The sequence below is a fragment of the Lactuca sativa genome, chromosome 6 (genome assembly GCF_002870075.4).
Source record: "Lactuca sativa cultivar Salinas chromosome 6, Lsat_Salinas_v11, whole genome shotgun sequence".
In the NCBI taxonomy this organism is placed as follows: Eukaryota; Viridiplantae; Streptophyta; class Magnoliopsida; order Asterales; family Asteraceae; genus Lactuca; species Lactuca sativa.
The window spans coordinates 38,557,469-38,629,557 of NC_056628.2; the positions used below are offsets into that span (position 1 = coordinate 38,557,469).

The 72,089-nt window shown below is 37.5% G+C and overlaps 3 protein-coding genes across 3 annotated transcripts; 1 reads left to right on the forward strand and 2 right to left on the reverse strand.

The window, feature by feature from the left end:
• Positions 1-26,520: 26,520 nt before the first annotated feature.
• On the reverse strand, positions 26,521-28,236 carry LOC111894193 (UDP-glycosyltransferase 73C4). Its single transcript, XM_023890274.3, has one exon. It carries the CDS (start codon positions 28,200-28,202, stop codon positions 26,715-26,717), a length of 1,488 nt encoding a protein of 495 aa, XP_023746042.1. The 5' UTR covers positions 28,203-28,236; the 3' UTR covers positions 26,521-26,714.
• Positions 28,237-44,940: 16,704 nt separating this feature from the next.
• Positions 44,941-45,297, forward strand: LOC128126774 (uncharacterized). Its single transcript, XM_052764884.1, has one exon. It carries the CDS (start codon positions 44,941-44,943, stop codon positions 45,295-45,297), a length of 357 nt encoding a protein of 118 aa, XP_052620844.1.
• Positions 45,298-58,031: 12,734 nt separating this feature from the next.
• On the reverse strand, positions 58,032-58,889 carry LOC111894195 (uncharacterized). Its single transcript, XM_023890277.1, has one exon. The coding sequence runs from the start codon at positions 58,887-58,889 to the stop codon at positions 58,032-58,034; it is 858 nt and encodes a 285-aa protein (XP_023746045.1).
• Positions 58,890-72,089: the final 13,200 nt, after the last annotated feature.

The following is a 72,089-nucleotide window of genomic DNA, read 5'->3' on the forward strand; positions in this document are numbered from 1 at the left end:
TTCACTTTGCATGTTTTGACTTCCAAAATAGCTAGGTTATTCTTTCCGAATAACTAAGTTATTTAAACACTCCACAGTCGTTTATATGTTGGAAGTAGGTATGAATTAAGACTGTCATGAATCGAGTTTGTAGATGGCTAAATGTGTTTAGACATAGCAATGGTTGCTACAACATTCATGAGTGCTCATAAGTTATGAGTATTGGAATTAACCCACGCTCACTTGTATCACTTCATGGAATTTATCTCGAGTGATCGTGAGACGGTAATATCATATAAGTCTTCAAACCTAGAGATATGAGCTGTTGCCTATAAGTTGGTTGTGCATTGATTGCATGAAAATGCATCAGTAACTTGATGTTATAAAACGTGCCTTTGTGTACAATTCAAAAAGTAGTAGAACAAGCATATGAGTCAAAGTTTATCTGTTCCTTCTAGAAATAGAAGCGATATCTGGGCCCTTCAATAAATTGTTTTGACCTATGTATCGGGCCCGGTCAGAACTAAGTTGATGTGTTTAATTAAGTTTTTTGTCAAACAAATCGGAAATCAGGAAACAAACTGCTGGAAAATAAGTACGACGTTGTTCCATGTATTTGTCCGGCTGATATCATGTGAACAGAGGATTATATGATCACTTATCTAAAATGGCGCTTCATAGTTCAACAGAGTTTTCGAGAGCTACGATTGCTGGTTGGTTCCTGAAGTAACATACGCATATACAGTTATTAGACTTATCTAAGTGGGAGACTATTGGATAAGGTGTCTAATTCCATAACTTATTTGGTATATACTTGACCCGACCCGGCATGGTACATTTGGGTTGCACTCTACCCGAACAATTTATATGGATAATCTTATGAGAATAGTATGTTTATGATTTATTAATTTATTATAAGTTATAATATATTAATATGAAGTCATGTTATTTAATTAGTTTTAGTCTTAAATTAATTATGAATTAATTTAGTGATTAAAAGGAAGACTAATTAAACATGGGCTATTGCATTTTATATAATGTGGGCTCATTAGGAATGGGCTAAGCATGCATGGGGGTCCATGGATGATCCATGGAGCTTTTAACTGATGGATCCTTGGAAAGGAAAAGACATGGGTTATTAGGGTTTACCCTAATCCTCCACACTATATAAAGATGCACATATTGCAAGAAATGGCAAGTAGTTGTGTGAGACTTTGGGGTGGCCGATTTCTACATAGCATATTATTCTCTCAAGGTTTTTCCAAGTTTGTGGTGATTTGTGATTCCACTTGAGGCATTCACATTATTGTTGTTAGGCTCTCAAACTCCAAGCAATCAACCACTATCAAAAGGTATGTCTTTCTACTAGTTTTTTTATGATTCATAATTCTTATGCCATGCTAGTTAGGAAGAAACCTTGGAAATTATTATTTGCATGTATTTTAGAGAAAACATAGATCCAAGGTTATTAGGGTTGCATGTACACCTTAGGAGTGTTAGAATGCTCAAAACCCAACAATAACAACTAATACCCAACACATCATACATCATGTTGACAGGTACAATGAAACACCTAACAACAACAAAAAGTAGCCTCTCAGTCTACACTCTAAACCCTCTAAATTGACCAAAACTCAACCATGGTCAAATTCAACGTCAGCATGTCTCCATATTGTGGCCACCCATAAGCCACATCGTGGGCACTAAAAGATAAAACAGTCAATCCAATCAGTCGATTCCCATACCGTGGCCACCCATTGGTCACACTATGACAATATCCCGATAAAACAAGTCCGAAAACAGTGGTTGCCATGTCGTGGCAACAGGTAGCCACGCTATGGATGCTGGGCACCAAAAACTTAATGTATTAATTTGTTATTCCTCAATTCCAAAAACCCTAAAGCTTAATTATGGTTTATCTCATCGTCTTGATGGATAAAATTTACATCATTATCCATGAAGTCATCCCACTATTACAAGATCTAAATTTCTAAGTTGTTAGTGACAACACCAAGGTATGGTCGCACTCTATAAGCCATGCAAGCCATCTTTCCAGGCAACCCCATGGTCCAAAAGCTAACAATGCACTCAGTGGTTCTGGAGCTCCCTCAAAATGTCTAAGAAAAAGAAGATTTGGGACCAAAAGCTCATAAAATGATCTAGAACTAGATCTAGAGAAATAATGAGAAACGTAGAGACTCTTTACCTCTAACAAGTCAGAAATTAGATGAAGATGATGGATCTAAGTTGAAAGCACACTCACAAGAAATACTAAGGGCTCCTTCTTCCTTTAACCTTCACAAGAATGAAGCTCAAGCACTCAAAATACACAATGGAACATAGGTTTGGATGGGGTTCGATCTTAGAGGGTGGAGGCTGCCAAATGAGGCAACCCTAGGAGTTAGTGACCTTAGATAGGGCACCAATCCCAAAATTAGGGTTTTAGGCCCAAACCTGCTATCACGCCGTGGCAATCAAAATGTCACGGTGTGGCCTTTCGAGTGACCCAAAAAGTATAAAAAATGAAAAGTATAAGTACTTACATTAATTATGTGCATGTGAGTGTGCTTGTGCTTGTATCTCTATATAATTTATGTGTATTTTTTTATGTCATGTAACTTTATATTATTAAGTATTTGTTGTACTTAGATAATATGCCGATACATATAAATCATCGTGTGTATATTCAAGCTACATACGAGGAAGGACATCATATAAATCCTATTCTAATTCTCTACGAGGAATAGCATTGTATTAAACCTATTTCAATTCTATACGAGGAATAACTGTTGGGTTTTGAGCAATCTAACACTTCCTAAGTGTGCATGCAACCCTAATAAACCTTGGATCTATGTTTGTCTAAATACATGCAAAATAATAATTTTCCAAGGTTTATAACCTATCTAACATGGCATGGGGAACATTTCAACATAAAAGAGTTAGAAGAGATTACATACCTTTTGTTGTGTTGGGTTCTTAGGAGTTTGAGGGCCAAGCACCAATAGTGTGAATGCCTCAAATGGAATCACAAACACCACAAACTCTTGGAAAACTTTGAGAGAGTATACACACTCTTGTATTTTCGGCCACACACATGCACACACACACTAGAACACTAGCTTTCTCTTAGGCTACCTTAGGCTCTATAAGCATGCTTATATAATATGCATGGTTAGGGTGAAACCCTAATAACCCATGTCTTTTCCTATTCAAAGGATCCATGGGTTAAAAGCTCCATGGATCATCCATGGACTTCCACATAAGCCTAGCCCATTAACAAATGAGTATTAGCCCACACTATATAAAACAAATAGCCCATAATTTAATTAGTATTCCTTTTAATCTCTAAATTAATCCATAATTAATTTAAGACTAAAACTAATTAAATAACGTAACTTCATATTAATATATTATAACTCATAATATATCAATAAACATATGTGTATAACTCTCATAAAATTATCCATAATAGTTTGGATGAGATGCAACCCAAATGGACCATGCCGGTCGGGTCAAGTATATACCAAATAAGTTATGGACTTAGACACCTTATCCAACAGACTCCCACTTGGATAAGTCTAATAACTATATTTGCCTATAACTTCAGGAACCAACCAACAATCGTAGCTCTCGAAAACTCCCTCGAACAATGAAGACTCTGTCGAACTATGAAGCGCCATTTTAGATAAGTGATCACATAATCCACTGTTCTCATGATATCAGCCGGACAAACACATGGAACTATGTCTTGCTTATTGTCTAGCAGTTGTTTCTCGATTATCCGATTTGTTTGACGAAGAACTTCACTGAACACATCGGTTTAGTTTTGACCAGGCCTGGTATATGGGTCAACACAAAATCATCGAGGGGCCCGGATATCGCTTCTATTTCTAGAAGGAACAGATAAACTTCGACTGATATGCTTGTTCTACTACTTATTGAATTGTACACAAAGGCACGTTTTATAACATCAAGTTACTGATGCGTTTACGTGCAATCAATGCACAACCAACTCATAGGTAACAACTCATATCTCTAGGTTTAAAGATTTATATGATGTTATCGTCTCACGATCACTCGAGATAAATTCCATGAAGTGATACAAGTGAGCGTGGGTTTATACCAATACTCATAACTTATGAGTACTCATGAATGTTGCAGCAACCATTGCCATGCCTAAACACCTTTAAGGCATCTACAAACCCAATTCATGACAATCTTGATTCATACCTACTTCCGACGTATGATCGATTGTGGAGGTTTGAACAAATTAATTATTCTGGAAGTCAAAACATGCAAAACTGAAACAATAGTAAATAATTGACAATGATAGTAACACTTTACTCATAAATAAATCACAAATTTTATTCATCATCAAACGTCGATTACATTTTACAAGTTTCAGGAAAACTGTCTAATCTGTAAAACTAATATCGTCCCTCAGCCCGATGCGTCTCGCATGCTGAAAATGCTTAACCCTCGTCAGTCCCTTCGTAAGGGGATCTGCAGGATTCTCATCCGACGATATCCTCCTTGTCACAAGGAGTCCTTCTTCAATCTTGTGTCTTATGAAGTGATATTTTCTGTCAATGTGTCGAGATCTGCCATGATCTCTTGGTTCCTTGGCTAAGGTAACCGCACTATTGTTGTCACAGAAAATCTCTATAGGTTCCTTAATAGCTGGTACAACTCCAAGGTCTCCGATGAAGTTCTTTAGCCATATCGCCTCCTTCGCTGCTTCACTCGCTGCTATATACTCTGATTCACAAGTCGAATCAGCCACCGTCTCCTGCTTGGAACTCTTCCAAGAAATTGCCCCTCCATTTAAGGTAAAGATCCAGCCCGACTGAGAGCGGAAATTATCCCTATCAGTCTGAAAACCAGCATCACTATACCCTAATATTCTCAAGTCATCACTGCCACCAAGGGTAAGGACCCAATCCTTAGTCCTCCGCAGGTACTTGAGAATGTTCTTTACCGCGGTCCAATGAGCCTTGCCAGGGTTCCCCTGATACCTGCTGACCATGCTCAAAGCAAATGCCACATCAGGACGGGTACAAGTCATAGCATACATGATCGAGCCAACTGCGGAAGCATATGGTAATTGACTCATCTCAGCTATCTCAGCCTCTGTACTCGGACTCTGAGTCTTACTCAGTTTGGTATTGCTTTGGATCGGTAAATCTCCTTTCTTGGAATTCTCCATGTTGAACCTTTTCAACACCTTATCCAAGTAGATACTCTGACTAAGTCCAATTAGTCTTCTACTCCTTTCTCTTAATATCCTTATCCCTAGGATATAGGTAGCCTCCCCTAGGTCCTTCATAGCAAAGCACTTCCCAAGCCAGGACTTAACCTCCTGCAAGGTTGGGATGTCATTTCCTATGAGTAGTATGTCATCCACATACAGTACCAAGAAGCTAACTATACTCCCACTAGCTCTGACATACACGCAAGACTCATCTTCGCTTCTCAAGAAGCCAAACTCTTTTACCTTCTCATCAAAACAAAGATTCCAGCTACGAGATGCTTGTTTTAATCCATAAATGGATTTCTTAAGCTTGCATACTCTATTAGGGTACTCTGCATTGACAAAACCCTCTGGCTGATTCATGTACACATCCTCAGCCAACTTTCCATTAAGGAAAGCGGTTTTGACATCCATTTGCCATATTTCATAATCATGAAATGCTGCAATGGCTAACATAACCCTAATAGACTTAATCTTGGCCACCGGCGAGAAGGTTTCATCATAATCAATACCTTGAGTTTGAGTAAAACCCTTCGCAACCAGTCGAGCCTTATAAGTATGCACTTTTCCTTCCATGTCGGTCTTCTTTTTGAAGATCCATTTGCACCCGACTGTTTTACGGCCTGGTACATTGTCAACCAAGTTCCAAACTTGATTGTCATACATGGACTGTATCTCGCTGTCCATAGCCTCCTTCCATTTAGCAGACTCCGGGCCTGCCATGGCTTCCTTAACACTGCTAGGTTCATCCAAATTTACTAGTGTACTATCACTAATAAACGTATCACCTTCCGTAGTAATATGAAAACCATAATAAAACGAAGGTGTGTTCCTAACCCGTGTGGAACGTCTCGGAGGTACAGACTCGTCAGCTGGATCAACAGGAGTTTCTTCCTCAGGTTGATTGCTAGTGTCTGAGGTTCCTTCACCAATTGATTCTTGAATTTCTTCAAGATCAATCTGCCTCCCACTGTCTCCTTGGCTTATAAATTCTTTCTCGCGAAAGATCCCTCTTCGTGCTACAAAAACCACATTCTCACTGGGTCTGTAGAAAAGGTAACCGAAGGATTTCTGTGGGTAGCCGATGAAAATACACCTTTCACTTCGGGGTTCAAGCTTATCATGAGTTTCACGCCTCACGAAAGCTTCGCAACCCCAAATTTTGATGTGGTCCAAATTGGGAACCTTCCCAGTCCACATCTCATGAGGTGTTTTGGTAACCTTCTTTGTAGGGACTAGATTAAGGATATGGGCGGCAGTCTCTAAGGCATACCCCCAAAAAGAGATTGGTAACGAAACTCGACTCATCATAGAGCGAACCATGTCCAACAAGGTACGATTACGCCTCTCAGCTACACCATTCAGCTGTGGTGTCCTGGGAGGAGTCAATTGTGAGACAATCCCACACTCCTTAAGATAGTCAAGGAACCCGGTACTAAGATACTCACCACCTCGATCGGATCGAAGCATCTTAATGTTCCTGCCCAATTGATTTTCTACTTCCTGTTTGAATTCCTTAAACCTTTCAAAGGTTTCGGACTTGTGTTTGATCAAGTAGACATACCCATATCTACTATAATCATCAATAAAAGTCACATAATACCGATTAGCGTCCCTTGTGGCGGTTTTGAATGGCCCACATACATCAGTATGTATTAGGTCCAACAAACCTTCACCCCTCTCACAAGTTCCAGTGAAGGGTGATTTTGTCATTTTTCCAAGTAGACAAGATTCACAACTATCATCTGATTTGAGGTCAAATGATTCCAAGACTCCACTCTTTTGGAGTTGGTCTATGCGTTTCTTGTTTACATGTCCAAGACGACAATGCCACAATGATGCTTTATCTAGGCTAGTAGAAGAATCAATATACAACACATTATTTCCTAAGTTGTCTACAATCGACACAGTTTCATACACGCCATCACAAGGTAATGCTTTAAAATAAAACACATTATTAAAGAAAGCATTAATACCACCACATTCATTATCAAACGAAAAGGTAAAACCTTGTTTGTACAAAGCATGAAAAGAAATAATATTCCTCGCCATTTCAGACGAGTATACACATTTATTCAAATCTAATTTTAACCCATTATTAAGCAACAAAGTATAAACTCCAATCTTGGAAACAGGTGAAGCCTTCCTATTCCCCATGATTAAGTTTATCTTCCCGTGCTCCACATCCTCACTTCTTCTTAGGCCCTGCAAATCAGAACATATGTGAATACCACATCCTGTATCAAGCACCCAAGAGTTAGAATATGTTGAGTAATTAGACAATATAGTGTAAATACCTGCATAGGTGGGTTTCACTTTCCCATCCTTTAGATCCTGCAAGTACTTAGGGCAGTTTCGCTTCCAGTGTGCCTTTTCATGGCAATAAAAGCATTCAGCATCCTTTGGAATGGCAGAAGGAGTGACAGAACCGTTCTTAGTCTTGGATGAGGAGCCTTCAAGAGACTTTCCCTTGGTACCCTTCGAAGGGTGCTTCCTCTTTTTCCCTTTGCCTTGCCCAATAGCTAAAACAGGGGTAGAAGTTGGAGTAGGAGTAGTAGAGGTAACAACCGCTTTGCCCTTAAGACCGGTTTCAGCGGTCTTCAAGAGTCCTTGAAGCTTGCTGAGGGTAACTTCCTCCTTGTTCATATGATATGTCATTCGAAAATGATCATAACAAGAAGGCAAGGAGTGCAAAATGATGTCAATTGCTAACTCCTCGGGGATGTTAACATTCAGCTTCAGCAAACGGTCCACATACCTTTGCATCTTTTGCATGTGGCCCGTGACGGATTCACCGTCCTTCATGCGGGTAGTTATTATGGAGGAGATTATTTCATACCGCTCCTGACGAGCACTCTGATGGTACCTTTCCATCAAGTCTTGGTGCATCTCAAAAGGGTAGAAATCTTCATATGACTTTTGGAGCTCGGCTGTCATCGTGGCCATCATGATACATGCCACCTTAGTAGCATCTCTCTCATGAGCCCTGAATTCAGCGATCTCCTCAGGAGTAGCAGTAGACTCATCAAGTTCTTTTAACTCCTTATCGAGGACATATTCCTTGTCCTCGTAACGAGTAACCATCCTGATGTTCCTAATCCAATCCATGAAGTTGGAACCATCAAAGATGACCCTCCCACAAAGATTCATGAGAGAGAAAGAACCAGTTGGGTTAGAGCCTAAAGCATTAGTGTTGGAAGACATCTTTTGAAGAAAGTAAGTTTAGATTAGATATTTTAGGATCCTTAATAAGACACCCAAATGTAATATTAAGGCTAGGATCCAATCACAATATATTACACTTAGAAGAGGGATGCCGTAATCTAAGTAATAATATATTTGAAAGGTAGGCGAATGACGATTCACCAATTTCCACCATGAAAACGAAATGATTAGTTAGGTTTAATTGGATTTGAAATTCCTAGATTCTTTGAGATTCATTGAACTTTTCAATGGCATGTTTCAATCTCGATTGTGCCCTTCAAGTTTTGTGACTGGGATGCCGAGGATCACAAAACAAGGTGTGAATAACCATGCTAACTCACTTGGTACTCCTAATATTATCACCTAATCAATGTGCCGGTTAACCACACACGCTCCATTGATCTATGACAACATTAAGTTACCCTTCGTGATCCTTACTAGTCTAATTAGTGTGCCGGTTAACCACACACGCTCCACTAACGACTTGGTAAGGTACAAAGTGTGAATTCCATGGATTAGCACCATGTTCACATTTTCCTAAAATAACTAAGATTGGGAATTAAAAGAGTTTAGTTATTTTATAATATTCATTATACTTTTAATGAGGATTTAAAGTCGTTGTTCTACCCGTTCGGCTAACGACCCTCCACCGATCAAGCAAGCGGTGGGTGAGAGTATACACCCATTAAGTCGCCATTTTATAGGCAACAACCTTATACCCACCTTATAGACCGGCTTCGTGAATGAGGCGTACTAACGGTAAAACGACTTATTCTTATACATATATATAATAATTAACCATTAATGTTATAAATAGTATAAGGGTTGAATTTTAACTATTAAAACTCTAAGGTTTGGAATTAAAGTTTATTAAAGTGTGTGAAACTTTACAAATTCCAAAACTTGAGGACAAGTTTTGTAACTTTGCAAAACTCTTCATTTCATAACTTATGAATTAAAGGTTCATAAAAATGAAGACTCTTCATTTTCATGTAACTTATGTGTTTTAAGTGTGTGTTAAATGAAAGTGACCTTTGGTAATCCATAACTTGAGGACAAATTATGGACTCCATTAAAACACATAAATGATTAATAATTAATTCTAAACAATTCAGCAAATAATTCCTATCATTTTCTAAATTCATAAGAACATGAACATGATCTTCAAAAATTCAAGAATTATATGAACACATAAAATCATGGATTTTTGATATATGCTATTGTAAATGGATTAGAACAACCATTACACCAACTAAAATAAGTTTTACAACACCAAAACAATTTAGGGTAATGTTTCCAGTCCATTTCCAGCAGCAAAAGTCGAGATTCTGCATTCTTTCGATCCTACTCGCCGAGTGCACGAACGGACTCGTCGAGTAGGTTGAAGTTTGCCTTGGACTCGGCGAGTCCCCCCAATGGACTCGGCGAGTCTAGCATGCAGACAGCAACGATTTCGACTTTTTTTACTATTTTGCATCAAGTATCAAACAAGCAAGCCTAGGCTCTGATACCACTGTTGGGTTTTGAGCAATCTAACACTTCCTAAGTGTGCATGCAACCCTAATAAACCTTGGATCTATGTTTGTCTAAATACATGCAAAATAATAATTTTCCAAGGTTTATAACCTATCTAACATGGCATGGGGAACATTTCAACATAAAAGAGTTAGAAGAGATTACATACCTTTTGTTGTGTTGGGTTCTTAGGAGTTTGAGGGCCAAGCACCAATAGTGTGAATGCCTCAAATGGAATCACAAACACCACAAACTCTTGGAAAACTTTGAGAGAGTATACACACTCTTGTATTTTCGGCCACACACATGCACACACACACTAGAACACTAGCTTTCTCTTAGGCTACCTTAGGCTCTATAAGCATGCTTATATAGTATGCATGGTTAGGGTGAAACCCTAATAACCCATGTCTTTTCCTATTCAAAGGATCCATGGGTTAAAAGCTCCATGGATCATCCATGGACTTCCACATAAGCCTAGCCCATTAACAAATGAGTATTAGCCCACACTATATAAAACAAATAGCCCATAATTTAATTAGTATTCCTTTTAATCTCTAAATTAATCCATAATTAATTTAAGACTAAAACTAATTAAATAACGTAACTTCATATTAATATATTATAACTCATAATATATCAATAAACATATGTGTATAACTCTCATAAAATTATCCATAATAGTTTGGATGAGATGCAACCCAAATGGACCATGCCGGTCGGGTCAAGTATATACCAAATAAGTTATGGACTTAGACACCTTATCCAACAATAACATCATATATATATATATATATATATATATATATATATATATATATATATATATATATATATATATATATATCATATTATAATTTTATACAAGGTTTCTAGCAACATATGAATTCTTATTCCATTTCATACGAGAGACTTTTAGAATGTATTATGGGGTCTATTTTGAGCCTATAACTGAGCTATTTGACTAGATATAAGCCTCTGTCTAGCATTGCAAGGTACCATGCCGAGATCATCCATCACCAACACTTCACCGCCGTCATGAAAAAGATATGGAGACTAATGTTATCACCTAATTTGTCCCGTTGGGCAAGGGTTGTAGCTAGTAACCACATGCGAGAATGTCAATCCGTATAGATCTATACACAACATCTCACACTCATTTTTTATTAACAATTATAGTAACAAAGTTATTTATTGAATTTTTGTTCTTAGTTGATGAGGAGAAAAACCCACATAAGAACCCATTTTCGAAAAGATACATCCAAATCAAAACCACTTATTCATAAACCATAATTCAATACAGAGTTATAAGAAAAAACCATGTGTGTGCGTTTTCCAATCAACGAGTGCCACGTTGTGGCACTCCCAATGCCATGTGGTGGCCCATGTTATAATAAAAATAAATAAATTAAATCTTAAAAATGAATGCTTGGAAATAGGTTGTTACAATTCTCCCCCACTTGAATCAAGTTTCGTCCTCGAAATCTGTCCTTACCAAACATTCTGTGACAACCCCTCCTTCGAATTCCTTCGAGGGATTTTCCAACACCAATAACTTCTAGCATGAGCCATCGCCTCACCGGATACCTGAAACTGCGACTAAAACCCAAATACTTCCAAAACTGGCACATACACCATATCTGAGCGGAGACTCCCCCAAGGTCAAATTTACGTACACTGACCAAGAACGAAGATCAATGTATCACAACCAACCAATTCCAGAAGAGCTAGCTTCCTTGATCATAACTTAAATTCCATGAACTTGTGTTTCTCTTCGGCAGACAAGGCTTCCCTCAACCTTAAGTACACTGAACAAGACTCAAAGGTCTGATCCCAAATGAAACTATTGATGGGTTTTGGACATAAGAACTTTACCTATGTGCACATACAACCCTATAGCTTGGATCTAGGTTTCACTAATTGAACATGCAACACATCCAAGACTTTCATGGCTAGATCTAATGTAAACAAACAATTAAATCATATGAAAACAGATCTAGAATGATACCTTGAGTTAGTTGCTTGAAACCCTTCTTCTTCTTGGAGCTTAGAGTCACAAATGTCACTCCTCTAATGGCTTACAAACACCAAATAGCAAGAACATGATTTGAGAGAGATGAGGAAGAGGGAAATCGGCTCTAGGGTTTCTCCAAACACAAGGGTGGTCGATTTCCTCAACCCTATGGGTCTATTTATACTATGAGCTCCTAGGGTTTCACCCTTAAACCCTAATTGGATAACTTAGCCTCAAAGCAATCCAAATCCCTTCCTAGATAAGGCCTTGGACGATTTCTAGGTCATCCATATCCCTAAAATCGTCCAACCCTATATCCATAAGGATTATCAGCTCAAAATACAACTTTCATACATTTGACAGTTTATACCCCTTTATTCAATTAATCTCTTCAACTCACCAAATTAATTCCTTATTAATTTATGACTTATATTAATCAAATAATATAATTATTCTTTTAATATATTATTCTTATAATATATTAATAATAACATCTCTTCTCTCTAAATCACACTGTCAAGTTGCTATGGTGAAGGCTACCCAAAAGGACCATGCACAACCGAGTCAAGTACTTACCAAATATAGTTACAGCCTTAGACACTAATCCAACAGTCTCCCACTTAGATAAGTCTAGTAACTATAAACACAAACACAATCTGATTAGTAATCGTAGCTCTCAAAGACGCTGTCAACTCTGATCTTATCAGTAACCTGTCCTTTATATAAGGGATCGTACAGTCCTCTGTTTTGATATCGTGCAGACGATTTCATGAGACATTCTCATACTCATTGTCTAGCAACTATTTTCTCGATCTCAGATTTATTTGACATAGAACTTAATTGAACACATCAATTCAGTCCCGACTGGGCCCGGCACATAAGTCAAATCAAATGATCGAGCGGCCGTGATATCGCTTTTACCCTCTTAGAATAAAAGTAACAGATAAACTTCGACTTATATGCATTTACTTATCGACTAACCAACTATACACAACAATGCGTTTTATGATATCAATTTACTGATGCAGTTTCGCATTATCAATGTACAACCAAATAGTAAATAATAAACCATATATCTAGGTTTTAAGACTATATGATATTATCGTCTTGCGATCACTCCAAAGTGATTCCGGCAAGCGCGGGTTTATTCCAATGCTCAAAACTTGTTCATAAGCACTCATGAATGTTGTAGCAACCCTTTGCTATGTATAATACCATTTAGACAATCTACACGCCAATTCATGACAATCTTCATTCATACCTACTTCCAACATATGAACGATTGTGGACTGTTTGAATAATCCGACTATTCTTAATAAACTTAATTATTCTGGAAGTCAAAACATGCAAAGTGAAACAATAGCTAAACAATCAACATAAGACAATAACAGTACTTATAAATAATACTCCTTTATTTAATCATCAAATGTCAATTACATTTATCTATTACACGTTTCTAATACTATCTAATCTAAACTAATATCATCATTCAGCCCAATACTCCTAGCATGCTGCAAGTGCTTAACCCTGCTCAGTCCCTTCGTAAGCGGATCTGCTAGGTTATCTTCTGATGATATCCTCTTAACCACGAGGTGTCCTTCTTCTACTGGATGTCTAATAAAGTGATATTTTCTGTCGATATGCCGAGATATACCATGATCCCTCGGTTCCTTGGTCAAGGCAACCGATCCTTCATTATCACAGAAAATTTCCATGGGCTCCTTTATGGTAGGCACAACTCCAAGGTCACCAATGAAGTTCTTCAACCATATTGCCTCCTTTGATGCTTCCCTCACTGCAATGTACTCTGATTCGCACGTTGAATCAGCTATAGTTTCTTGTTTGGAATTTTCCATGTTACTGCTCCTCCATTAAGGGTAAAGACCCATCCCGCTGCGAACGGTAGTTGTCCCTGTCGGTCTAGAAACTGGCATCACTATACCCTTGCACCTTCAAGTCATCCCTCCCTCTGAGGACTAGAAACCATTCCTTGGTCCTCCGAAGGTACTTAAGGATGTTCTTGACTGCAATCCAATGCACTCTACCAGGATTCCCTTGATATCTACTGACCATGCTCAAAGCGAAGGCCACATCAGGTCGAGTACAAGTCATAGCATACATGATCGAGCCAACTGCGGAAGCGTAAGGTACTCGGCTCATCTCAGCTATCTCGGCTTCGGTACTCGGACTTTGAGTCTTACTCAACTTGGTATTACCCTGTATCGGTAGTTCTCCCTTCTTTGAGTTTTCCATACTAAAACGTTTTAGTACCTTATCTAAGTAAGTATTCTGACTAAGTCCTATTATTCTCTTACTTCTTTCTCTCACTATCCTTATTCCCAAAATATAGGAAGTCTCTCCGAGGTCCTTCATAGCGAAATACTTCCCAAGCCAGGACTTGACCTCCTGCAGAGTCGGGATGTCGTTACCTATGAGTAGTATGTCATCGACATACAAAACGAGAAAGCTAACTATGCTCCCACTGGCTTTGACATATACACATGATTCATCTTCGCTTTGTACTAATCCAAACTCTTTGACTTTCTCATCAAAGCAAAGATTCCATCTGCGAGACGCTTTCTTAAGTCCGTAAATGGACTTCTCAAGCTTGCACACTCTATTTGGATGCTTTGGATAGACAAAACCCTCTGGCTGAGCCATGTAAACATCCTCATCCAACTTCCCATTAAGGAAAGCGGTCTTGACATCCATTTGCCATATCTCATAATCATAAAATGCGGCAATAGCTAGCATCACTCTAATAGACTTTATCTTCGCAACTGGTGAGAAGGTCTCATCATAGTCAACTCCGGGAGTTTGAGTAAAGCCCTTCGCAACCAATCGCGCCTTGTACGTGTGCACATTCCCATCCATGTCGGTCTTCTTCTTGAAGATCCATTTGCACCTAACCGTCTTACGTCTGGGCACATTGTCAACCAAATTCCAAACTTAGTTGTCATACATGGACTGAATCTCGCTGTCCATTGCCTCTTTCCATTTTGCAGACTCCGGGCCTGCCATGGCTTCCTTATAGAAATTAGGTTCATCTAGATTTATTAGTGTACTATCACTAATATACGTGTCCCCTTCGGTAGTAATATGAAAACCATATAACTGGGGTTGAACTCTAACTCTTTCGGAACGTCTAAGAGGTAATGACTCGTCAATTGGTTCAACCGGAGTTTCCTCCTCGGGTTGAGCCCCAGCGGTAGAGGTTCCTTCATCGCTCGACTCTTGAATCTCTCCAAGATTGATTTGCCTCCCACTGTCTCCTTGGTTTATGAGTTCTTGCTCTCAGAAAACCCCTCTCCTTGCAACGAAGACCACATTGTCACTCGGTCTATAGAAGAGATATCCAAAGGATTTTTGCGGGTAGCCGATGAAAATACATCGCTCACTACGAGGTTCGAGCTTGTCATGAGTTTCTCGTCTTACGAAAACTTCACAACCCCAAACCTTGATATGTGCCAACGAGGGAGCTTTCCCTGTCCACATCTCGTGAGGTGTTTTGGCAACCTTATTTGTAGGGACTTGGTTAAGGATATGGGCAACAGTCTCTAAGGCATACCCCCAAAATGAGATAGGTAGTGAAGCACGACTCATCATAGAACGAACCATGTCCAACAAGGTTCGATTGCTCCTTTCTGCCACACCATTTAACTGCGGTGTCCTAGGTGGTGTCAATTGTGAAACTATTCTACATTCCTTGAGATAGTCGTGGAATTCAAGACTTAGGTACTCTCCTCCTCGATCGGATCGAAGCATCTTGATTTTCCTGCCCAATTGATTCTCCACTTCATTCTTGAACTCTTTGAACTTTTCAAATGTTTCAGACTTGTGCTTGATTAAGTAAATATACCCATATCTACTATAATCATCGGTGAAAGTCACGTAGAAGCGGTTTCCATCCTTTGTGGTGGATCTAAAGGGTCCACATACATCGGTATGTATGATATCCAATAAACCCTCGCCCCTCTCACAAGTGCCAGTGAAGGGTGACTTGGTCATCTTTCCAAGTAAACAAGATTCGCATGTGTCATCTTCCTTAAGGTCGAATGACTCCAACACTCCATCCTTTTGGAGTTGGGCTATGCGCTTCTTGTTGACATGTCCAAGACGACAATGCCACAAAGATGCTTTATCCATACTATTGGAAGAATCTATAAACAACACATCATTTCCTAGGTTATCTACAACCATAACAGTTTCATAAATTGCATTACAAGGCATAACTTCAAAGTATAAAACACCATTTAGATAAGCATAAATAGAACCATTCATATTATTAAACGAATATCTAAATCCTTGTCTAAACAAACCATGAAATGAAATGATGTTTCTTGCCATTTTTGACGAGTAGCAACAATTATTTAAATCTAGACCTAATCCATTACTTAGCACTAAAGAATACACTCGAATCTTGGCGACAGGCGACGATCTTCTGTTTCCCATGATTAGATTTATTCTTCCTTGCTCCACATCTCTATCTCTTCTTAGTCCCTGCAAGTTAGAACAAATGTGGTAACCACATCCTGTGTCAAGAACCCAAGAAATAGTGTGAGATAAATTACTAGATTTAATTGTGTATATACCTGCAAAAGATGGCTTGATCTTTCCATCCTTGATGGCTTGCAGTTATTCCGGGAAGCTTCTCTTCCAATGCCCTATCTTGTGGCAATGATGACACTCTGGCTCCTTCGGGTTAGGGTTGGGCTTAGCGGGATCAACTTTGGTCCCACTAGAAGAGGAACCATCTTGGGACTTTCCTTTGCGGTGGCTCTTTGAAGGAGCATTCCTCTTCTTGCCCCTTCCCTGCCCTATAGCCAAAACAGGAGCAGCGGTTGGTGTGGGAGTTGGTGCAACAGACTTGTCCTTTAGGTTGCTCTCAGCAGTCCTTAGGAGTCTTTGGAGTTTGCTTATGGTGACCTCTTCCTTGTTCATGTGGTAGGTCATCCTAAATTGGTTGTAGCATGAAGCCAAGGAATGAAGAACAATGTCGATGGCCAAATCCTCCCCAAAGTTAACTTTTAACTTGCGAAGACGATCAACTTATCGTTGCATCTTTTTCAAGTGCACAGTCAACGATTCTCCATTTCCCATCTTAGCGGTGATCATATTAGTGACGATCTCGTAGCGCTCTTGCCTCGCGCTTTGGTGGTACCTCTCCATCAAGTCTTGATGCATTTCATACGGATACACATGTCCTCATAGGACTTTTGGAATTCTTGGTTCATAGTGGCTATCATGATGCAATGTACTTTCGTTGCATCACGTTCGTGTGTCTCAAAGACAGCCATCTCTTCGGGAGTAGCGATTTCCGGGTTGACCTTCTCTAGCTTTTCGTCGAGGACATACTCTTTGTCCTCGTAGCGTGCAATGGTGCGAATGTATCTTATCCATTCGCTAAAGTTGGTACCATCGAAGGTCACCTTTTGGCAAAGACTCATTAACGTGAATGAGTTAGCAGCAGCGTTGTTTGCGTTCGACATCTACAAATAGAAAGGACAAAGTTTGATTAGAATTTGGATCCCTAATTAAACACCCAAAATGAAAAATTAGGGCTAGGACCCAACAACATTATTTACATATTAGAAAAGGGATGCCGTAATCCAATCATGCAAATAATTTTGAGGTAAGTGAATGACGATTCACTAATTCTTCACCACGAAAACATAACCATAAGTTTTATTGAGAATTCCTAGATTTTAGAGATTCATTGAACTCTTCAATGACATGTTTAAATCTCGATATGCCCCTCTAGTTTGTGAATCGGATACCGAGGATCAAAAAGCGGGTGTGAATTACCATGCAAATCTACATGGTGCCTTCATTGTTACAATCATCTATTCGATGTGTCGGTAAACCACACACGCTCCATCGAACTATGATAAACAATGAATCACCCTTTGCCACCTTTGCTTAGAACCAATTAGTGTGCTGGTAAACCACACACGCTCCACTAACTTTTTAGCAAGGGTGCAAAGTGCAATTTCATGGGATTGCATCAATTCACTTTTCCTAAAGTAACTAAGATTGGAATTTTATAAAATAGTTTAGTTACTTCTATAGGTTCATTATACTTATTAATGAGGAGAGAGAGTTGCCCTATCCTACCCGTTCGGCTAACGACCCTCCACCGGTTAAGCAAGCGGTGGGTGTGAGTGTACACCCATTAAGCGCCATTTTATAGGCAGCAACCTTATACCCACCTTATAGACCGGCTTCGTGAATGAGGCCTACTAACGGTAAGACTAGCATTTTAATTTTACTTATATATTTATTAAGCTTTTAATAATATAATAGTATAGGATTGAATTTTAAACTTGTAAAACTCTAGGGGTTGAAATTTAAATTCATCTAAATTAAACTATTAATCACAAAATTCAAATTTCAAAACTTCGGGATAGAAATTGAACTTTTTAAACAATAGGGATCAAATAACAAATAATTCAAATTAAACAAGTAATTTCATAATTATCTATATTTGACCTAATCCAACTTTAGTCATTAGATAATTACCAAATAATCTTAAATAGTCCAATATTTATCATATAAATAATCAATATTTAAAAGATTTGAAATTATCTTTATTTATGTCAAGGATAATCATTAAATTAAGTTAAAATTCGGATTTTTACATAATAAAACGATTTAGGTATCAATCCAAGACAAAACAGCAACAAAATCCTGAATTATCCTCTGTCCGACGCTCGGACTCACCGAGTCAAGCTTTGGGACTCGCCGAGTAGAGCCAACTCGCCGAGTCCAAAAACTGACTCGCCGAGTTGGATCGACAGAGGGCAAGAAAAACGATTTTCAGCAAGTAAAACAGTTAAGCATCATATTCAATTGGCACTAATCATGGCTCTGATACCACTGATGGGTTTTGGACATAAGAACTTTACCTTTGTGCACATACAACCCTATAGCTTGGATCTAGGTTTCACTAATTGAACATGCAACACATCAAGACTTTCATGGCTAGATCTAATGTAAGCAAACAATTAAATCATATGAAAATGAATCTAGAATGATACCTTGAGTTACTTGCTTGAAAACCTTCTTCTTCTTGGAGCTTAGAGTCACAAATGTCACCCCTCTAATGGCTTACAAACACCAAATAGAAAGCAGATGATTTGAGAGAGATGAGGAAGAGGGAAATCGGCTCTAGGGTTTCTCCAAACACAAGGGTGGTCGATTTCCTCAACCCTATGGGTCTATTTATACTATGAGCTCCTAGGGTTTCACCCTTAAACCCTAATTGGATAACTTAGCCTCAAAGCAATCCAAATCCCTTCCTAGATAAGGCCTTGGACGATTTCTAGGTGATCCATATCCCTAAAATCGTCCAACCCTATATCCATAAGGATTATCAGCTCAAAATACAACTTTCATACATTTGACAGTTTATACCCCTTTATTCAATTAATCTCTTTAACTCACCAAATTAATTCCTTATTACTTTATGACTTATATTAATCAAATAATATAATTATTCTTTTAATATATTATTCTTATAATATATTAATAATAATATCTCTTCTCTCTAAATCACCCTGTCAAGTTGCTATGGTGAAGGCAACCCAAAAGGACCATGCACAACCAGGTCAAGTACTTACCAAATATAGTTACAGCCTTAGACACTAATCCAACAACTATTCCCATCCTTATGTCGTCTGAATGACAGCAGAAGGCAGGAATCCACTACTAACTACAGAAATTGTCAACCTCGCTTACCACCCTTAGAGTGAGAAAGAACAAGCGAGACCTAGACTGGTCCACACATCCCCCTTGGTTCAAGAACACCGCATCAAGACATGGAAATAATCAAATGGGACAATAGCATTTCATCTCATCTTGCCCAAAACTAGATATCATGATTGGGGTCCTTAACTGCAATCCCGACTTATTGACCAGTCATAACTAATCAACTGCTCTGACGTGCGTAATCATGGGCAATGTCAAAAAATATCAAAACTTGTGCGATACATAGGCTCCCAGAGCAACACAAGTGCATAATAATCTACAAAAACTCCCAAGGGTCATATAACCATCTGCACCATCGATCCCCTAGTATTCCCAACCAGCATAACACTATCCCTATGTTTATATAAACAACAATGGGTTATCAGCAACCCTAGGACTATCAGCAATCCTAAGGACTATCAATAATCACGAGGACTGTCATCATCTCTAAAAATATCCATAACAACCATCAGATACTAAGACTCAGTTTGTCTAGCATGTACCCACCTAAGACATAGGTAAAATAGTGCGATAATTCATGTGAAACCTCCTCATAAAATGAAACAAATCCACTAAGAAGATCTCAATAACAGATTGCTACTAAACCATCATGACTTTTCCAGCAAGTCAACACCCTAATACTGCTTGATCCAACCCATCGGTCACTAGACCATCAATGAAAAAACTATACTGACATTGCACCTGCCAATGCCACAGGATTAGCAAACCAACACACAGGTATCTACTACACAACTGACAACCCCACTCACAAAAGTGAATTCCACTATGGCTCACATCTCCCCACCATTCAAACCATCACCCAACCACAACCTAAAGACTTCTGACCAACATCCAATAGCCCAAAAGACACATGGCCATCATACCTACTAATCAGTAGCGACCTCATCAACATCTCAATCAACACTTTCAAAAATACAGGAGCCATGCTATTTAGAAACCCACATTATTCCATAGTCCAAATACCATTGACACATCGTCAGATGAAATATGACCACACATGATCAGGAAAACAAAATTAACAGTCGAACATGTGCTCCAAGTCATAGAAACAACATGAAACCCTTCCAAGGAGAGAACACAATACTCCTCAGGCCAACTGTGATCCTTCTTAAACGTAACCTTGCATAAAGGTGACGTACCAACAAATCGAATGAAACAACGAACCTGATCGATATTAGACACATTCTTTTATCAACAACAATCAAAATCCCACACTTTATTGAACTGAACATAGCGCAAAAGATCAATAAAAATTTTAATTTTGGAAATGATTTCAAAATTAACTAGAAATGTTGCCAAAAATCATGCTCAAATCAATCCTAATTCCAACCCATCCAATGTTATTTGTCAAAACTGAATCTTATGCAACCATGTTCATAACTGAAACTGAACATTGTTGCTCTGGTGTTCGATCTTCCAATAACTAAGGCCAGTTGTCATCGTAAACCGAGTAGGAATAACAATTCCACAACTAAGAGATCGAGAGGACACCTTCACAAAGACCAATCTATAATCTTTACTGAACTTGATTAATGGTTGAGTCATCAGTTGCACCCTTAGATGATATAGCTTGAATCCTTCGAAAAATCTCAACTTCTATTGATAAATGAAACAACTAACGATCGAAATTACCATGAGAAGACGTCATATCCACGAGCTCTTAATTGGTAGGTTGTTTTTCCTTCTTGCATGTAGCAATAACCCTGAACCAAAAACCGTGGGAGGAGTGGGCATATTAGGAGTTGGTTTATCGGGTGTATTGTCTAACTGTCAATATCACAAGGACTAATTTCTCATATATTCGACTGTGTCGTTTCATGTGAACGAGCTTGAATGGAGAAGAACAGAATATGCTCCAAAAGGTGACATTCATGAGGCATATAACTTCCGACTTACTGGATCAAAACACCATATCCTAAAATAACACATAATTTTATCAAGAAGATAACTTTTTTTGCTCAACATGTAGAAGAAGAACAACCCAAGTGCACCCAAAAACTTGTAGTAAGCAGTAATCTGGTAATTGACCATACAACCTTTCAAATGGAGACATCCCATAGTTATGTGAAGTAGGGATCCGATTGAACACATAAATAATGGTCACAAGTGCATTTCCATAAAAAGTAATATGAGCCTTAGAGGATAGTAATAAAGAGTGGGTTGTCACAATTAGATGTCTATAATTTATTTCAACAACACCATTTTGTTGAGGGGTATCAATACAAGATGATTGATGAATGATGCCATCAAATCCAAGCAATTACATACAATATTAGAGGTTTACTTCCCTAAGTCACACCCAAAACACTTTATAACAACCAAGTATGTGTTTTGACAAGAGCTCTAAAATTCTTGTATTTGGTAAAAAAATCACCACTAGACTTTATAAGACAAACCCAATTATAATGTGTTGGATTAAGTGTTTAAGCCATTAACTAAATTATTATAAACTTGAATTATTAGCAAAGTCCTTTTAGGTTGCCCTCAAACCTAGTAAGAGACTGGAATACTATTTGGAAAGAGAGACTGGTTTATTAATTTATTATATGATTAATAAATAATTTATTAATATGTTTTGAGAAAATATATATTAATTAGAAATTATAATGTTTAATTATAAATTAATTAGAAATTAATTGGAATTAATTTTGGGATTGATTGGAATAATTAAAAGTGGAATGACTAAAGGTGACTATGTTTAAAAGTTGAACATTGAGCAATTCTAGAATGTCCCTAACGGGGGACAAAAATTCTAGAGGAGTTCTACAGTTTATAGAGCCTTTCTTGGGCTCAAAGGAAACTTGGGGGTGGAGGGGGGGGGATAAGGCTTATCCAAGGAAACCTGACTTATCCAAGCCCCCTTGATTACCTATATAAACCCTTCCCCAACATTGGAATTTCGGCCATCACATCCTCTCAAGGGAATTCTGAAAATTCCATCCTTTCCCCTCTTTCTTCAATAGCCTTAAATTTGTAGGGTTTGGGTGTGAACCATTAGAGGCACGAGACTTCTGGTGCTTGCTTTCTAAAGCTAGATCAATAAGGAATCATTGTTTATTTACTACAATAAACATAAGGTAAGTGTTTTCTAATAACCTTTAGTATTTTTAAAATTTGCATTGTACTTGTAGGGTTCTTGATGTTCAATAGTTGTTTGCAAATCATAGTGAGAACATAGATCCTTTAGGGTGTATGCAAACTTAGGGTTTATGTTTTTCCGCCAAAAATTATTATTATTGAAACATATAAAACCCATCATAATGTGTGTAAAAGATATAAACGAGACATAATAGGCGAAACTTCCCTATGAAGACATTGGAGATGGACCCCATACATTGAAATACATAAAATCAAAAGGAACAAGGGAATAAGAGAAACTTTTAGTAAAGGGTAAAGCAAAAACATTGGCACGTTAGTAACCACTACGATAAAAAAATATCACCACTATTCAAATGATCCAGAACATCAGTATAGACTAAAAATTGTAAAGATGAAGCTAACACATGTCTCAAACGAGAATGTCAAAGATAAAAATCAGAAGATGAATGACTCAACAGAAAAGAAGAGAAATCGACATTAGAGGAAACAACATCCGAAATTTAAAGCTGATTCACAAATAGAGTTCCTCTATCCTACGGTTAATCCTAACACCTTCTGAGATAGTTGGTCCTATACACAACAATAGTCAGATTTACACAGCTAACTGGACGAGGCAAGGTTTAATCAATTTTGGGAATAAAGTGGACATCAGTGAGAGAAACATGAGGAGTAACAACAAAACCCTGGTATGGATGCGACAATGACATACATAACATAAATAAAGGAACCATAAGAGAAAGAAACAAATGATGACAAGCATGGTGAAACGTGGTGAGATACACCAGAATACAAGATCCATAAAGAAGAAGGGATACATGATATACTGGATGAGGACATATCCGAATGGGACATGGAGGCAGGCATGAAAGTTAGATTAGAAGCCAAATATTGTTTGAAGGACTTAAAAATTATGGATTCGAATCATATGGAAGGTTCGTGATCAGTCTCTACATAAGGTGTAATAGTAGTGAACTATGGTGTATGAGGTTCCCATGCATGGGACTAGAAGGGTGTGCACGAAACTCTCTAGATGGACGATTTTCTATGGTGTCGTTTGCTGCTATTTTGGTTTGTTAAGTAATAGTGGACACTAACACTTCCAATGGTTTTCTGTTTGCAAACCACACATTCATCAAAAGCAATTTTAGGAGCTTACGTAGCTGATTTGTAGATTTAGGTCATGGTGGAACAACAAAAACAACATATGTACTGGAAACTTTAGAACTTTATAAATCGTAGTTTTGATACATTTTTCTTATGCAATCATATCATGAACAACTTATTCAACTCTGAGAAGAGTGGTTCGATGCAAAATTGTTTCATAAAGGCCATCTAAGTCAGTTCTTAGTTCCATCAAAAACAACAACAAATGTCGGTTCTTAGTTCCATCAGACTTTGTGAGGGCCAACTATCCCACAAATGAGGTATAGCATAATAAAAATCTTCGACGCTCGTGATGATCGGTTGAAGTGTGTGGATATTAGTGTCTGACACTGATATTGTTCAACAAAGTTAGACTGAGTGTACCGTCTTTTAAAGTGCTCCCAAACTTTCCATGTTGTATTATATTTTGTCAATCGGGTGTCAATATACTAGACCACAAAGCTATTAATCCAAGTGATAATCTTAGAATTACTAATTTCCCAAGCATCAAGTAACATTACAAAACTGGAAGATTTATCATTTGTTAGTTTCCCTTTGACACCAATTATAACACCCTATATTTGTTTACCCTTTAGAAATTTTTCATCACATAAATCCGATAGGCATAATTTTTTCCACCTAGTTGTATGCTAATAGACTGTAAAGAGTAATCTTTGGGAGCCATATCGACTATAATCAACCAAAGCGAATTCCAATATATCAAATACAAAAAGGAAGATGACACAAACAACATATTCCAATGACAATGAAAGCAAGCCAACACTAATATAACAAACAAAAGAATTACTAGACCAAATGAACAAAGCTCTTTGATCGTTAAACAATACCTCCAACTATTGACAGATCTAATGGCAAGAATTGAATAATTCTCGGATACAATATTGAATGAATAATAGATACATAAAAAGTATTTAGGGTTTTATTATGAAAGGAAAGGTAATTACAATACAAAAGAAATGACCACTACAAATAGTAAAAGCTATCAAGGGTTAACCTCGCTAAAAGGCTAAATAAATGCCCAACATAAAATACGCCGAATACTTTATTATGCTAACAATTTGTAATAATGATGCATACAAATTTAGGGGGCTTATGTTCACCATTTTATACAACAACAAAAACAAAACCGATGGAGTGAGGGAAAGGTAAGATGTATACAATTGTACCTCCACCCCAGGTTAGAAATTTCTTCCAAAGATGATGACCTTAGTCATGTCAAATGTACGCTTACAATGGTGAATAAAAAGTAAGGGGGACTAAAAAAGAAAATAGATAAAACTCATATAAGTTCAAAAGGAGAGATAAACAAGGAGGTAAACAGTATATAGAAAACACATACATATAAATAGGAACTAAGGCCCATACTATTCACTATTCGACTATCTTCATTGTAAGCATCCTCTCATTTTTATTAGATGCCATGTCCTTTGAAATGGTCAAGTCCTTCATGTATGACACAAATTACGATCAACTGTGACCATCTCCGCCCTTCTAATTGTAACCATCGGCAAAAAGCATGCACCATGCTACCCATTCCTAAATCTTATGAGAGATCTCATCAATAATTAAAGCAAAGCTGTATATGCTAAGAGTCGATCCCTGATTAAACAAGTAGCAAAATACTTCATATGGTAACAAAATGTAATAATGTATGATTTTAAAATAAATTGTTCGTTTAAATTGGAAGTAATTGATTAATTAAAATATTAAAAAAATATCAATATACGAACCCGATAAACCAGAAATTCACTGTTAAAATTGAAATGCAATTTGATCTACTCAAAAAATTATTGCGTCAATTTTTAATCGACGTACCTCAACAGATAAATTATTCCGTTCACTATGAATTTAAGTTTTGAATGAGATGAACCATGTTACAATTCACAATTTTTGTTCAAAAGAAATATAATATTTATATAAAAGATATATTTAACTTCAAATTTGTATGGGGTAGGCTAATGCACACTATTGCATCCATATAGCTACGCATTCCCACTCGGATATAACTGTTGATTTGTAGAGATTGATATGCTTCTGGATCTTATTGCCGCTACTGAGGATTGGTTTCTAGAAGTTGGTCTCCGGATAGCAGATGCATGAAGGCAGGTTCCAGGAGATGAGTTTTCACTAAGGGTGTTCCAAGGGACTCTCGGCAACTCATTCGTTGGCTTGACTCGTTTATTATTTTAGGTTCATTCTTCGCCCGATATATTGTACTTGTAAATCCTACATCTAAACCATTCCTAAATTAATAGAAATCTCTCTACTTCGTGACGTAGCACAGGTAAATGATTGTATTAATTAACCACATATATACTTGTATGTTCTTTATTTGCTTCACATATCTTCTTATTGTTAGTGTGGTTTGTTACCCTAACAATATCTCATTGGTGCCCTTTAGATTTTCCATTGTATCTTGGTTATTATTCAATGTAGTACATGATGTAATTGATATTATTTCCCATGAATGATCTCTCATTAATCAATGATAATATATACAAAATACATGGACTAAGGCCAATACAAATGGGCCGAGATATAGACTAACAATATGCTAAACAATAATAACAACAGTTAATAATAATAACACGCTAGCACACATGGAAAACATGTATGAAAACTTCATGGTCGGACTAAGATATGGATTTCCAAGGAAAAACATAAGCTAACAAGATAAGAATCATCAACGAAATCTTAATACGTACATCACTAGCAAAGCAACTATAACTTATCTGCCATGTCCTTATTTATGTGTAGCATGATATCTTCAATGAACAGTTTTATATTAACTTGAGACGATCCTTCCTCTTCTAACGCTTTTTCAGCCATCTCCCTAAAATATTTAGCTTTTTCTCTTCGCTCTTTTCCTTCAATACCTTCATCCATCACCATCTTCACAGCTTTACACACGTCCTCTCGTTTCACTTGCTTCCCAGCTGCATCTTCCTCAACTAATGGCATCACTGATTCAGCCCCAACACCCACACCAGTTCCCACTACTTCCACAACCAACTTCTCGTTAAAAAATTGCTCAGCAAATTGAGGCCACGTTATCATCGGTACACCTGCACAAATCCCTTCAATAGTCGAGTTCCACCCACAGTGAGTCAAGAAAGCTCCTAACGAGGGATGTGATAATATGAGAACTTGCGGGGCCCACCCACGGATCAAAACACCTCTTCCTTTCACTCTCGTTTCAAATCCATCTTCCACCAACCATTTCTCTATCTCTTCTGTTCGACTCCCTCCTTTCACCACTAAAATAAACGGGGATTCTGACTCTTCTAACCCTAGAGCCAGTTCTATAAACTGTGGTGGTGTGAGTCGCGTTAGGCTCCCTAAACATGCGTAAACCACACTCCCTGGTTCCTGAGAATCGAGCCAGGTGATGCACTCATGGCTCGTGATGATGGAATCATTACTTCCACGTTGAGCTTTATCTAAATCATTCTTGTTAGATTGTGAAAACGGCCCGATACACCAAACTTTTTGCTTCACTTTCCTGTATTCTTCGATATATGTTCTTTCCAACTCCTCAAAACTGTTTATAACTACCCCATATGCTCCTGTTTCTGCTGCTCTAATTTTCTCACGTACAGTTTTTATCACCTTTGCCTCTGCACTCTTGCCTGGATTGAATAACCCTGGAAGCTGAGATTTAGTCATGGTTATGTTATCTGGTAAACCCGGCAACAAAAACGGATCGAAATCCCCCACCTGTTCATGAACCTTGGAAACACAGAGATTATGAGTAGCTAACTGAGTGAAACAACTCATTCCATCGAAAATAACCCATCTGCTGAGGCTGGGAATTGGAACATCTGCTGTCCAAGTTAAATGTTTATCAGAAATCATACAACTTGGTGTCGGTTTAAGATCGTTAAACACTTTTTCAAGTGGTTCTTGGAGTTTAGCAGTTGCGTCAAAGAAGTTCTTGGTCAACTTGAATGATGGTAAATCGTCTACGTTTTCACATCCTTCTGGTAATCCGTATTCTGAGGCTGGGAATTGGAGTTGGAGGATTCGGATGGGGTGGCCTGAGGCCACTGCGCGGTGGAGGACTGCCCCAAACCTGGCGGCGTTACGGGGTGTGATGACGATGGTGACGGTGGCCGATTGTTGTGCTATGAGTTTGGCCATGTCCACCATTGGAATGAGGTGACCTGGGCACATTAGAGGTATCATAAGAACATGAACTTTGGAAGCCATTTCAGTGTATGAACTATGATCGAAGTATGATTTTTTTTTTGGGGACTATATATTATGGTCTTATTTGGATGTTATATACGATTTTAAAAACTTTAACTCCTTTTCTGCGTTTAACTTCCAACAGTTTTTGAGTGTTTTGAAGTGTTTAAACTATTTGGCTGGGATTTGGCTTCTTCTCTAAAGCTGAAAAGGGTAATTCTTAAACAGGGTACATGGTTTGTTCCATTACTTACAACTTCTAATTATATAATTCATAACTTCATTTGGGTTTACCTACATATTGTAAGTAATTATGAATTATAACTTCTAATTATATAATTCATAATTTCATTTGGCTTCCATTACTTCATAATTTCATTTACCTACATTAGTGATGATGTAAATGTTTTAAGATGTTCCATTACTTACAAATTCTAATTAAAGTGTCTATTCTATGTTTCCTTTTTAACATCTTAAAACATATGACCTAATTAATTAAAGAGGATAACAGTTTCGACTCTACAAAATTTAATGGATTATTATATTATATTATTCATGTAGCTTTATCTTTTTCCGTTCAATTCAATAAATTCTATAAAAATTCAATGGATCATTTTTACAATATTTAAAAGGTTTGTTTTATTGACCAGTTTATAGTTATTGAACTTGTAGTTATAAAACTTCATGTCTATCTATTGAATGTCATTATAATATCCTTTATGGTTAAATGTCAGTTAATTGAATATCAACTAGATTTCAGTCATTAACACTTTAATTATGTCATCTATATGTTTTAAAATGTAGTTATAAAAAGGAAACACAGCAATTAAAAAGGAATCACATCGTATTCAGTCATTCGATTAAATTTTGTAGTGATCACAAATACTACAATCCATCTTGTGGTTACCAAAACAAAAGATATAAACAAACGAATGACATAGACGGACAATCACACCTTTCTACTTGGCATCTTGGCCGGCTTTCATTTCTGTCTTTCTAACAATCGTTTTATAATATACACAATTGGAATTTTCATATTAGACAGAAGTTAGAGTAAACTTAGTGGTAAACAAAGTTGCCTCGTTCATATTTTACTTAGAAATAAACTAATTAAACTAAGTTTATTTTGTTCTTTTGCAATTTTGTAAGCACGTACATACATGCTTATCTAAACACTTACATCATCACTAATTAATCTAATTAATTAAAACATCATTGAACCGTTGATGGGAAAGAGGATGAAAATATATATATATATATATATATATATATATATATATATATATATATAGAGAGAGAGAGAGAGAGAGAGAGAGAGAGCTAGGTTCAAATGTGTATTGACATCTATTGTGTGGACGTGTGGATAATGCTATTTTGTGAGAATGACAAAGAGAAATATGGTCTATATATATATATATATATATATATATATATATATATATATATATATATATATATATAGAGAGAGAGAGATAGAGAGAGAGAGAGAGAGAGAGAGCTAGGTTCAAATGTGTATTGACATCTATTGTGTGGACGAGTGGATAATGCTATTTTGTGAGAATGATAAAGAAAAATATGGTCTTTGATAATATCAATACGTTCAATCTTATATAATTATTATAATTATTAATCATTGTCAATAATCAAATCGTTTTTAAGGTTATTATACATTTTTTTTAATTATTCTCATTTTGTCAGAATGTTATTAGGATGTTTATTGAGTCGTATTCTGTAATAATTATAATAAATAAAAAATGATGCATGAGAACAAAAATGTATTAGAATTGGTGATAATCCATTAAAATAACAGTAGTTCTGTGAGATTGAACATATTCACATTACAAAACAACATATTCTCTTAATAATTTTCATAAAATAGCATTATCCACAAGTTAATACAATAGTTGTCCATCCACATTATAACCTAGCCGTATATACATATATATATATATATATATATATATATATATATATATATATATATATATATATATATATATATATATATATGATGCGTTCAATCGAGAACATTTCTTATTGTGAGCACATTTGAGAACAAATTTGGACCACATAATTTTTTAATTAAAACTATTAAATAATATTCATAAAAATCAATGAATTGTTACAAACAATTAAAAAACTCACTAACCAAAACCACTCACTACCCATCACCACTACCTACCACCAACCACTACCTCCACCACCACCCGCTACCACCACCAACCACCACACCCACCACCACCACCACTCATCACTACCGACCACCAACACTCATCACCACCACCCGTTACCACCACCCCCGCCCATCACCCACCAAAACCACCATTCGTCACAACCATCACCACCTACCTCCCCCACCATCACCACCACCACCACCACCCACCTCAATCACCCATCACCACCATCCTCCACCACCACCTATCACCACCCACCAAAACAACCACCCGCCACGACTAGCACTCGTCACCACAATCAACACACGCTAACACCGCCTCCACCCATCATCCACCAAAACCACCACCCGCCACTACCATCAACACCTACCTCCACCACCTATCACCACAACCCGACACCACCACCCTCCACCACCAACCACCACCACCCATCACCACCATCTCCATCTACCACCCGCCACAACCAACACTCGCCACCACCATCACCACCCACCACTATCACTACCCACCACCTATCACCACCCAACCACCACTACCTCAATCACTTATCACCACCACCCGCCACTACCACCAACCACCACACTCATCACCACCACCCACCTCCACCACCACCCGCTACCACCACCCCCAACCATCACCCACAAAAACCACCACCCACCACCGTCATTTCAACCTACCTCCACCACCCATCACCACCTTCCCTACCCACCTCAATCACCCATCACCACCAACCACCACCATCCACCACCACCTATCACCATCACCACCTATCCCCACCCACCATCACCACCATTCGTCACAATGACCTCTACCCAACACCCAACAAAACCAACACCCGCCACCACCATCACCACCCACCACCTATCACCACCACCCACCACCACCATCCATCACCACAGACCACCACCACCCATCACCACATATCGTGACCACCACATGGCCCCATCACCCCCACCCACCTACACCACCCATCACTACCACTCACCCACAACCCATCATTATGACCACCACCTGTCATTACCATAAAACTCCACTTACCACTCATCACCACCACCCACCACCTATCACCACCACCCACATCCACCACCCATCACCACCACTCATCTCCACCACCTCCCACCACCACCACCCATCACCACCTCCCACCACCACCGCCCGAAATTACAACCAACCACCACCCACCACCTATCAACACCACCTATCTCCACCACTCCCACAACAACCACCCACCACCACCACCCCCCACAATCACCAACCATCACCACTGACCACCACCACCTATCACTACCACCCACCACCATCACCTCTACCTACCACCTACCAAAACCACTGACCACTGACAACCACCCTCACCACCACCCACCTTCACCACCCATCACAACCACCCGCCACCACCACCCTACCCATCACCCACCAAAACCACCATGCACCATCACCATTGTCACCACCAACCGCCACCCACCCACCCACCACCACCACCTATCACCTTCATCTGTCTCCACCACCCATCACCACCACTCGCCACCGCCACCTACTACCCACTATAATCACCACCCTACATGTCACCCCCACCACCATTCACCACCACCACCACCACCACCTACCACCACCAAACATCACTACACACCCCCACCACCCATCTCCACCACTTATGATTATGAGTGTATAGTCACATGTGATTATATGTATTTAATCACATATGGTTAATATGGATAATATTCTTTCTTGTCTATATAAATCATGTGATTAGATTAATTTAAGCACATATGTCATTATTGCGTTCTCGATTCAATAATTAGTTTTTGTCAACTTTAATCATATGTGATTAGATACGTATAATCACATGTGATTATATGTATCCAATCACATATGATTTATGTGAACAACATTCATTTTTGATTTTTTCTTTCAATAATTTTTCTCATATATTTAATCACATGTGATTATAAGTATTTAATCACTTATGATTAATGTGGACATAAATTTGTTTTAATGTTCTTGATTCAATAGTTGTTCTCGTGTAATAATTACATGTGATTATATATATTTCATCACCTATGATTTATTGAATCAAGAACGTGAAAACATATATTTTTCACATAAATCATATGTGATTAAATACACGAGACCAACTATTGAATTAAAAACACAAAAATGAATATTGTCTACAAAAATCATATGTGATTAAATACATATAATCACATGTGATTATATGTACCTAATTACATATGATTTATATGGACAAGATTCATTATTTCTTTCTTAATTCAATAGTTGTACTCATGTACTTAGTCACATGTGATTATATGTATCAAATCACATATGATTTATATTGATAATATTCATGTGATTATATGTATCAAATCACATATGATTTATATTGATAATATTCGTTTTCGCATTTTTCATTCAATATTTTTTCTTATGTATTTAATCATATGTGATTGTATATATTTAATCACATATGATTAATGTGGAAAAAGAAAAATTATTGAATAAAAAACGCGAAAATGAATCTTGTGTATAAAATCATATGTGACTAAATGTACAAGAATAACTATTGAACGAGAATGTGAAAATGAATATTGTCCATATAAATCATATCTTAATAGATACGTATAATCTCATGTAATTAAATTTACAATAACAACAACTGAATCTAGAACACGAAAAAGAATATTTTCCACATAAATTCTATGTGATTAGATACATATAATCACATGTGATGATATGCGTTTAATCACATATGATATATGTGGACAATATTTATCTATGTGTTCTCAATTCAATAGTTGTTCTCATGTATAAAATCATATGTGATTATATGTATCTAATCACATCAAATTTATGTAGACATCATTATTTTTTGTCCATATAAATCATATATGATTAGATACATATAATCACATGTGATTATATGTATTTAATCACATATTATTACAGTTGACAAAGAACAATTATTGAATCAAGCATATGACAATGAATCTTATCCACATAAATCATATATGATTGGATACATATAATCACATGTGATTATATGTATTTAATCAGCTATGATTTATGTAGACAATATTTATTTTTACGGTTTCGGTTGAATAATTGCTCTTGTGTATTTAATCACATGTGATTATATATATATAATCACATATGATTTGAGGTGGACAAGATTCATTTTTACCTTCTCGATTCAATACTTGTGCTCATGTACTTAATAACATGCAATTATATATATAATCACATGTGATAAAATACACGAGAATAACTATTGAATCAAAAAAGCAAAAATGAATTGTGTCCACATAAATCATATGTGATTATATTTATATAATCACACATGATTAGATTTATTTAATCATATATGATTAATTTGGATAAAGATTTGTTTTCATGTTCTTTGGTCAATATTTGTTATCATGTATATAATCACATATTATTGTATGTATCTAATCATATATGGTTTATACAGACAGTATTCGTTTTTAACCAAATAAAATCATATGTGATTAGAAACATATAATCACATTTGATTTAATTTATTTAATCACATATGATTAAAGTGAAAAAAAAAACAATTATTAAATCGAGAACGCGAAAATGAATCTTAGCCATATAAATCATATGTGATTAGATACACATAATCACATGTTATTATATGTATGGAATCACATATGATTTATGTGGACAATATTCATTTTCGTGTTCTTGATTCAATAGTTGTTCTTGTGTATTTAATCACATGTGGTTATACATATCTCATCACATATGATTTATGTGAATATGATTCAAATTCACGTTCTCAATTCAATATTTGTTATCAAGTATTTAATCATATGTCATTTTATATATTTAATCATATACTATACAATTAATAGGGATAAAGAACAACTATGGATTCGAAAACACAAAAATAAATCTTGTGCATATAAGTCATATGTGATTAGATCATATAATCACATGTGATTTAATACACGAGAACAACTAACGAATTTGGAACATGGAAATGAATATTGTTTCCTTGTCTCACTAGAGAACAAACTACATTCTGCCTTTCCTTGTTCGCTCTACCGAATTAGGGTATCCATGAACAATAACATAAAACAAGTAATGCTTACATAATATGAGAGTTATTATAACTCACCTCCTTGAACCTGTAAATTAGCTAGCATGAGATAAATGAATCCTTTCCTTTCCAAGAACCTACACATCAATTATAACATTATTTAGCTTATGCTTTTTTGTATTACTCTTATAAAACTTATGCACATATTTCCTTATTTTCTCTTTGAATGTAGTGCTATGTTTGGGATATGTTTTCTTACCTTTCAAACCATTATTAAATTTTGATAAAATAACGTTGTTAAAGTTCCCCCTTTTATCTTTTCAGTAATATAAAGATCTCATTTTATATTAAATTTACAAATTAGTAACTTTACATTGTCACTTTCTAGACCACTCAATACTCTTGGAATAAATTGTACCAATATACTACGAATTACATCATACCCTTTATATGTGGGAAACTATATATCCATATCTAACAAAAGGGTTTGGAATTTTTGAAATTTGGAGTTTTGATGAATTTATTATGATTTTTTGAAGACAATGCATGAAATCTATAACAACATGGACCAATCTGAGAAGATTGCCAATTTTACCCCTTAAGGATTTGGAATATAGAAATGTGATTCAAAGTTTAAAGAAACTTGACACACTAATATTTCAAGAAAATTAAGTCTCATGATTTTTAGGTATTCTTATTGACCGGCATGAATTTTAGAAGTTGGAGGACAGATTTGGGAAAATTGATCATAATAGCTTTTAAATCACTTTTGGTGTTCTATTAACGACTTAATGGTTAAGCCCAATACGCGTCTCTGTTCAGATATGTAGTCTTTAAGTGCTTGCAAATAAGCTAAATTGACATTATGTGTTGAAATATCAAGATTCATACCTACAGTCAGTATTATACTTGTATTGTTGGAAGTGGTTGTACATGGAAATGCATTTGCAACAAGTTCAATATGTGTAATATTATAAGTATTGTTGCAAGAAGTTAAAGTAAAGTTAGTTTGACATAGGGAATCGACTCTCCCAAAGCATCCAAAACCTGTAAACTATTAACAGCTTGATTTCCACCATATCATAATTAATTTAAAAGTTGTTAGAAATCATAGGATTACCTTTGACTAAACAAGACAGATATTGTAGATGAATAAGGCACCACTACTTTGGTGGAATTCTTTTTAAATAAAAAGGTCGTAGAGATCAGATATCACTTTGTCAGCATGTACACTAGGTGATGTCAGAGGCTTTGATTTAGGCAATACTGCTCTTTCAAGCATTTAGTCAAACACCTGGTGTGCAAGGCTCATTTCCCCCTTTTCCTATCATATTTAGAGTACCATAGCTGACCAAATAACTTCACAATATTAGTAGGTAAGAATCATTTGGCCCAATGCATTTTCCACTCTGGATATATTAAACCCAAAACATGCAAAATGCATTTAGTTTGAGCTTCGACAGGTAAACCATGTACCAAAGGAGAGTATGAGAAGAGACCACCAATGAACTGATTTCTAGTTGCAATAGCTAAGATTAAGCATCACATTTGTAGATCGGTGGCATGATTTCCAACTTCTAATACTTAAAAAATTGCTCAAGATCAAAACTAACATAAGCATATAGAGAAGTTATGATGCATCTTAATAATTTTATGAGCGCCTTTCTGAAAGAAAATTTTTTTATGATGCATTGAGAAACCAAACAGATCCAGAAAGAATGAAGAAGCAGTTGTTCGATGATTCTGGTGTCGTAATGGTGATTCCAGCAACGTTATGTGGTTCCGGCGTCATTACAATGGTTACAGTGGAGGTCCATTGATGGTGATGGTGGCTGAGATTACCTCAAGAGATATGTAGAGGGAGAAGGAGAAGAGAGATATGTAGAGAGATAAATGTAGAGAGAGAAACAGGGGAGATGTAACACTCATAAAATTTACGCCAATTTAAAACATTTTAATCCATTCAAAAACCATTAAGTTATTACAACTTGTTTTCAAAATAGTTTAAACATCAAAGTATCCCCAAAACCAAATCACAAAATCATGAAATATGAGGAGCGATATGATCACACCTTTGCCTTGCCACGATCTCCTGATGTACCTGAAACAATAAACTAAAACTGTAAGCCCGAAAGCTTAGTGAGTTCCCCCAAAATACCAACCTCATAATACCATAACCATATCATATATCAAATACAGAACAACCATGCATATCGAGTCTATAATGTGACTGGAGCGCCCTCACCGGGCCTTCAGTCTATCTGGCCCACTCTCCGAGCCTCAGCACGTCTGGACTGCCCTCTCGGGCCTTCAGCCTATCCGGAATGCTCGCAGGCCTTCAGCCTAACTATGTACCTTTCCGGGTCTGCAGTCTATCCGATCTGCCATGGGTATGTCGGCTTACAGCACGAAGCAGGACCCGCCTCAACCCAACCCCCATACCAACAATCATGTGCACATAAACAGATAATCACATAACAATCCACATATAAACAAACCGATCTAGCAAATCATATAGCATAACGACATCCTAACCAAGATATTGACCTAACCAGGTCACTAAACATAGCATCATCCTATATACCAGGATACCGACCTAAACCAGGTCACTAAACATAGCATCATCCTATATACCAGGAGACAGACGTAAACCAGGTCACCAACATATCAAGCCAATACCAGCAACATGAGAAAGGGTCAGCCTTGGTGCCTTAGACCCTATTGATATAGTGAGGATAACTCACTTAGCAACTATCGAATTGTACCAAGAAATTACTCTCCCGAAGCACTGCATGAGACTCCAACACCTATAACCATCAAAGGTCCATTGACAAAAATATCCGAATTACCAAAATGCCCCTCAGAAGTCAAACTTAGTCAACCTCGGTCAAGGTCACGATCAATGGTCAAGGTCAACTGTCCATGTTGACGTCAACTCGCCGACCCTCAGCTACTCGTCGAGTTCTTAATGTCAGTGGCTGCCACTCCTTGGCCAACTCACCGAGTTTTCCCCTTTACCACTCATTGTGTTCTTACGTGACTATAGGATGGGAAACCCCAGCCGACTCGCTGAGCCACTCACCCGACTCGCCGAGCTCATGGCAATCTTCATCGAACTCGTCAAGTTGTTCATACCACTCGTCGAGTTCATGTCCATCTTCATATGACTCTCCGAGTCGACCATGCAACTCACCGAGTCCCTTTAGTCCTTTATCCATACAGAGGCTTTTTAAGGCATGCCAAGGCTCCAAATTGTAGATCCAACTTCCCAATACATGTTTATCACGTAAAGGTTCAAGCTTTACGTGCATGTAAGGCTCTAGAGGCTCTAAATGACAAACCCAAGCTTTTCATGGGGCTAAACTCCTTAAGAAGGGTTCATTCTATGCAGAGGCTCAAACTTTATGAACTTGCAACCCAAGAATGGTCCAGATCTGAAGTTGCAACCTCAGATCTAGCTTATTCACCAAGATATAGCTCCATAATCAATGTAAAAACCATAAATTTACTCAAGAGAGATCTAGAAGGAAAATAGAGTTAGGATCATGAATTGATACCTCAAAATGAAGCTAGAAGAGGCAAGTTTATAGATCCACACCAGTTTCTTGCTGCTAGCTTCTTGATCTTCAAGCCAACTTCACTTTCCAAAGCTCAAACACACTCAAATGAAGTTCTCACACCAAACTAGGGTTTTCTGGCTCTCAAGGGGTTGCAAGGGAGGTTAAGGGGGTCTTATGATCCTTTAAATAGGATGAAAAACCCCGAAAATTAAGGTTTCATCCTCCAGCTCCTACTCGTCAAGTCCCCTGTTGGACTAGGCGAGTAGGTCACTGAAACTCGTGGACCAACCCGCTGCTACTCGGCGAGTCAGGCAACCAACTTGTTGAGTAGCCCTGAACTCATGGTAATTTATACCCATAAATTGATCCTTGGAAAATCTGGGCGTCACAATTCTCCCCCACTTGAACTAGACTTCGTCCTCGAAGTCTGCTACGGTGAACATCCTCGGATAGTGCTCCCGCATCTCTACCCCCAGCTCCCGCGTCTATTCAGACTGTCAATGGCGCTTCCACCGTACGTTTACTAAAGGTACCTCCTCGTTCCACAAAACCTTTATCTCTTCCTTCCGGTATGGCCACATGCCTCTCAACAGATTCCAAGCATTCACCGATCTGAACATCAATCAACGACACTATTGCCTCCTATTCCATGATGCACTTTGGCAACTACGAAACGTGAAAGATGATGTAAATCCCAATCGAACCTTTCCTTGATATCCACCCCTCCTGCCACTTTGCCATCTTGACAATGACCTGATGAGCTATCGTATAAAAAATCCTTCCTTTCCTCCTCCTGAGGCGAACCCCTTGCGGACAAGACACCGGTCCCACAATATCATAAAATCATTCTACTAGAACAAAATAACTCATGCCTGGCCCGTTCAGCCTCGGGCTGGAATACCAAACATGCCTATGACACATTTAAACATCCTTAGGATGGAATAACATCGCATCCTTCACACCAATCCCAAACCATACCTGATTTCATCCTTTCATACTATAAAACGATATTTTCCAGACGAAGCCGAAATCCCTCTGGTCTCAACTTGTCTGTCCACCACCCGAAACGCCGCACACCTCACCGATTACTGAACCCAAAGGTCCACACATCAGTAGAACATGTGCTACTTGTTGCTAACATCATGAGTGCTACCTGCCCCAAGGCAGCCTTACTTCCTACCACGCCCTTGAGCTTTCGTGCCTACGAATTACAGTCGCCCTGCACCGGGTATCTTGGCCTACTGCATAGAGTAGGACCACCTCCACCGTACCCACATGAAATGTGTTGCCATGAATAACCAGAGAAGATCTAATCTGAACGCGCTCCCATAAAGTAAGTAACCAACAAAATTTCTATGCCCACAACCTATGACTGGAATGCTCCCGATAACCTGTCAACACGGCTGTTGTCCCAATGCTTCATCCTGGAGATCCTCACTTCCTCCATTTTCCCAAGGAGCCTAATCATTTGAACAAATTATTGAATGCTACGTGCCTCCCACAGTCTCACAACACTCCCCACACTAACTAACCGTTAGATCTAACAGATCACATACAGAATCTTCAGCATGGCTGGACCGTCTCACCGTACCTTCAGCCTATCTGGACCACCCTCAAAACCTTCAGAATGTCTGGACCACCTCTTTGGGCCTTCAGCCTGTCTGGACCGTTCTTAGAGCCTTCGGCCTGACTGATACGCCCCGCTGACTTTCAGTCTATCCGGACCGCGCTAAGTCTGTTGTGCAAAAACGTGGACCCATTCCAGTGCTTTCTCCCATACAGCCGATTCTCACCCACTTGGGGTTTCGAACTCCCGATCCCTCCTGTAGACTATAAAGCCAGTCTAAACCTCGGCCTCATTCCAATTGTTTACCCTCTTGAAAACCTGTGGTCTGATCCCTGACTCGTGTATCTACCACGTACGCAAAATTCCTGCATATGCATGTTGGGGTACTGCCTGACCGTGGTAGTTAATCGAATCCCTCGATGATTGATGCTCCATCTGAGAATTTCCAATTCTCCCCCACTTGGGACACTAGCTACTACATGCTAATGGAGAGAACGACACAGCTTATTCGTCCGTACTGGATATTATCATCCTTATCTATGGATCGATTAACCCTAGAGTGCACAACCTCCACAAAACAAACTTTCCATCATGATGCAAATGAACTTCAGAAAAACCCACATCTCATCTGAATACTTCTGTATCTTCGATTCACGACTACTAGCCTTGGAACAGAGTTCCTAACCTACAATTACCAACACCCTTGGATACTAACTGCCTACATCCCCTCGAAACTAATTTCCTCATCTCTCATATGTTGCTATGACATATGCATAAAGGGATGGAAGGGAATTCACAATATCATCATAATCGATAAGATAAAAGATAGAAACACACTAGCAGCCGCATTTGGTGCTATCCTGGTCTCCACTGCTGTAAGTTGGAAGGCACGTCCCTGATCCCTCGGAGGCTCTGCTCCACCCTGACCACTGCCAGTAATCCTAAATGTAGTCGGCGCTGGAGTCTGCACCGGTCTTGCAGCCAACTGAGGACAGTTGGTCCTCACGTGACCAACCTGATGGCAATGATAACAAATCATCATGTCCTGCACCGGGGCCAACTGGTGACAATCCGTCGCATAGTGCCCCTCCTTCCCACACTTGCGACACGTTCCGCCGGAATTACAAACTCTGGCATGACCCCTCCCACACTTCTCACAAGAGTGGCCACTCTGCCCTCCAACCCTAGAATCCACGGTCTTAGACCGTTATGGTGCCGGCTGCGACTGCACCGGTGCCTGCCTTTGCTCTCGCAACAGCAACTCAATCTCAAGCTCACGTCGCCTGGCAGCCTCCTGCAACTCCAGCAAGGTATCACATCTCTGCGTGTATACGAATTGTCTGATATCTGTCTTGAGCATACTCAGGTATCGGGTTATCTGAGCCTGCTCCGAAGCAAACTCGGGGCAAAACATCGTCCCCTCAGTAAACATGCGAGTGATCTCTGTGACCGACTCTAAATCCTAGCGCAGATCCAAGAACTCCTGCGTTAGCCTCTCCCTCTCAACTCGCGGGACGTAACGGGTACAAAACATATCCTGAAATCGATCCCAAGTAACCGCAGCACGCTGCTCATCCGAATATGATCCAGTAATCAACCGCCACCAATCCTTTACTCTGGACCTTAGCAGGTTCAGAGCACATCTGACCTTCTGGTCAGCAGGACAAGAACATGTGAAGAAACATCCCTCCACGTCAGATAGCCATCTCATGGCCACGATCTGATCCTTGGTACCATCAAATGTCGGGGGCTTCGTATTATCGAAGTCCCGATACTGAAAAGCTTGACCAGCTCCCACCCCTGCCACAGATACAGCTGTTGTGGCTACCATGACAGCCGCCTCAGTAAGGGCTGCATAATGATCATCGAAATACTACATCATAACGGTCTTGATAGACCCAAAGATCTTTGGCAACTGAGCCCGGAACATAGCTGCAACCTCATCATGCATGATATCCCAGATTCTGTCATTTATCTTATCTGGCCGATAGTGTCAGGCGTTATTGGTGCCTCCTGTCCGCCCTCTCCTGATCCTGACCCGGACCCAGTCACGAATCGTCGCGTAACCACCATGCTGAAAACATACCGAAAACATCAGATACTCCTCATAACAATCCGGGAACCAACAACCAACCAAAAACCGAGGGGTTGTGATTTCCTTGCTATGCGTATAGGTCCTGTGCTTTAAGTAGTACGGGCCCATACTACCTTCCACAACTACCTATATTTGTCTCAAGTATCACCACAACACCCTAACCATATAAAAGACACTGTGAGCACTCATTCCTCACTCCTAGAGGAATACTATATATCACACACACACACATATATATATATATATATATATATATATATATATATATATATATCTGGCCTCCCGACCACTCACTACCCACCCATCCATGAACTTCCACCAACCCTACAGCACTAGTGTATGCTAGCCATACATAACATTGGACCCTATCTATCGAATATCCAATCCTACCCTAAGCCCTTATCAATAATAATAGAACATAAGCCTGGATCAAACATTTTCATGGCTATATGATCTTGATTATATACAGCTGTGATGCATACACAAGTAACTACAGTAATGATGTCAATTTCATATTTGGGAGACCCTAGGCTAGCAGGCATCATGTAATCAGACAATTCTATCATGCAATTCCTGAAGATCCCTAGCCTAGTACTAGCATGCTTATCTAACATATCACATAATCAAATAACTTGTATGGTATTTTGGGGTCTACTTACTGGCTTCAGTTGATCGTACACTTTGCATCCTCCTTTACTTACTTTGAAAACCATTTTCAAATCATTTTAAAAATCTTTTTCCTTGATTTGAGACTGGATTCACGAGTCTTCCTCCCATTCACTCAAACCAAGGCTCTGATACCAACTTGTAACACTCATAAAATTTACGCCAATTTAAAACATTTTAATCCATTAAAAAACCATTAAGTTATTACAACTTGTTTTCAAAATAGTTTAAACATCAGAGTATCCCCAGAACCAAATCAAAAAATCATGAAATATGAGGAGCAATACGATCACGCCTTTGCCTTGCCATGATCTCCTAATGTACCTAAAACAATAAACTGAAACTGTAAGCCCGAAAGCTTAGTGAGTTCCCCCAAAATACCAACCTCATAATACCATAACCATATCATATATCAAATACAGAACAGCCATGCATATCGAGTCTACAGTATGATTGGACCGCCCTCACCAGGTCTTAAGTCTATCTGGTCCACTCTCCGAGCCTCAGCACGTCTGGCCCGCCCACTCGGGCCTTCAACTTATCCGGACCGCTCGCTCGCCTTCGGCCTGACTATGTACCCTTCCGGGTCTGCAGTCTATCTGGTCCGCCCTGGGTATGTCTGCCTACAGCACAAAGCAGGACCCGCCTCAACCCAACCCCCATACCAACAATCATGTGCACATAAACAGATAATCACATAACAGTCCATATATAAACAAACCGATCTAGCAGATCATATAGCATAACGACATCCTAACCAGGATACTGACTTAACCAGGTCACTAAACATATCATCATCCTATATACCAGGATGCCGACCTAAACCAAGTCATTAAACATAACATCATCCTATATACCAGGAGATCAACCTAAACCAGGTCACTAAAAATATCAAGCCAATACCAGCATACAATATGAGAAAGGGCTAGCCTTGGTGCCTTAGACCCTGTTGATATAGTGAGGATAACTCACCTAGCAACTGTCGAATTATACCATGAAATTACTCTCCCGAAGCACTGCATGAGACTCCAACACCTATAACCATCAAAGGTCCATTGACATAAATATCCGAATTACCAAAATGCCCTTCAGAAGTCAAACTTAGTCAACCTCGGTCAAGGTCACGGTCAATGGTCAAGGTCAACAGTCCTTGTTGAGCTCAACTCGTCGAGTACCCTCAACTACTCGTCGAGTTTCTTGCATAACTCATCAACTCGCCGAGTCACTAGAGTGACTCGTCGAGTTCTTAATGTCAGTGGCTGTCACTCCTTGGCCAACTCGCCGAGTTTTCCCCTTTACCACTCATTGTGTTCTTATGTGACCATAGGATGGGAAACCCAAGTCGACTCGCCGAGCCACTCACCCGACTCGATGAGCTCATGGCAATCTTCATCGAACTCGTCGAGTTGTTCAAACCACTCGTCGAGTTCATGTCCATTTTCATATGACTCGCCGAGTCGACCATGCAACTCGCCGAGTCCCTTTAGTCCTTTATCCATACAGAGGCTTTTTAAGCCATCCCAAGGCTCCAAATTGCAGATCCAGCTTCCCAATACATGTTTATCACGTAAAGGTTCAAGCTTTACGTGCATGCAAGGCTCTAAAGGCTCTAAATGACAAACCCAAGCTTGTTATGGGGTTTAACTCCTTAAGAATGGTTCATTCTATGCAAAGGCTCAAACTTTGTGAACTTGCAACCTAAGAAGGGTCTAGATCTGAAGTTGCAATCTCAGATCTAGCTTATACACCAAGAAATAGCTCCACAATCAATGTAAAAACCCTAAATTTACTCAAGAGAGTTATAGAAGAAAAATAGAGCTAGGATCACGAATTGGTACCTCAAAATGAAGCTAGAGGAGGCAAGTTTATAGATCCACACTAGTTTGTTGCTGCTAGCTTCTTGATCTTCAAGCCAACTTCACCTTCCAAAGCTCAAACACACTCAAATGAAGTTCTCACACGAAACTAGGGTTTTTTGGATCTCAAGGGGCTGCCAAGGAGGTTAAGGGGGTCTTATGATCCTTTAAATAGGATGCACAACCCCGAGGGTTTCATCCTCCAGCTCCTACTCGTCAAGTAGGTCACTTAAACTCATGGACCAACCCACTGCTACTCAGCGAGTCAGGAAACAAACTCGTCGAGTAGCCCTGAACTCATGGTAATTTATACCCATAAATTGATCCTTGGGAAATCGGGGCGTTACAGGAGATACGTAGAGAAAGAATGTCCAAAAAATGTTCTCAAATGTTCTCATTTGAACATACCTCTCTCTCTCTCTCTCTCTCTATATATATATATATATATATATATATATATATATATATATATATATATATATATATATATATAAGCATTCAATCGAGAACATTTTTTATCGCAAGAACATTTGACAACAATTTTCGACCACATAATTTTTTAAATTAAAATAATCAAATACTATTAATACAAATAAAAAATAAGTAAAAAAAAATTAAAAACCTACTAACCAACACCACTCGTCACCGCCCAAACAATACCACCCACCACTACTCCCCACCACCACCATTCGTCACCGCCATCCACCTCCAACACCCATCACCCCACCCCCACCCACCTCCCACGAAAACCACCACCCAACATCACCCGCCACCGCCAACGATGACCACCATCACCACCCATCATCACCATTGCCACCACCACCACCCACCACCCATCACCCCTCCACCAACTACCACTACCCATCACCACTCGCCACCATCACCCCCACCCACCACCAGACAAAACCATCACCCACCACTATCACCACCACCCCCACCACCCACTACAACTACCACCCACCCACCTCCACCACCCATCACAACCACCTACCCAACACCCACCATTATGACCAACACCCATCACCCATCACCACCACCCACAACCACCACCCATCACCACTACCCACCACCTACTACCATCACCCACCTCCACCTCCCATCACAACCACCCACCACCACCCCACCCATGACACATTAAAACCACCGTAGACCACCACCCGTTACCACCACCCCCACCACCAACCACCGCCATCCATCCATCCACCACAACATATCACCATCACCTGTCTCCACCACCCATCACCACCACCTGCAACAATCACATGCCTTCCAATATAATCACTATCCCTGCTACCACCCACCACCCTACATGTCACCCCCACCACCCTTCACCATCACCACCACCTACTACCTACCATCACTAAAAATCACTACACACCATCACCACCACCCATGATTATGTGTATATAATAATATGTGATTATGTGTATCTAGTCACGTATGATTTATCTTGAAAATATTCCTTTTTTCCTATATAATTCATACGTGATTAGATACATATAATCATATGTGATTAGATACATTCAATCAAATATGATTAGATATATTTAATCACAAATGTCATTATCGCATTCTAGATGTAATAATTGTTTTTTTTTGTCAACTTTAATCATATGCGATTAGATACATATAATCACATGTGATTATATGTATCAAATCACATATGATTTATATGAACAATATGTTGGAATAGTGTCTAAGGCTGCAACTATATTAGGCAAGTATTTGACCCGGTTGTGCATGGTCCTTTTGGGTTGCCTTCACCATGGCAACTTGATAGGATGATTTATTAAGAGAGAGTAAATATTATTAATATATTATGAGAATAATATAAAGAATAATATATTGTTATTTGATTAATATAAGTCATAGAATTAATTAGAATTAATTTGGTGACTTAAAGAGGTTAATTAAATAAAGGGGTATAAACTGTCAATTGTTTGATAGTTAAGCTTTAGACTATAAATCCTTATAGATATATAGTGGACGGATTCTAGAAGCTAGGATAGCTTCAAAATCGTCCATGACTTATCTAAGGAAAGGATTTGGATATCTTTAAGAGAAGATTATCCAATTAGGGTTTAGCTTGTAACCCTTAAGGAGTCTACAAGTATAAATAGACCCCATGGCTAAGGGAAATCGGCACCTCACCTAAAGTAAGAGAACCCTGGCCGATTTCCTCCCCTCTCCTCTCTCCTAAATCATCTTCCTTGCTATTGGTGTTTGTAAGCCATTAGAGGAGTGACATTTGTGACTCTAGAAGCTCCAAGACTACAAGATCAACAAGGAATTCAAAGGTATGGTTCTAGATCTGTTTCAATGTTGTTATTTAACCTAATTAGTCATTAGAAGTCTTGGATTCAAAGCATGTTTAATTAGAAAGCCTAGATCCAAGCATTAGGGTTTTGCATGCGCACATAGGAAAGTTCTTATGGCTAAAACCCATCAGTGGTATCAGAGCCTAGCTTGGTTTTCTTTAAATTGTTGCTTGATTAACTGAAACAAACCTGCAAAATTTGATTTTTTGGTTTCTGAGTCATGGACTCGGCGAGTTCCAAAGTGGACTCGGCGAGTCCAGGCGTCAGGAATGGTCAGATTCGGGATTTTTTCATAATTATCTTATTGAAACTTACCTTAATCATAACAGATTAACCTAAATCCGATTTTTTGATATATATGACTATTATCTTGATCTAGTTAAAGGTATTTATCAACTAATAAAATATTTAATTTCCTTATATGATAATTAATTAATTATTTTAATTATTTTGGTAATTATCTTTCAAAGAAGTCTTGAATAAAATCAAATATAGATAATTAGGATATTAATTGTTAATTGGAATTATTTGTTATTTGATCCTCCATGTTTTAAATGTTTAAAACTTGCCCTCAAGTTTTGAAATTTATATTTGTGATTAAAAGTTTTAATTTAGACAACTTAAATTTCTAACCCTAGATTTTAAAAGGTTTAAAATACAACCCTATACTAATATGATATTACTAGAATAATATATATATATATATATATATATATATATATATATATATATATATATATATATATGTATGTATAACTAAATGCTAGTCTTACCGTTAGTAGGCCTCATTCACGAAGCCGATCTATAAGGTGGGTATAAGGTTGCAGCCTATAAAATGGCGCTTAATGGGTGTACACTCACACCCACCGCTTGCTTGATTGGTGGAGGGTCGTTAGCCGAACGGGTAGGATAGGGCAACCTAATCCTCTCATTAAAAGTATAATAAGTAAAACAAAGTAACTACACATTTTTTAAAATTTCCCAATCTTAGTTACTTTAGGAAGGGTGAATTGATGCAATCCCATTAAATTACACTTTGCACCATTTCTAAGAAGTTAGTGGAGCGTGTGTGGTTTACCGGCACACTAATTGGTTCTAAGCAAAGGTGGCAAAGGGTGATCATTACAATGAAGGCACCATGTGAATTTGCATGGTAATTCACACCCGCTTTGTGATCCTCGGTATCCCAGTCACAAACAAGAGGGGCATATCGAGATTTAAACATGCCATTGAATAGTTTCAATGAATCTCATCCGAACCTAGGAATTCTCAATACACTTAGGACTAATAGTTTAAGTTTTTGTGATCGAGAATTAGTGAATCGTCATTCACTTACCTTCAATTTATTTGCATGTTAGATTACGGCATCCCTTTTCTAGTATGTAAATGTTATTGTTGGATCCTAGCCCTAATTTTTCTTATTGGGTGATAATTAGGGATTCTTGTTCTAATCTATCTTTGTCCTTTTTCTTTTGTAGATGTCAAACGCAAACAACGCTGCTGCTAGTTCTTTCACGTTGATGAGCCTTTGCCAAAAGGTCACCTTCGATGGAACGAACTTTAGCGAATGGATAAGATACATTCGCACCGTTGCTCGCTATGAGGATAAGGAGTATGTCCTCGATGAGAAGCTTGAGAAAATCAACACTGAAATCGCTACTCCGGCCGAAATCACCGCTTTTGAGACTCATGAGCGAGATGCAACAAAGGTACATTGCATCATGATTGCCACCATGAACTCCGAATTCCAAAAGTCCTATGAGGACATGTACCCGTACGAGATGCACCAAGACTTATTGGAGAGATACCACCAAAACGCGAGACAAGAGCATTATGAGATTTTCACTAACATGATTTCCGCTAAGATGGGTCATGGAGAATCTCTTACCGTGCACCTACAAAAGATGCAAAGGTATGTTGACCGCCTTCGCAAGTTAAATGTTGACTTTGGGGAAGACTTGGTCATCGACATGGTGCTTCACTCTTTGCCTCCGATGTACAACCAATTTAGGATGACCTACCACATGAACAAAGAAGAGGTCACCCTAAGCAAACTCCAAGGTCTCTTGAGGGTTGCTGAGAGCAACTTCAAAGACAAGTCTATTGCACCTACTCCCAATCCGTATGCTGCTCCTGTCTTGGCTATTGGTCAAGGAAAGGGAAAGAAGAGGAAGGCTTCATCGAAGAACTATCGCAAGGTCAAAGCCCGAGATGTTGCCTCTTCTAGTGGGACCAAAGTTGATCCCGCTAAGCCCTGTCCTAACCAGAAGGAGGCAGAGTGCCACCACTGCCACAAGATAGGACATTGGAAGAGAAGCTGCCCAGAGTACCTGCAAGCAATCAAAGAAGGAAAGATCAAGCCATCTTTCGCAGGTATATACACAATTAAATCTAACGATTCTAATCATTCTATTTCTTGGGTTCCTGATACCGGTTGTGGTTATCACATTTGTTCTAATGTGCAAGGACTAAAAAGAAGTAGGGATGTGGAGCAAGGAAGGATCAATCTAATCATGGGGAACAGAAGATCGTCGCCTGTGACTAAGATTGGAGTGTATTCTTTAGTGCTTAGGAATAATTTGTGTTTAGATTTGAACAATTGTTGCTATTCGCCAGAAATGGCTAGAAACATCATTTCATTTCATGGTTTATATAGACAAGGATTTAGATTTTCTTTTAATAATGAGAATGGTTCTATTTTGGCTTATCTAAATGGTGTCTTTTACTTTGAAGCTATACCATGTAATGGAATATATGAAACTGTTATGATTGTTGATAACTTAGGAAATGATGTTTTGAATATAGATTCTTCCACTAGTATGGATAAAGCATCCTTGTGGCATTGTCGTCTTGGACATGTCAACAAGAAACGCATAGCCCAACTCCAAAAGGATGGAGTGTTGGAGTCATTCGACCTTAGGGAAGATGACACATGCGAGTCTTGTTTACTTGGAAAGATGACTAAATCACCCTTCACGAGTACGTGTGAAAGGGGTGAGGGTCTATTGGACCTAATACATACCGATGTATGTGGACCGTTTAGATCAACCACGGAGGATGGGAACCGCTTCTACGTGACCTTTACCAATGATTATAGTAGATATGGGTATATCTATTTGATCAAGCAAAAGTCAAAAACCTTTGAAAAGTTCAAAGAGTTCAAGAATGAAGTGGAGAATCAATTGGGCAGGAAAATCAAGATGCTTCGATCCGATCGAGAAGGAGAGTACCTAAGTCTTGAATTCCACGATTATCTCAAGGAGTGTGGAATAGTTTCGCAATTGACGCCTCCTAGGACACCGCAGTTGAATGGTGTGGCAGAAAGGCGTAATCGAACCTTATTGGATATGGTTCGCTCTATGATGAGTCGTGCTTCACTACCTATCTCTTTTTGGGGGTATGCCTTAGAGACTGCCACCCATATCCTTAACCGAGTCCCTACTAAGAAGGTTGCCAAAACACCTCACGAGATGTGGACAGGGAAAGCTCCCTCGTTGGCACACATCAAGGTTTGGGGTTGCGAGGCTTTCGTAAGACGAGATACTCACGACAAGCTCGAACCTCGAAGTGAGCGATGTATTTTCATCGGCTACCCGCAGACATCCTTTGGATATCTCTTTTATAGACCGAAGGACAATGTTGTCTTCGTTGTGAGGAGAGGAGTTTTCCGAGAGCGAGAACTCATAAGCCAAGGAGACAGTGGGAGGCAAATCGAACTTGAAGAGATTCAAGAGTTGATAGATGAAGGAACCTCTACCGCTGGCACTCAACCCGAGGAGGAAACTCCGGTTGAACCGATTGACGAGTCCTTACCTCTTAGACGTTCCGATAGAGTTAGAGTTCATCCCCAGTTTTATGGTTTTCATATTACTACCGAAGGGGACACGTATATTAGTGATGGTACACTAGTAAATCTTGATGAACCTAATAGCTATAAGGAAGCCATGGTAGGCCCGGAGTCTGCGAAGTGGAAAGAGGCAATGGATAGCGAGATCCAATCCATGTATGATAACTAAGTTTGGAATTTGGTTGATTATGTGCCCGGACGTAAGACCGTTGGGTGAAAATGGATCTTCAAGAAGAAGACCGACGTGGATGGAAACATGCACACATATAAAGCGCGATTGGTTGTGAAGGGCTTTACTCAAACTCCTGGAGTTAACTATGATGAGACCTTCTGACCTGTTGCGAAGATAAAATCTATTAGAGTGATGCTAGCAATTGCCGCATTTCATGATTATGAGATTTGGGAAATGGATGTCAAGACCGCTTTCCTTAACGGAAAGTTGGTTGAGGATGTTTACATGGCTCAGCCAGAGGGGTTTGTGGATCCGAAGCATCCGAATAAAGTGTGTAAGCTTGAGAAGTCCATTTATGGACTTCAGCAAGCGTCTCGCAGATGGAATCTTTGCTTCGATGAGAAAGTCAAAGAGTTTGGATTTGTACGAAGCGAAGACGAATCTTGTGTATATGTCAAAGCCAGTGGGAGTATAGTAAGCTTCCTTATTCTGTATGTCGATAACATATTACTCATAGGAAACGACATCCCGAGTCTGCAGGAGGTTAAGTCCTGGCTCGGGAAGTGTTTTGCTATGAAGGACCTCGGAGAGGCTTCTTACAATTTGGGAATAAGGATAGTAAGAGGAAGAAGTAAAAGACTAATTGGACTTAGTCAGAATACTTACTTAGAGAAGGTACTAAAACGTTTTAGTATGGAAAACTCGAATAAGGGAGAATTACCGATACAAAGTAATGCCAAGTTGAGCAAGACTCAAAGTCCGAGTACCGAAGCTGAAATAGCAGAAATGAGCCGAGTACCATACGCTTCCTCAGTTGGCTCAATCATGTACGTTGTGACTTGTACTCGCCCTGATGTAGCCTTCGCTTTGAGCATGGTTAGCAGATATCAAGGGAATCCTAGCAGAGCACATTGGATTGCGGTGAAGAATATCCTTAAGTACCTTCGGAGGACGAAGGAATGGTTCTTAGTCCTTGGAGGGAGTGATGACTTGAAGGTGCAAGGGTATAGTGACGCCAGTTTTCAGACCGACAGGGACAACTATCGTTCGCAGTCAGGCTGGGTCTTTACCCTAAATGGAGGAGCAGTGACATGGAAGAGTTCCAAGCAGGAGACCGTAGCTGATTCAACGTGCGAATCAGAGTACATTGCAGCGAGCGAAGCGTCGAAGGAGGCAATATGGCTGAAGAACTTCATCGGTGATCTTGGAGTTGTACCTGCCATAAAGGAGCCCATGGAGATTTTCTGTGATAACGAAGGAGCGGTTGCCTTGACCAAGGAACCGAGGGATCATAGTAGATCAATACATATCGACAGAAAATATCACTTCATCAGACATCGTGTAGAAGAACGACAACTCGTAGTGAAGAGGATATCATCAGAAGATAACCCAGCAGATCTGCTTACGAAGGGACTGAGTAGGGTTAAGCACTTGCAGCATGCTAGGAGTATTGGGCTGAAGGATGATATTAGCATAGATTAGATCGTATTAGAAACGTGTAATAGATAAATGTAATTAACATTTGATGATTAAATAAAGGAGTTTTATTTATGAGTAATGTTACTGTCTTATGTTAGTTGTTTAACTATTGTTTCACTTTGCATGTTTTGACTTCCAGAATAATTGAGTTTATTAGGAATAATCGAATTGTTCAAATTGTCCACAATCGTTCATATGTTGGAAGTAGATATGAATGAAGATTGTCATGAATTGGTGTGTAGAATGTCTAAATGGTGTTAGACATAGCAAAGGGTTGCTGCAACGTTCATGAGTGCTTATGAACTAGTTTTGAGCATTGGAACAAACCCGCGCTTGCTGGAATCACCTTATGGAATACGATATAAAAGGTGAACGCAAGACGATAATATCATATAGTCTTAAAACCTAGATATATGGTTTGTTATTTGGTAATTGATTGTACATTGATAATGCGAAAACGCATCAGTAACTAGGTGTTATAAAACGCATTTTTGTGTATAGTTGATTAATGAATAAGTAAATGCATATAAGTCGAAGTTTATCTGTAACTTTTATCTAAGAAGGTAAAAACAATATCTCGGCCGCTCAATGATTTGATTTGACTTATGTGTCGGGCCCGGTCAGAACTGAATTGATGTGTTCGATTAAGTTCTATGTCAAATAAATCAGAGATTGAGAAACCTAAATGCTTGACTAACCATTCCATAGGATTGTCAGCGTGATATCTAACAGAGGACTGTACGTTCCCTTATCTAAAGGACAAGATTGATTAGATCAGAGTTTGACAGCGTCTTTGAGAGCTACTGTTGCAAACCGAATTGTACTTGTGCATATAGTTACTAGACTTATCCAAGTGGGAGACTGTTGGAATAGTGTCTAAGGCTGCAACTATATTAGGCAAGTATTTGACCCGGTTGTGTATGGTCCTTTTGGGTTGCCTTCACCATAGCAACTTGATAGGATGATTTATTAAGAGAGAGTAAATATTATTAATATATTATGAGAATAATATATTGTTATTTGATTAACATAAGTCATAGAATTAATTAGAATTAATTTGGTGACTTAAAGAGGTTAATTAAATAAAGGGGTATAAACTGTCAATTGTTTGATAGTTAAGCTTTAGACTATAAATCCTTATAGATATATAGTGGACGGATTCTAGAAGCTAGGATAGCTTCAAAATCGTCCATGACTTATCTAAGGAAAGGATTTGGATAGCTTTAAGAGAAGATTATCCAATTAGGGCTTAGGTTGTAACCCTTAAGGAGTCTACAAGTATAAATAGACCCCATGGCTAAGGGAAATCGGCACCTCACCTAAAGTAAGAGAACCCTGGCCGATTTCCTCCCCTCTCCTCTCTCCTAAATCATCTTCCTTGCTATTGGTGTTTGTAAGCCATTAGAGGAGTGACATTTGTGACTCTAGAAGCTCCAAGACTACAAGATCAACAAGGAATTCAAAGGTATGGTTCTAGATCTGTTTCAATGTTGTTATTTAACCTAATTAGTCATTAGAAATCTTGGATTCAAAGCATGTTTAATTAGAAAGCCTAGATCCAAGCATTAGGGTTTTGCATGCGCACATAGGAAAGTTCTTATGGCTAAAACCCATCACAATATTCATTTTTGAGTTTCTGTTTCAATAATTTTTCTCATATATTTAATCACATGTGATTATAAATATTTAATCACATATAATTAATGTGGACAAATATTTGTTTTTAATGTTCTTGATTCAATACTTATTCTCCTGTATATAGTTACATGTGATTATATATATTTCATCACATATGATTTATTGAATCAAGAACGTGAAAATTAATCTTTTTCATATAAATCATATGTGATGAAATACACAAGACAACTATAGAATTAAAAGCACAAAATTGAATATTGTCCACATAAATCATATGTGATTAAATACATATAATCACATATGATTATATGTACTTAATAACATATGATTTTTGTAGACAACATTCATTATTTGTTTCTCGATTCCTTAGTTGTACTAATGCACTTAATCACGTATGATTATAAGTATCAAATCACATATGATTTATATTGATAACATTCATTTTCGCATTTTTGATTCAATATTTTTTCATGTATTTAGTCATATGTGATTAAATGTATTTAATCACAGATGATTAATGTAGAAAAAGAAAAACTATTTAATCGAAAACATGAAAATGAATCTTGTGTACATAAATCATATGTTACTAAATGTACAAGAATAACTATTGAATGAGAATGTGAAAATGAATATTGACCATATAAATCATATCTGATTGGATACATATAATCTAATGTAACTAAATACACAAGAACAGGTGAACCGGGAACACGGAAGTGAATATTTTCCATATAAATTCTATGTGATTAGATACATATACTCACATGTGATTATATGAATTTAATCACATATGATATATGAGGACAATATTTATATTTGTGTTCTCGATTCAATACTTGTTCTTGTGTATATAATTATTTATGACTATATGTATTTAATCACATATCAGTTGTATAGACATCATCATTTTTTGTCCATATAAATCATATGTGATTAGATACACAAAATCACATTTGATTATATGTATTTAATCACATATGATTAAAGTTAAAAAAGAACAATTACTGAATCGAGAATGCGATAATGAATGTTATCCATATAAATCATATGTGATCGGGTACATATAATCACATGTGATTATATGTATTTAATCATATATGATTTATGTAAGTAATATTTATTTTTACATTTTCTATTGGATAACTACTTTTGTGCATTTAATCATGTGTGATTATATGTATATAATCACATATGATTTGAGGTGGACAAGATTCATTTTTGCCTTCCCGATTCAATAGTTGTGCTCATGTACTTAATCACATATGATTACACATGTAATCACATGTGCTAAAATACATGAGAACAAATATTGAATCGACAAAGAAAAAATGAATTGTGTTCGCATAAATCATATGTGATTAGATGTAACGCCTTAGATTCGGGCTAGTCAATTTAGAGATAATAAGCGTTATAAATGACTTTTTGATAGAAGATTATTTAGAATAAATAATCTTAAACAAAAATATATTATATGTCACATGGATTCCTTACATATAAAGAACCCTGAAATATGAATTATAACGAAGAAGTCTTGACCCGTCGAAGCTTTACAACTAAACCGGCACGGTGTCACGTATCATAAAAAATGATTTTTTTATAAACTACTTTTTAGCCATAGCAATCTAAACGAAATTCATAGTATATGTTAAACCGAGAGCATGCATATAGAGAACGTTTAAATCAGACTTTGTTTGAAAAGGTTATGATTTTTCTAAGATTTAGCGTAGCAGTACACAGCCCGAAAATCAAATGTTAAATCGATCGATTAGTAGCCGAAACGACCTAAACAAGAATGCAAGATCTCGTTAATAGGAGCTCAATGATATAAACACAGTCGAAATCATACGTCGGATAACAAAGTTATGAATTTTTAGCGGACTCTTAACTGTCTAAGCCTGTTAAAATATAACTTTAAAAATAAATTCAAAAATTAGCCGAAGGAGTCTAAACGAAAGTTGTGGATCTCATCACTACCTACACGTGGATATAAAGAATGTCAAAAATGGAGCACGTATGTGAAAGTTACGAATTTTGGAGTTACTAGCGAGTGACACATCGCGCGATCTGGGCCGCACCTTCTTCCCCACGGCTTTGCACGAGATCTTGACATGTGGCATGAGTACGCCCATCATAGCTCTATGTATGCCCAACGTACCCTTGCATACGCCCAACGTACAGGGATGCTGGTAGCCTATAAATAAGTGGCGTTTTCACTCTTTTTCTCACATCTCTTCACCAATTTCTCTCTCAAACACCTCCAAACCCTCTAAACCTTTCCCAAGCACCTCCTAGGTGTTAGTAGTGAGTCTTGGAGTGCTAGAAGGCCCCGAAAATAACAGCTTTCGGCTCAGAATTTCTGCCCATGTAGAGCCCAGATCCTCGCTAACCCCCCTTATAAGTGAGTTATGCTTACCATACTTTAAGTATAACTTATGTTTAAGTTCATTATCGTTATTATGAACCTATAAAAAATATTAATCACTGATTCCAAGTCGTTATACTGATTGATCTACTTATGGGATTTAGTGAGGTGTTTAAGGTAGGATTTCCAAATAGTATACTTCGTATACCAAACGGACCCTACCTGCGATATGATCCTACCTTGTTGTTCCTTACTTGATATATCATTAAAGTAGACTTTGAGTTAATGATGAATCTAGACTAATAATTAGTCTCAATAAATACGAGACTAAAACTTAGCCAGATGAAGCTATAGTAAACTCATGATGATTTAGGGATTACCGTGCGCTCTGAGAGAAACCAATGAATATCGTGCGCTCTAAGAAAAACCAACGAATTATGTTGTCGATTGGGAGTTATGGAAGAAATAGTGAACAATAAGCTCCTTATCATTGGGATGAAATCCGAAACCGAGTGTCCGGTGGTCACGACGATTGTTCAACGTGAAAATGAAACAACATAAACGACACTGATAGAGCGGGTGGGGGTTGAGTGGGTATTTTACTACAATACATTCGTTTCTTTTAATCCATCATCTTTACATCTTCATTTTTAGTTATTCTCAAAATTGCCACATTAGAGACAATTTTGTTCTCAAAATAAAAAAATGTTTTCATTTAAATATATATATATATATATATATATATATATATATATATATATATATATATATATATATATATATATATATATATATATATATATATATATATATATATATATATAGGGTTTGGTTCCGGTGAAACTCAAAAAATGGTGAGAACTACAATGACAATTCTCTGACACCCATTTCGTAATGGGCACAAACATTAAACCCAAAAATACTTTGTCGTGGTGCGTTCGTATGTGACTTATGTTTGTGGTAACTAATACAGACTCGATGATTTAATCACGTGCGTAAAACACCATTTAAGTGGGTTTTTTTTATTTATTTTCGTTTATTTTTGTATATTTTTATTTATTAATATTATTATTTTTGTTAAAAAAATTCAAATAAAAAAAATGGATATATACTCGGTTTAACGTATTTAATTTTTTTTTACAAAATTATTATTTTTTCTTTTATTTCGGTTTTATTTTTCGTTTTTTAAATATATTTACTATATACTTGAGGGTACTAATATATATCTTCATTTCTGTTTGATTTTTTGATTTTTTAAAGTAAATATCAGTTTCAGTTTTTAATGTTTAAACAATTATAACACTTTAAATAAGAATATTAAAAATCATAACATTTTCCGTTCATATTTTTTTGACATGTGGCATAGAGGGAAAAGAGGGCGAGGTGGGGGGGGGGGGGGGGGGGGGATTCACAAGCTCGAGGGTTTTTGTTTTATACCTCCAAACATTAAGCATTCGCTGGAAAATATAAAAATCTTGCACACAATTACAAAAGTGTCGTATCATTTCGTGAGATATTAACGATAAATAAAATAAAATCTATGCCATATATATATATATATATATATATATATATATATATATATATATATATATATATATATATATATATATATATATATATATATATATATATATATATATATATATATATATATATATATATATATATATATATATATATATATGAGAATGTCCAAATGATAATAAATATGAAATTGAGAACACAAAAACAAATATGTGTGTAATGTACCGATGGTGAATTCCACCCCATTCTTTTTTTTTTACCGGCAGTAATGTGCGGGCGGTAGAAGTTTGTGGAAAAAATCAAATTTATGTGAATTTAATGTGGGTTTTGCCGGCGTAAACAAAAAGTCAAAATCATAACTATTTTTAAAAGTTGCAAAATGGCAAAGGGTCTAGGTTTTTTTAGAACCGGCAAATATTATTAAACGGAACACTACCCAGCAAGTTGCTAGGCAGTCCGTGCAAAATAAACGAATTTTACAATTAAGTTTGGAGTATAGTCAATTTAACGGACAAATGCACCATTCGGCCTAACTTAAGCAACAATTTACTCTCCTGTGTCTAATCCAAGTAAAAACGACGGACTTAACACTATCAATGATCTGAAAATGGGAGGTTCGTTTGACCTTGAATACGCCTTCACACCTTGTTTTCCACAAAATCCACATTGCACCAAAGATAATACAGATTAGGTTGTTTCTCCTTTTCCGACATCTCCCCCATGTTTTTACAAATTCAATAAGTTCCCCGATGGTTTGAAATTGTGGTTTCGGAATGTCGCACCATTTAAAAATCGGTTCCCAGACATTGCTCGCCACTGGACATCGAATGAGAATATGCTCCGCGTCTTCCTCTTCCAGTTGACACTGGGGGCATGATGCATTTGGAATCCCAACTCCTCTCCTTTTTAATGCTATATAAGACGGGATGCGTCCCATATTAGCTCTCCAGATAAAGGAGTTTACCTTTATTGGGATTTCATGAATCCATGGAATGATAACTTCGTTTGTTGCCGGTTCAGTATTATCAAGTTTCAATCTAATCACCTCAACAAGGAAACTACCGTCACCTGATAGAGGACAACTCCAATAATCTGGATCTGAAGATGGCCGATGTTCACCAATGCTCTCATATAACAGCTGAAGGCTATGGATCTGTTCATCTGTTGCAGGGGATGATTTCCATTCCCACAAAAATCCATCTGCTAGTACTCTTTGACTAATCTTGCACCTTTTACGTTTTTCAAGTTGATACAGCTCTGGAAGTTGATCCTTTAAAGGTTCCCCCTTACACCAAGCGTCCATCCAGAAAAGAGTATCGTTGCCATTCTTCACGTTTTTCTTTAGGATGTCACTAAAGCTTAATCCAGCTTTGGATAAATCATTCATCACCCCTGCAATATTGTTCCACACACCTGCAATAGTTTTTTTTGATAATACGTTAGCAGGCTTATTGTAAAGATTATGAATACCAGTAATTACTTTACTCCACAAGGTTGCTTTGTTTGTTTTTAATGCCCACCACCATTTGACAATCATTGAAATATTGAAGGCCCTGAGCGATCCAAGACCAAGACCCCCCCATGTCCTTTGGGCTAACAATCTTTTCCCACGATACCCAAGCAATTTTGAACTTGTTATCGCACCCGCCCCATAGGAACTGTCGGCGAATTTTTTCAAGAAGGTCAATAACTCCCACCGGCGCCACAAATAAAGAGAAATAATACAACGGTAAACTGCCTAGGACTGCTTTGGCTAACGTTAGCCTTCCTCCAAATGACAATGCTTTCGATTTCCAAGGCGAGAGTTTGGAGTAAAAACGGTCAATGACAGGTTTCCAATGTTTCTTAAGCTTCATGTTAGCACCAACAGGGACCCCCAGGTAAGTGAAGGGTAGTGACGCAGGTTGGCAACCCAAGGGAGCAACCCATCTATCAACTTCTGCCTTGTCAACACCGACACCGAAGACCCTGGATTTATTAAAGTTAACCTTTAACCCAGATGCCGCTTGAAAACATCTTAACACCCTTGCTAGATTTTTAATGTTGCTTTGGGTCCACTCACCCACAAAAATGGCGTCATCGGCATAGAACAAGTGGGAGATTTCAGTATCAGAATATGGGATTTTTATGCCCTGGAACAGACCCTTTCTGCAAGCTGCATTCATCGCAACATTTAATCCTTCCATGGCGATTATAAATAGGAATGGTAAGAGGGGGTCGCCCTGTCGTACACCTTTTTCCATTCTAAATTCCTCCGTTGGAGACCCGTTTATGATAACTGAAAGTCTTGCAGATTGAATGCATCCTTTGATCCACATACGCCATTTATCGCCATAACCCATTTGAATAAGCACCGAATCAAGATACTCCCAGTTAACGGAGTCAAATGCTTTCTCCAGGTCTACCTTGAAAAGGAGGATCTGTTTTTTAACCTTCTTGGCCCAGGAACATAACTCGTTAACAATTAGCGGACCATCAAGGATATTGCGCCCCTTCACAAAAGCTGTTTGAGTATCTCCAATGTTCTTGCTAATTATCTTACTGAGTCTGCTGGCTAAGGTTTTGGAGATTATTTTGTATAGCGAACCAATTAAGCTAATTGGGCTATAATCGCCAATTAGCAATGGATCTTTTATCTTGGGTACGAGGGTGATGAAGGACGAGTTGCAGCCCCGAGCCAACGTTCCATGTTTCTCAAAGTATTTAACGAATTCCATGATGTCGCCCTTCAAAACATCCCAATATTTTTTTATGAATTCAAAGGTGAATCCATCTGGTCCTAGCGCCTTATCACCTCCACACGCCCAAATGGCTTGTTTGATTTCCACCATTGTGAAGGGGGCTTCAATATTTGATCGAGTAACCGAGTCAATCTTACGAAAATCATTGCTGATAAGTTTTGGTCTGCAAGGCCATTTTTCCTGAAATTTTCTCTGGTAGAACGAAAGAACTTCATCTTTTATTTCTGCCACATTTGTACTCCAAGAGCCATTGATGAGTAACCCATGAATATGGTTCTTGCTTTTCTTGTTGTTTACATACCCATGGAAAAAACGGGTGTTTTCATCCCCATCTATTGTCCATCGGATTCTAGCCTTTTGCTTTAGATCAAGAACAGTCAACTTCTCAAGTTCAGCTATTCTTTGGACACCAATTCGCCTTTCCTCTAGCTCCACCTCAGATAGCCTTGTTGTTTCAGCAGCTATATCAAGTTCGTACACCGTGTGTTTAAGCTTCATCAGCTCTTCAGTCTCCTTAGGGTGGTCCTTTGCTCTCCATTTTTTGATTTCATTTTTTAGATAACGGAGTTTGGCAGCAAGGTAAGCGTCCGGGTTACCGTATCCATTGAATCTCTCCCATGAATCTTTGATGATTTGCTCGAATCCGTCTCTTTTCATCCACGAGTTGAAGAATCTAAATGGAGGTTTGCCAAAGTCAGATATTGATGTCTGAAGAATGATGAGACAATGATCTGAAGTCTCCCACTGAGCAGCTGTGACTGATACAGAGGGAAAGATAGTAAGAAAATTGTTGCACACAAGAAATCTATCGAGTTTGCTCATCTTGAATTCCGACTGGCAATAGTAGGTAAATATGTGCCCCCCATTCTAGGTTCATGTAAGCATTCTTTATCAATGAATCGATTAAACCAGAAGGCTTCTGACCGATTAAAATGGGAATTGAATCTTTCTTCTTCCTTTCTAACAGTATTAAAGTCTCCAAATATTACCCAGGTTCCTCCTTTGGTGGCTTTGATTTGTCCCAAGTCTTCCCATAGCTTCTTTTTGCTTTGCGGATCATGAGGACCATAGATATTTGCTAGGATAAATGGACCATGGATACCTGACCACTTACCGATTGTGATTAGAAAGTACCTCTCCTTTATGACTTCTTCGACTTGGAATATCTTGGAGTCCCAAATGCTGAGTAGACCACCCGATCTTCCAGTGGAAGCTGTTGCAGCAAAACCGAATTCCCCATTATACCAACAACCAGCCACATCTATGTGATTTTCATCCGAAAGTTGAGTTTCCTGTACCCCTAGGAACATTGTGCGATGTTTCTTTGTTAACCTTCTTACCCATGCGATCTTATAATCTTCTCCGATTCCCCTTAAATTAAGACTTAGGAAGTTCATTGTGGGTTGTTGTCTTCTCCGACTGCCCCCATTGTTTCAAGTAGAACTGGGTTAGTTGAGTCTATTTCAAAACCCAATTCCATACCCACCTCTTCCGTTTTTTCTAATTCCCCAGAGAGAGACCTGGAGCATGAGGAAATATCATTGCGGAGAGCAGCTGGGTTTTTATTAAGGTCGAAATTGGTGGGACTGTGGTCAATTTCAACATTGGTCCTTACTTGAGCTACCGTTGCAGAAGGAGACATGTGCCCTGTATTCGATTGAACGAGCAATTAGGGTACTGAGTTACGAGGGGAGTCGGATCCTGAGATGTCACGACGCTTTCTTTTGCCTAATGACCCAGGAATGGATTGATTTTGGGCTTGGGTGAAGGAAGATCCGTCAATATTGGGGGAAGGGAAGGGCCCAAAACATCCCAGTGGGAGCCCGTTAGCAAAATTACTCAAATGGGCTTTAGGGGGGGAGTGGTAATTACATCAGAGGGTCCAATCATCTCGTCATTGCATTGCGGGGAATGAATTATACCGTTACCCACAATTCCCAAGACCTGTGACGGTCCACCTGACTTCCTTGGACTTGTCTCCAGACGTTGAGGGATACCCGGTGTCTCTTGGGTTACCCTAATCGGCATCGTCGATTTCACCGGCGTAGCAACCGGTTTTTCCGTCTCCGGTGATCTGATATCCTGCAATGGTTCCTCCATAACAACTGGCAGTGGACTTATTTCTCCTTCTTCCATTTCACCACCGTCTTCATGCATCCATGTATCCGATACTCCTTCCTTGTCTTCATTTTCTTCATCAGTTGCATCAACCTCACTTAATTCATCATTCACATAATAATCTTCACAATGATCAAACTTAAAGGGAAACCAGTCTTTATCGAATTCAATAATACCAAGCTTTATAAACTTCCCCTCACATGAAACAAAGATCTTGTCATTTATTCTCGTCCTTCTTTTGGTAAGAATACCAATTTTTACGCAGGACAGATCAACCCGATTATGAAGTTCATCAAATGGTGCAATTGTGACCCCATATCCTTCTGTTATTTTTGAGAAGTTACGATCTCCCCAAAGGTGTATAGGTAGACCAACAATCCGAATCCATGCAACTCTATCAAATTCTGGATCAATCTTCTCCACCCATTCAACCCATTTCAAATGCTCTTGCCATCGCTCCCTATTGTCCTTGAATTCCTTTGCACTAACTGAGTCATTGAACTGTAACATAACTTTCAGTCCCCCCACGTACTTAATCTCCATGAGAATATCATTTCGGAATGACAGCAGCTTGGGCATGTGTCCCAAATGGTCAAGCAACGTTGCCTCACCGATAAGAGACGTCTTCCATAGCCACTTTTGTATATTTCTGCTTAGGTCGATATGAGGGGGAATTGGAGGCGGCGGTGGTGGTTGTGTAGCATGTGGCTGTGTTTTCTTGCCAAGAACTTCTGCAAACGTTCTATTGTCCCTTGGTCTCCCCCACATCCCCTGTGCAGGCTGTTTAGTTGTGAAGTGGTCATTGTGTCTCACAGAGTAGTTGCTGTTAAACTTCTTCTTTGTTATGGGAGGTATCTCTTTCCTCTTGTGTAACGCCAGATTCACCTCCAGTCTTGTTCCTCTAACCACAGTACCATCAAGTTGATTTTCCATATGTTTTACATTCTTCACATCTGTGAACCTGATGAAGGCGTAATATCTTCCATTTTTTCCTTTTCTTAACCCCATGAATACGTCAGTCAGTCTACCGAATCGGATGAACGCTTCATAGATCTCTCTCTTTGTGGCGTCCCTTGGAACATTTGTGACAAAAAAAATAGTGATCTCGCTGCCACGTTTCTCCGCTGTTTTTCTCCTACGAACTTCCTTCCAGCCTTCCATTCTAAGCTTCGTACACGTAAATATAACTATATGGCGGCAAAGGGTCTAGGTGTCCATAGTAAAAACAGTATCTCATGGTTTAGCTTAATAAAAGAGTATTTTATTAAGCTTAATCAATGATCACAGAAAAAACTACAAATATAGCGATATAGTTTAATTTTTTTTTTATTATAGCATTTTATTTTCGATTTTTCTACCGTACCATTGTATTTTAACAGTTTTGCTTATTAACGAACTATACTTTGCGAAATCAACCAAATTATAGAAATGAAAATTGCTTTTGTATTTGAATGACATTGCATAATTGGGAACAATTTTTAAAGTACAATGTTATAAGTAAGACGAAATGAAATTAGGACATTATAATAAGCATGTATATAAAAATCTTGTTATTGTATCATGCATTTAACCCATATATATATATATATATATATATATATATATATATATATATATATATATATATATATATATATATATATATATATGTTGCTATCTAGAAATAAGTAGATGTTATAAGAAACAAATATACAAAAGTATGATCTTATATTTGGCATTTAACACAAAAAAGATAGACAACCATTTGGTAATAAGTTGAATAACCACATGATAACCAAAACATCTAGTGGGTCACTATCTTCATAAATAGCACCAAGATGAAGCCCTAACCGTGAGAATACAGAGCTGATGAGTATATATCACGATCCACCTGATAAATCACGTATTAGAAAATTACCTAAAAAATAAATATAAGTTAGACTTTTCAAGATACTTAATAAGAAAAACCCAAAATTACATTTTTGTAGTAGAAACTAGAATGAAATTAAAGTAAGATGCTATAATAAACTAGTGAACATAAGTATGTTGCTATTTCATGATGCTAGCCGTATGAATAAAATTGAAAATACATTGTTATAACAACCATAAGTACCATGCTATAACATACAAGTAAACAAATTATCTTGATATTTATTTCATTATGCCTTAGTATTGACATCCAATTCCACTGGTAAGAGAGTGATCCATCTTTAGGTTTCAGATGTAACGTACTACTAGTTGAAGCTTCTCATAATGAGTCTTCAAACATTTTTTTGGTATTATATAAAAGATCCTTTGTCTTATAAAAAATTTGTTAGATCTATATTGATTCCACAACGTTAGCCCACTAAATGTTGTCAGCACTACTATACCTACAAAATACATGTAATTCCAGATGAAACATGTTTAGATAATCGTTAAAAGTAATCTATTAAACCCTAATGCATTTCTAAAATATGAAAAATTCTAACCTCAAACCATATAAAAACAAATATTAGCTACCTTAATTTGAAAATTGTAATAGGAATTAGGGGTTTGGCTATCATTAAGGTTATTAGATTGGATTTTGAATGCGTACATGTAATTTCAAACTTTCTTAATGGTTCAAACTAATTGAATGCTTATTATTTTCTTCCTCTAAAAAATCACAATAATATAAACTACAATTAATTATTCCACATATTAATTTGGGTACCGTCTTATTAACAGTATCCGATATTAAGCCGACTCCAATACCACCATGTCTCAAGCCGAAGTTGCATGGATGGCACCGCCGACATCCTCTAATGAGATTTCTTCCCTACTCTACTTCTCTTGTTACCGGATTTTTTTTCTTATTCAGTCAATAAGTTTTCGTAGGGTTTCAATCGTTATTTCGTTAATTTAGGTTTTGGTTGTGTTTTGGAATTTAGTGTTACTTTCATAGTTATGAAATGGGTGTTTTGTATTTAATTTTGTAATTTATGGTAAAGAATCCTTTCATAGTTATGAAATGGGTGTTTTGTATTTAATTTTGTAATTTATGGTAAAGAATCCGATGAAGATGTAAACCGTGTAATATTTATTTAATATAAAGATATATAGGGAAGGATGGGTGGGGTGGACCCATAATTTTATTTATTTATTTATTTATTTATTATTTTTATAATTTGAATAATAAGAAAATACAAAAGAAATGTAATAAAGAAATTAAAAGGTCAAACTAATCCTTTTAACCTTTTTAGAACCAAATCCATGCAAAATTCCTGATTTTGGACTTTCCGTACAAATCAAAAAATTCCTGATCTTAAGCAATCTTTTTAATAGTTTGAATAATAAGAAAATGCAAAAGAAACGTAAAAAAGAATCTAAAAGATCAAACTAATCTTTTCAAAGGACCAAATCCACAGAAAATTCCTAATTTTGGACTTTCCCTACAAATCGTAAACTTTTAGACCCTATCCACAGTTTTTGTGAAACCACAAAGATCGATTTTATTTATTGATATTAATCAACACTTACTTACACTATCAGAATAGAGAGTATTAGCGGCGACAGACGTTGCAGCTAAAAGTTTGACATGTCGTTGCTAATGCATTTAGCAGCAACGCATCGCAGCTGAAATGTCATCGTTGATGCCTCGTCTCGCCCGCTCGCCACTAATACTTCCTGTGTCACTGCTAATACATGTATGTACAACATGTTGTTTTTGAATTTTACATTTTTTATGAATTTAAATCATGTTATATATCATATCAAAATATTTCAATTTACAAACCGGCACTAAAAGTGTTTTTTTTAACAAAACATTTTTTAAAGTTTATTTTTTTACTTTAAAGATTTTTTCTTGACCAACAAAACTGCTTGTTAAAGGAAGTTTTAATTATATTTAGTTCATATCGGAGTTAAATACCAATTCATTATGAATCGATTTGCAAGAGTGTATTTCAAAATAAAAAAATAGTAAGTTATATTTTTTTTATTGCACTATTTATCCTTGTACAATGTAGGATAGAATACACCCTACACTATGACCTAAAATTCTTTTATTGTAGGAAGGTGCGAAATGTTCTTTTTCGGAGCTAGCAAGACCATGCAAGTAAGAAAATTATGGAGTAGAATAAAACATCATATTTCAATATGAAAATGAATGCTTATCTTATTCACATTCATCTCAATGTGTTCTAATTGCAACATATTTTCATTTCAAGAAAACCAATATTGGAATCACAATAATACTCGTTATTACATCAATCACTAAATAAATCATAAATCAAAGTCAAAACCACAATTGAACCAATCAAGTGGAAACACAAACCATATCATGGGAAACAGGCTCAAATACGAAATGTTGAGGATCCGCATAAAGAAACATGACCGACGCAAAAGGTTCAATAGGCCGACCACCATTGACAATACACTTGTCATTCCCGATAGGCGCAAATACATTTGGATCAACATTCTCCACTGAGTGGAAACCTTTGCATGACACAGTAGCGCCTTTTAGAGTACATTTGCAGTTGTTTACAAACATCATTTGCCATTCTGGTACACCTTGTATTTGTCTAGGAGTCTCTAATGTCAACACTGTTAAGTCTTTAAGTTGACACTGACCATGGCCTCTGTGAGGGGGAAAGAGAGGGAGAGGATAGTGGTTATATCAGTAGAGTACATATAAAGAAACGAATAAGAGACAAAAATAAAATATTATGTGATCATCATTAGTTGTACCTTTCATAAGAAGAGTAAAGATAATGATAGTAAGGAGAGACTCAAATGTGGATGCCATTGTTGCAAATTCAATGAAAACAAAGCTCTTTTGTTTTACCGAGTATAAAGTGTTGATTGTATCCCTATTTATACACCTAAATGCAGGATCTAGCATTTATAGTATTGAAATCGATTACCTAAGGAAAATCAGTTAAATATACATTAAAGTGTTTATTGTAACTAGTTAAGAGATTTTTAATAAACCTTATCAAAGAAATTCAATCAAGTATCAGTTACTGTTGAGGAGCAAATCAAGTAGCAAGGGTTAACCCATATCAAATCATCTATCAAATTATATACCTTACATACCCTAGAGTATCAAAGTTGATAAGATGATTAATTATTCTAACATTTCCTAAATTTTTATGAAAATAATGTGTTTCTTTCAAACGTATTAACGATGTTTGTGAATATATGATAATTGTTTAAGCACACGAGTTGATCACATGACTAATTTTTACAAATGGATTCCCAAAGGAACACCGACGACCAAATCCGTTGCTAATTTGCCGACGACATGAATCACCGACCGAAGCAGGTTGGACCTCTTTATCAACCGATTTCCGCCGGCACTTTTAATGACGGACCATCGATAATCTGTCACTAAATGCTTATTTAAAAAAAATAAACAATAAAAACTAATAATATTATAGTGTTTTTTGTACAAAATATTAAAAAAAAGAAAAAAAAAGAACTCATTACATTTAACCTATAATAATATTTATATTCAACCACAAAGCTAATAAAATTACAATAAACTAACAAACATTGTCTAATGTATTAAAAAGGTAACAAATACATTACTAAGTGTTACAAACATAAAATTAAGGATTATATGGTGAATTACCATATTGACTCATGGATTTTATAAATGTCGTCATTTGTTGTTGGAGTTGCCTCAAAGTCCCCCAATTATTCTTGTTTCAACACACCATAATCAATATCACAAAAAATAGAAATATAGCAATGTATGTTCATTTATTTGTTTATTATAGCATCTTATTTTCATTTTTTCTACAACATAATTGTATTTTTCAAGTTTTTTCTTATTAGCAAACTTTACTTTGGAAAATCTATCCAATTACAGGATTGAAAATTGCTTTGTTTTCGAATGACATTGCCATAACTAGGAAAAATTTTGAAAGTACAATGCTATAAGTAACACGAAATGAAATTAGGAAATTATAATCACCATGTATACGAAATTATTTTGGTTATATCTTGTATTTTACCCAAAAAAAGTATGTTGTCATTTGGTAATAAGTAGATGTTATAAGAAACAAATATATGAAAGTATGATGCTATATCTAGACTTTAACACAAAAAAATAACAATTTGGTAATAAGTGGCATATTTGCATGATAACCAAAACATTCAGTGGGTCATTGTCTTCACAAAGAGTACCTCGACGAAGCCATAACTATGAAGATACACAATTGATAAGTGTAGGACGTGATCCATCTGATAAATCATATATTAGAAAATTACCCTAAAAGTAAATATACTTTCACGATACTTCATAAGAACAACTCAAAATTAAATTGTTGTAGTTGAACTAGAAAGAAATGTAAGTAAGAAGTTATAATAAAAGAGTGAATGAAAGTATGTTGTTATTTATTGTTGCTAGCCCTAAGAAAAAAATTTAAAAGTACATTGTTATAACAACTAGAAGTACCATGCTATAACATACAACTAAATAAAGTACCTTGCTATTTCATTCATTTAGCCTTAGTTTTGACATCATATTCCACTTGTTAGAGAGGTCCACTTTTAGGCGAAGATGTATTGTACTACTAATTGAAGTTTCTCGTAATTTATATTCCGAAAGAATCTTCAAACAGTTTTTTCAGGTTTGATACGATAAATCCGCCTTTTTCTTATATAAAAAACATGTTAATCTATATTGATTCAACACCCGTAACCAACATAATGTTGTTGGTTCTCCCGGCGCTACAAAATACATTTAATTCCCCATGAAACATGTTCAAAGAATTGTTAAAAGTAAGCTATTCAACCCTAGTGAATTTTGCATCTTACATGGAACTAAAATATGAGAAATTCTAACCTAAAAGCATATAAACACATATATGAACTAGCTCAATTTGAAAATTATAGTAGAAGTTAGGGGTTAGACTATCATTAAGGTCATTACAATGGATTTGAAACGCTTGTAATTTCAAACTTTGTCAATGGCTCAAACTAATTGAATTGATTATTATTTCCTTCTTCTAAAAAATCATAATATTATAAACTATATGTAATTATTATACCTATTAATTTCAGTATCATCTTATAAACAATTATTGGTATTGAGTGGGCTCTCACACCACCCTGTTTCTAGCCATAGTTGTGTGGCAGGCACCTTGATCATCCTCCAATCGGATGTCTCCTCAGATGTACTTCTCATGTTGTTGGATTTATTTTGCTCATTCAGTCGATAAATTAGTGTTTGCCATCCATGTCTGTTCCACCGCTTTGTGGCATGTGAACCCCCCCCCCCCCCCCTCTCTTCTCTTGTTTTCTCTCTTTTCTTTCCGCCTGTATTAACCATCTTTAGATGTCAATTGTGAATGAAGTATGTTTCGAATTCCTGTTGTTTGTCCTCCACCTGCTTCATCGTGGTTTTTAAAGGATGATTGAATTCCTTGCTGATTTCACTAATAGATCAAACATTTACACAAGTACAACAAAAAAATATCGAAAGGATAATATATAATATCTCAAATATATACATAGATAATATGCTATCTAATATCCCCTAGCAGTTGGATCAAGATCTTTATGGATGTTTAAACCGGTACAAAAGCGTTCGAACAAATCCCGTAGAAGGCACTTTTGAAGATTTATGCATATTGATATTCAGAAAGAACATGGAGAACCCGCACAATGCCGATTTAAACTTTGTCCAGTATGAAATGGCTGTCAATTTCAACATGTTTATTACATTGATGATTAATCAGGTTCTCAGATAGGTAAAGTGCAGAAACATTATCATAATATATGAGTGTTGCAATGCAGAAGTTGATACTAAGTCACCTTGAAGGTATATAATCCATGTTGTTTCGGCAACGACATTGGCAACCCCTTTATACTCAGCCTCAGAACTAGATCTATAGATTGTGGGTTCTCGTTTGGATGACCAAGATTTGAGGTTTTCGCTTAAAAATACACAGTAGATGGATGTGGAAGGCCATAAGTCAGGGAAACCCCCAAGTTTGCATCGGTATGTGCAATGAGTTTTAGAGATTTATTTTCATCAAGATGAAGACTAATATGAATAGTTCTTTTAATATATCGGAGGATTCTCTTGAGAAACTGAAAATGTGGTTCTCGTGGAACATACATGAGCAAGAAACCCTGTTGAACAACGTAAGTAATGTATGGGCAAGTGAGTGTGAGGTATTGGAGTGATCATGTTGATGGGTTTTGAGCAATACACCAATCCTATGGTGCACATGCAAATTGTAAAGCTTTGGATCTAGGTTTCTTTATTGTACATGCAAATAATCCAAAGCTTACAAACCCTAGATCTAGAATACATAATCTGAAAATATCAAATAAAACAAGTTTAGATGATTACCTTGATTGTATATTGAAGATCTTGAGCTATTGAGAACCTTAGCACCTCAAATGTTGCATAGATCACAAACACCAAAGCAAATTGGAAGACAATAGAGAGAGAGGGGGGAACGCTTGAAATCGGCTCTTAGACTCTTCTTAGGGTTGTGGAAGTCAATCCTTGAAGCCCTGTGGTCCTTTATATAGGTGGAGCTGCTAGGGTTTCACTTAAAACCCTAATTAGATAGGTTAGGCCTTCTAGCAGTCCAAAGGAACCTTCAAGAATAAGGCCTAGACGAAATCTATGTGGGCTTCCACCTTGGTTTTGTCCATCCCCTTCTAAGGGATCCCCAACCCAAAATTCAATTATCTTATAATTGCAATTCTAGTTCCCTAGGTTCAATTAATATCTTTTGATCACAAAATTAATTTCTTAATTAATTCTTGACCAATATTAATTAACCAATATGATTTCTCTTTTAATATATTATTCATATAATATATTAATAAACCATAATAACCTCTTCATCCATTAACTATCTAGTCAAGTTGCTTCAGTGAAGGCAACCCAAAAGGACCATGCTACAACCGGGTCAAGTACATACCAAATATAGTTATGGACTTAGACCCTAATCCAACAGTCTCCCGCTTGGATAAGTCTAATAACTATAGATGCAAGTATGACTTCAAAATCTGGTTAGCAATCATAGTTCTCAAAATCCGCTGTCGAACTCTAACTCGTCCTTTAGATAAGGGATCATATAGTCCTCTGTTCTCAAGATATTGTGCGAACAATTACATGGAACATAGTCATACTTATTGTCCAACAGTTTATTTCTTGATCTCTGATCTGTCTGACATAGAACTTAACTGAACACATCAACTCAGTCCCGACCGGGCCCGACGCATAAATCAAACCAAATCATCGAGGGTCCCAGATATCGCTTTTACCCTCTTAGGATAAAAGGTACAGATAAACTTCGACTGATATGCATTTACTATTCACTCATCAAATCATACACAATAATGCGTTTTATAACATCAAGTTACTGATGCGTTTACACATTATCAATGCATAACCAACTCGCAAACAATAAACCATATATCTAGGTTTAAAGATTATATGATATTATCATCTCACAATCACTCGTGATTAATTCCATGAAGTGATTCAAGGGAGTGCGGGTTTAATCCAATACTCAAATCTTATTCATAAATACTCATGAACGTTGCAGTAAACCTTTGCTATGTCTAATAGACTTTAGACAATCTACAAACCAATTCATGATAGTCTTCTTTCATATCTACTTCCAACATATGAACAACTGTGGACTATTCGAATAATCTTATTATTCACCAACTCAAAACATGCAAAGTGAAACAGCAGGTAAATAATTAACACAAGACAGTAACTTTACTTATAAATAATACTCCTTTATTTA

Bases quoted from the DNA above. Each gene is read 5' to 3' on its own strand.
- LOC111894193 (XM_023890274.3), bottom strand. From the start codon at position 28,202: ATGGCTTCCAAAGTTCATGTTCTTATGATACCTCTAATGTGCCCAGGT.
- LOC128126774 (XM_052764884.1), top strand. From the start codon at position 44,941: ATGACCACCATCACCACCCATCATCACCATTGCCACCACCACCACCCA.
- LOC111894195 (XM_023890277.1), bottom strand. From the start codon at position 58,889: ATGAATGATTTATCCAAAGCTGGATTAAGCTTTAGTGACATCCTAAAG.